Raw genomic sequence first — 72,089 nt, forward strand, 5'->3', positions numbered from 1 at the left:
TTAAAAATGTGATGGTTAAGGGGTCGGATGTAATTTTACCCTTATTCCTTGATTGTTATGAACTTGAGACCATGGATGAATTGCATTTACCTACTATGAATTTTGATGTCTCACTTATTTACTAAGTTGGTGGAGTTTGCTTGGTACAATGGTTTGTATACCTTAAACTTAGGCTTTTGTGATGAGGTGAGATATTACATGGATAGTACAGTTAGTGTGTTCTATTTGCATGATTTATGTTGGTTTAATGATGGTTTTGAGAGGTGCAAGGGTGAACATGATTATTTCTTTGTTAATGATAAATACCTTGTTTAAAGAGAATAAATTTTTCATCCTACACCCATTGCATGCGTTGATGTTTGATATTGAGGTACATGACATGTGTTTGATTGGTAGTCATGAAGTAACTAGAGCCATTGATAGGGTGCATGAGTTTCTACTATGGTTGCATATGAGGAGGCATATTGAGTGGAATTGTGAAACATGCATTGCACATAAGAATTTTTATGATCATGATGAATACAATTTTAAAGAGAATAAATTCTTCATTCAATTTTTGTTGCATGAGTTATTTGCTAATGAGGCATATTGTGGTGGTTTAATTGCTGATAAAATGCGTGATTTTATGTGTTGGTTGCATATGAAACGAAATGTTGAGTGTGATTGTGATACATGCGTTGCATACGGGAAAATGACATGTCGACTGTATTCCTATGTCATGCATCAGTTATATCTTATTCCTAGTGAACTATGGTTATGCACTTGTGTAGAAATTTTTGTGTTGTTAACTAGGTCTAAGAAGGGGAGGAACTTAATTTTGGTGATACTTAATGGTATTTTATCATTTGGTTCATTTATTATTTGATAAATATTGATGTTGACGAGTTGATAGTGAATGCCGCCATGGAGTTAGGGCTTAAAACGTTGATGGCGCGTGTGGGCGATGGCATCTACAACCTAGTGTTGAAAGGTAAGCATGTTGATAATTTAATTCTTTTTATTATTAACTTGTTTTGTTTTTGTGTAGGTAGGCAAGATTTGAGGACAAATCTTTTTGAAGAAGGGGAGTATGATGCGAATCTGGCCGGGCATAGTGTTCAAAGGACGGCTAAGGAAGTTCAAATAGGCACTACAAGGAGTGATGATCAAGGAAGAAGGGCTCGTAATGCATGGGAGTATGTCTGGAGATCAAAAGAACATTATTCAAGCATCATTCTGGTCGACCGAGGCTACACGGACGTGTACACGGACCTGTACACGGGGTCCGTGTCCATTACACTTGAGGAAGAGTAATCCCGAGCCTACACGGACCCGAGCACGGACCTGTACATGGGGTCCGTGTCCACTACTTTCGAGACATGAAAATTACAGTGCCTACATGGACCCCCTTCCGGACCTGTACACGGGGTCCGTGTCCTTTAGTTTTAAGCAAGAATATTTGTTCCTAAATTAATATTCTTGCTGCACGTCTAGCACATATGTGCGACCTCCCTCGGCGCATATGCGCGAGACCTACTGGTCTCGACGCATCACACTTCAAGTACTCGCGCATATGCGCGCCCTCTCTTCGCGCATATGCGCGAGGTCCTCTGCCATGCTTGTGCATATGCGCGCCCTGTCTCTGCGCATATGCGCGGGGTTCTCTGTCTGTCTCGCGCATATGCGCGCCTCGTGTCGCGCATATGCGCGAGGTGTTCTGTCCTCGCACATCACATATCACATGCTGTTCCGAATCGTGTATCAGAGTGATCTTTCTATTATCACATTAATTCATAATAAATAATCTCAGATTAACAGGACATAAATCTTGGGCATTACAGCATTGGCTTGGGATGTAATAGAAGTCGTAGGAAGCGAAACGATGTAGAATTACGGGTTATTGTTGTATGAAGTTCTTTATCGATGCTTGGGGACGTTTGGGGTGTTTGTACGGGTTTGAAATGTAATAGCATCCTGAGATGAGTCTCGAGGTGTTGGTTCATTGTCCTTAGGCTACTTGGTCTTGCCATGCAATATATATATATATGTAATTCCTTCATTTTATTCAGAATCAACAGCGAAGAAACGGAGAGAAAAGCACGACCAACTTCAAGTTCTTGATATTAGAATTGAGAGTTTGAAAGATCCGCCCGTCCAATATTCGATCCGAAATAGTTCTGTGTTATCCTCGACAAGAACTTCACACGTACGTAAGTTTTCTTATGTTTTGTTATCATTTGAAAATATGATATTGAAGGAATCATATATGATTGATATATGGTGTTCTTGAGAATGTAGTCATCTTATAATCGAAACCGGATTGCGGAACGGATACTGTATGAAATTGTTATGAATATTCTGATTTGATTTGATTGAGATTATACAGATTTGGTATTGGTATGGTGTTTATTGATTGGTTATGAGTTGTTGAGATTGGCCGTCTATTATTTATATCTCCGGTGTATCGGGATTGTGATGTTATGCCGTCGAAACAGAATTAGATTGAGTTCTGATTATATCTGGTATTGATTGGGGTATATTTTGATATTATATTCCTCGAATATGTCATTCCAGATTGATATTGAAGATTCAAAGACAGAACAGAGCCAAACCCCAACAAAGAAAGGTATAAATCAATGTTGAATCGGGAGATACGACTAGAGTTATATACGACTTGAGTTTCCCAAAACCACATACTTATTTGTATTGTTTGATACCTTTGAATTCATTGATTGTGTATGCTTATTCTAATGATTTATATAAAAACAGAGAATAGAAGATAGATATCGAGAAAGAGTCATGGGCGAATGTGCCTAGTCTTTTGCTGAGGTGCCAAGTGTCAAGACACTGGATGTTCGGTTTATGTCGATGTTGCTTAGGAATATATCGACTTCTATTGCTGAGATTCGAAATAGTATGCCAACGTCCAGGAACCGGGATCCCTAGACTAGACTAGATCAGAGTCGAGTCAAAGATGTGAGTTTGATTTAAAGTTTTATATCATTTCATGTTTTCAGATTTGATACATGTTATTGATAACTGTTACATGCTTTTGTATATGTTTATATGATTGCATGTATACGTTGTTTATACTGAGAATTCTATTCTCACCGGAGTTATCCAGCTGTTGTAGTGTCTGTATGTGTGCATGACAACAGGCAGGACAGGATCAGGGCTAAGAAGAGGATGAGAGATCAAGATTAGCGTGGAGATCTGGACCTAGAAGTAGAATAGGTTTCAGCAATTGATGTATAGTGATTGAACCCTAGTTTGACATTAATGTATTTTGTACGAGAATTGTACTTTTAGTTTTGATGTTTATATCAGATTGATTATAATATATTCTGCACTTGTATTTAAAAAAAATTTAGACCGAGTTTATTTAATTCGTCCAATTATTCCCAAAGAAGATTAAGAAATGAATTAGCGTCCGGGTCCCCACAGCAGGTGGTATCAGAGCAGTAGGTTCCTTAGATTGAGATAGACGAGACTAAGCGGGGTAGATTGAGTTTTCTTTCCTGCTTCTACATGCTAGCATTGCATTATGTTTTACTGCTTTAATACATGTTTACCTGGATTAACTGATTTGATTGGAAAAGTTTATTATTGAGAATGAATCAGGATCGATTCTTGATCAGAGGTAAGATGATCAGAAGGGGTCTGAGACTGATTTGTCAGATTTGATTGCTAACCCTTTTGATAATCAGATATGCCTCCTCGAAGAGTCCTAGAACAAGGAATTACCTCAGCTAATCCGATGGATGTGACAGCAACACCGATGGAAACACTGCTGAAGAGGTTTCAGTCGTTTAAACCGCCGACTCTGAAAGGAACTGAGACGTCAGTTGACTGTGAGAGTTGGTTAGATGGAATTGAAATGTTGTATGATTCATTGGATTATACAGATGAACGAAGAGTTAAACTGATTATGCACCAATTACATGATGTTGCGAAGAATTGGTGGCTCACAACAAAGAGGGCTTTGGAGCACAGAGGTACATTGATTACTTGGAATATCTTTAAGACTGAGTTTTATCAAAGATTCTTCCCAGTGTCTTACAGAAAAGACAAGGGTAAAGAGTTTGCTAATATGAGACAAGGTCAGTTGAACATAGAAGAGTATGTGGCCAAGTTCTCTACCTTGTTGCGATTTGCTCCACATGTGGCTGAGAATGATGAAGCGGTTGCTGATCAGTTCATCAATGGGTTTAATCGAGAGATCTTTACATTGGTGAACACCGGGTGACCAAATAATTTTGCAGATGCTTTGAACAGAGCCAAGGGAGCTGAAGCAAGCCTGATTAGACAGAAGGGAGCTTCATATGTTACCCAACACCGAAACAGTAACCATCTACTACTCAGTTCCACCAACTGCCTCCCAGATTTGAGAGTGGTAGCTGTAGTAGTGGAAAGAAAGATCAGTTGAAAGCCAGAGGGAAACAGTTTAAGAAGTCTGGCAGCAGTTCTTCTAGCTCCAGTGGTTCCAGACAGAGTTATACAGGGGCTTATTGCAGAACTTGTGGCGGAAGACATCCGACCGAGCAATGCCAAGGAGTTTTTGGTAGTTTCCACATCTGCAAACAGCAGGGAAACTTTTCCAGAGTCTGTCCACATAGGAGTTCCCAAAGATCCCAGGGAGCTGAATCATCTGGATCAGTGGTACAGCCTGATAGACGATCATCTGTTGTTCACACATTCCAGCCAGCACCAGCCCAATCAAAGCCAAGGCCAGTAGGAAGCCAGACAGTTAGCCAGCCTCCTAGACAGCAGGCCAGGGTATTTGCTTTGACTAAAGAACAGGCACAGGAAGCACCAGATGATGTTGTTGCAGGTAACTGTTCTCTTTGTGGTTACCATGCTTAAGTATTGATTGAGAAGGGTGCATCTCATACTTTTATTTCTGAGAGATTTGCATTGATACATGCATTTCCGGTTGACTTTTTATCTGCTGTAGTATCTGTCTCTTCACTTTTGGGGAAAGGTTTGATATCAGTAAATTCTGTTAACATTGTGTACTGCAGTATGATGATCATGAGATTGAGTTAGACTGTATTGTACTTTGGTTGTCTGATTTTGACTGTATTATCGGTATCGATATACTGACCAAGTACAGACTACCGTAGATTGTTTCCATAAGATTGTGAGATTCAGACCTGATATGGCTGATGAATGGAAATTTACGGTAATGGTTCTAGATCCAGAATTCCTTCGATAGATGCACTATCTATGACTCGATTATTACAGAAAGGAGCAGAGGGATTTCTTGTGTATTCAGTAGATGTACTGAAATCGAGCCCATCATTGGCAGATTTGTCAGTGGTATGTGAGTTTGTTAATGTCTTCCCATTTGAGATTCCGGGTTTGCCTCCAGTCAGAGAGATAGACTTCAGCATTGAATTGGTACCAGGTACAGTTCCTATTTCTAGAGCTCCATACAAAATGGCACCGATTGAATTGAAAGAATTGAAAGAGCAGTTGGAAAATTTACTGGCCAAGGGTTACATTAGACCGAGTGTTTCTCCTTGGTGCGCTCCAGTGTTGTTTGTGAGAAAGAAAGACGGTCCAATGAGACTTTGCATTGACTACCGGCAACTGAACAAAGCTACGGTAAAGAATAAATACCCTTTGCCTCGTATCGATAATTTATTTGATCAGTTGCATGGTTATTCTGTGTATTCCAAGATCGATCTGAGATCTGGATATCATCAGCTGAGAGTTCGAGATTCTGATATATAGTAGACAGCATTCAGAACCAGGTATGACCATTATGAGTTTATAGTCATGCCGTTCGGTTTAACAAATGCTCCAGCTGTATTTATGGGATTGATGAACCATGTGTTTCAGAAGTATCTCGATGATTTTGTGAATATTTTCATTGATGATATTTTGATTTATTCAAAGAATTTGAATGATCATGCTGAACATCTGAGAATTGTATTAAGAACTCTGAGGGCTGAGAAACTGTATGCCAAGCTTTCGAAATATGAATTTTGGCTGAGACATGTTGTATTTCTGGGTCACATTATCTCTGGCGATGGGATTTCTATCGATCCTAGCAAAGTTGAAGCCGTGATCAGTTGGCCTAGACCGACATCAGTGCTAGAGATACGCAGTTTTATGGGTTTAGCAGGCTATTATCGTCGATTCATCAAATATTTCTCGAGTATTGCTAAGCGGATTACTCCATTGACTCAGAAAAATGCACCGTTAGTTTGGTCAGAGGAGTGTGAATCCAGTTTTCTAGAGCTGAAGAAGAGACTGACCAGTGCTCCGGTATTTACTATCCCGTCAGGTACTGGTGATTTTGTTGTTTATTGCGATGCTTCTCACAGAGGATTATGATGTGTTTTGATGCAGCGAGGACATGTGATTGCCTATGCCTCGAGACAACTGAAGCCACATGAAACTCGTTACCCAATTCATGATCTTGAATTGGTGGCCATTGTTTTTGCACTAAATATATGGCGACACTACCTATACGGTGAGAAATTTGATATCTATTCTGATCACAAGAGTCTGAAATATCTGTTTTCACAGTCTGAACTGAACTTGAGGCAACGAAGATGGCTTGATTTGTTGAACGATTTTGATTGTGAAATCAAGTACTATCCAGGAAAGTCGAATACAGCAGCTGATGCACTGAGTCGAAAGGTATGTTCTTTATCCTTATCGACGATTCGTGTTTCAAATTTGATTGAAGATTGTTGTTTGTCTGGATTAGTATTTGAAAGAGATTATAAACCATGGAGACTCTATGATGTTCAAGTTGAATAAGAGCTGATTTTGAGAATTAAAACGGCTCAGAAAATTGATCAGAATTTTCAGAACTTGATTGCGATGGTCAGAACAGGGCGTCAATCTGAGTATCAGGTTCGTGACAGTGTTTTATATGTGAATAATCGTCTTGTTGTGTCAGATGTTTCAGATTTGAAACGACAGATATTGTCAGAAGAGAACAATAGTCGATTCAGCATTCATCCTGGTGGCAGAATGATGTACAATGATTTGAAGAAACAGTTTTGGTGGAAATAAATGAAAGCAGACATTGCCAAATTTTTATCCAAGTATTTGAATTGCCAACAGCTTAAAGCAGAAAGAAAGAAACCAGGAGGTCTGTTGCAGAGCTTATCTATTCCTGAATAGAAGTAGGATCACATTTCCATGGACTTTGTGATGAAGCTACCACGTTCCTCCCAAGGTTGTGATGTGATTTGGGTCGTGATTGACAGATTGACCAAATCAGCATGTTTTATTCCGTATAAGATGACGTGCAGACATGACCAGATGGCAGAGATCTATATCAGAGAAGTGGTCATATTGCACGGAGTGCCGAAAGTCGATTGTATCTGTAGAACCCGTAACTTAAACTACGTATAAGTCATGCATAATTGTAGTATTTAAATTAAAATGATTTCTTATTGCATGAGTTTCTAAATTTAATTATTTTACGTAGTAGTTTAATTTTTAGCATTTCAGTTATTTCGGTGACGCCGGACTGGAGTTGGAGTTTAGAGATAAATTTTAAGATTTAGAAAACATTTTCAGAATTTATTTTAGCTAGCAAGTAAGTTGATTTAAGTTAAAAATGAGGTTTGAGGATTTATTTTAATTACTTGAGGTGAGTAGGAAATAAGTTCACTTAAGTTCAAATAATTAAGGGATTAATTCACTAAATTATTTAAGGGATAGGTAAGGCTTTTAAGGGTTATAAATTTACTAAATAATCAACATTTTCCCCTCCACTTAATCTATAAATTTCGGCCACCTTAGAATATTAAGCAATTCCTTTGCCAACTCACCCTTTGACCCATTTTTTGTTGTGTTAGCATGCTAATCTTTTTAATTATGAGTCAACCCTAATTAATTAATTAATGAGCTTTATTCTAGTCTAGATTAGCAAAGAAATTCGGTCACCCCATTCTAGATTCATCCAATAATTATTTGATAGCAACAAGAATTCAAATTTCAAAAATAATAGACTTGGTCTTGATTTTCCCTATATTTTTGCACACATCTCCCTCACTCCCCTAACCACTATTTCTCCTTTCCATCACCGAAAACCAGAGCCATTTTCAGTGTCAAAAATCGTGAGAATTTAGTGAGATTAAGGAGAGAAAAATCGAGAGCTAAGTAGCAAGAAAAAAGAAAGCGCTCCACCTCCTCCACGCCGGATCGTCTCGTTCTTTCGTTTTTCATTCAAACGAAACCAGGCATGCATATATTCTTCCTTGACTCTTCAATAAAGTCCTACTATCATTATTTTTAAATTACATGATCATCTTTTCATGCAAAAACCGAAATATGTCAAGACCTTTTGAAATAAAACATGCAGAATTTTTCGGCTTTCATGATGCTCTTCACGGGTTGCTTTGTTTTGTGGGTTTCAGGTATTGGTTCGGTTCCAGGCTCCCAAGGCGACATCTAGACATGTAATAGGACGCATTAGGACCATGATAGTCCATTCATTTAACCCCATGTACGCTGGAAGTCGAGAAGATGACAGCAACTTCCCTCTTGATCCATTTGAGTTTCGAAAATTTTGTTTTTCTGTCAAAGGGAAATGAATCTGATCCTGGCTGCCCCAAGGCCTATATCCATGGTTATATTGCTTCCCTAGCATTTCTAAGACGTGACCAAGTCGCCCTTTTGAGGCTTGGTCCATGGTTGAATCGGTTTTAAATCAAACAACAAGAACAGCCCCTTCCCCATTTTGGCTCTTCCTTTGTACAGCATGTGTGTTTCGAATTTTGGTGGATTGGTGCGGATCCTGGTTGGCCTATGGCCCCTAGCCACGGTTCATACCATACCCCAAGATGTCTAGATCGTGCCATGGTCAATCAAATGGCCACTGGAACGACACGAGACAGCATGTGAAACACAACACCACCCACGCATGCAAGGTGTTCTCAGTTGGAGTTTTCGGGTGTTTGCTGAATGGTGCGAATTGTAGCTGGCCTAGGGCCAATATCCATGGTTCAAATCATTCCTTGGGATGTTGGTAAGAGTCTCTGGTCAGTGGTTCAAGCCACAATGGCCGGTAGTCTCGAAAACGACACAAGAAAAACAAATGTGCAGCTGCTGTAATTTTGACAGCAAGAGTGCTGTTGTTCTCAGGCGTCGTTTGGGTTCTTGGTTGGGTTTTAGCCTATGGCCTTGGACTGGACAGCGCCTCATCAAGTTAGGAAGGTCATGTTTTTGGCCGTTTGTGATTCGGATCATTTTTGAGGTCGTACGAGAATTTACGGTGCGATGTGCCAAATTGACTCTCGAAAGAGCGTTTCATGTTTTGGCCTCCATTCACCTAGATTTCGGCCCTCACCATTTTAGGAGCATTATTTTATCATTTTAGGCGTATTTTAATCATGACTACATGATGGTTCAATGTTGGTTCGGGTTGGTTCGGAGTCATGATTAAATACGAAGTCGGTAGGCGTAATTGTCACATTTTTTAAGGTTATTGCATAGTTTGGTCCCATAAATCTATTGCATACTTTTCATGGCATATTTAGGTTGCAGCGATCCTGAGAGCGATCCAATCCAATCAGTAAATTATTGCATGATATTTAATTGTGCCATTTAATTATATTACGTGCATAAAAAGATAAAATGTTCATTTTTGAGATTATGCGGTATTGCTTGTGGCCATTTCACTATCATGAGATTATTGCTAAATCCGATCGCCAGTTACCGGTCAGTTGAGTTTGTTTCACCCAGTATACTGTGGCTACAGTCTGATCAGACGTTCATTATTTCACCCGGTCGCCAGTTACCGGTCATGGGAGCATTTTATTATCCGGTCGCCAGTTACCGGTCTGTTTCAGTGTAGGGGCCACTTGCGTAGACCATAATATCAATAGAAATTTATTACAGGCTATTTCTGTACAGGGCTCCAAGGAGCAAACATTTTCACTATGATTTTCAGTTCAGTTATGCACGTATTATAATTGCTCATGATAATTATTTTCACATTGTGCCTCATGACATGATATCTTTACTCCAATGGAATTTTACTATATTTACTTGTTATTTACGATATATGCATGTTGAGTCTTTAGACTCACTAGATTTGATTGTTGTAGATACTGATGATGCCGGGGCCGAGGGCGGGGACCAGTGAGCTAGCTTGGGTCGGCAGTAGTGGAACCCGAGGACCTCATTTTAGCATTTACCATTTTTATGCTCAAACATTTTATCCGTTGTTGGATTATTCTTAAATTGTTATTTTGCAAACAAATAATTTCTTCCGCTGCTATTTTTAACATTTAAACTTTATTTAACGGTCTATTTTATGAATGAGGCATTTTACTTACTTTACAAAGAAAATTTTTAATTTTTCTGCAGATATTCAAACATGAATTTTCGGGCCGTTATAGTTGGTATCAGAGCAATGGTTCTCTAAAGAGTTGTGCTACTACTGACCATGAGAAGCTCATGAAGTCACGTCTTCGGTCTGTAAGTTTTACATTTACGTATTTTATTTAAAGTATGAATTATTTTTAACAGCATGATTTCATGAAGTATTTTACGTCCAGACTTTTATTTGTCCAGTATTTAAATTTAAATAAATTATGGAATTATGCATGTTAGTTACGTATGGGTTGTATGGAACAGTATGCCCCCTAGACGCATCCTTGAGCGCACTAGACAGGATGAGCCTCGCCAGGAGGATGACGTGAACCAGAGGCAGGAGAGGGACTTACCACCTCCACCTGACATGAATGCCCAGATACTAGCTGGGATGACGCAGTTCTTCGCACAGTTTTCGGAGAATCATGCTGTGGCGGCCAGGCCGATAGGGCCCGAGGCTGTCTATGAGAGATTTATGAAGATGCGTCCGAAGGAGTTTTCAGGGACGTCTGATCCCATGATTGCCGAGGGCTGGATCAAGTCCCTCGAGGTTATCTTCGAGTTCTTGGAGCTTGGAGATGCAGACAGAGTCCGATGTGCCACCTATTTATTCGGAGGAGATGCCCGCTTATGGTGGGAAGGAGCATCAGTAGCCCTGAACATGGCTACGCTGAGTTGGGTGCACTTCACTGGAGGTGTTCTACTCCAAATACTTTGCTGAAGAAGTGCACACCAGGTTGACCACTGAGTTTATGAGCTTGAGGCAAGGAGATATGACTGTTACGGAGTTCATCCGTAAGTTCGAGAGGGGTGGTCATTTAATACCCCTGATCGCAAACGATGCTAGAGTCAAGATGATGTATTTTCTGGTGGGTCTACGGCCAATCTTGCGCCGTGATGTTAGGGTGTCTGACCCTACTTCTTATGAGGTCGCTGTCTCCAAAGCTCTAGCTGCAGAGCAAGATTAGCATGATATCGAGAGAGATCGCTTGGAAAGCGACCAGCCCAGGTACCTGCACCGCCCTCCTTCTCATCAGCATCAGCAGCAGAACAAGAGGCCTTTTAACGGGCCGCCTAGAAATAGAGTCCAGCAGCAGCAGCAACAGCGGGGTCGCCCAGCCCCGAGGACTCTTGAGCGCCCAGTCTGTCCTAAGTGCTCACGTCGCCATCCTGGAGCATGTATGTACGGCTCAGGAAAGTGTTATAGGCGTGGTAGTCCGGACCACTTATTTGTGCAGTGCCCTCAGAGGAATCTGCCTGCCTAAGGCACTGTGTTTGCTCTCCATGCTACGGAGACGAACCCAGAGACGATGCTTATGACAGGTACCTTGAAGCTTTAAGTTTACATTTGGGATTTAATGTTTTGGGTTAATATTTTGAACTTAGAATTGCGATAGGATTGCATGCTCTACTCAGTATTATATTCGGGAATTAGGTTAGAAGAACTCTGGCTTTTGCATGTCTATAAGTTTAGCCCTTGTAGCTATTGGGTTGAACTTAGAAGTTCCGATCTTTCAGGGAGAATTTTCATATCTGGTTCCGCTACGAAGGCCTTGATAGATTCAGGGGCCACTCACTCATTCATTTCAGAGGTCTTTGCTAATTTCCTCAAAGTTAAGACCATTGGGCTAGATATAGCCTATTCCGTAGTACTGCCGTCTGGCGAGGAGATGCCAGCCACCAATGTGATCCGAGACATAGATCTTGAGCTCCATGGCAACCTTGTTTATGCGGATCTTATCGTACTGCCGATGCCAGAGTTTGACATTATTCTAGGGATGGATTGGCTATTGCGGAACAGAATTTTGATTGACTTCCAGCGGAGATCTGTTCTAGTCCGACCGCCTGGAATGGCGCAGTTCTAATTTGAGCCGGACATGTACTTTCCCTTACCGCGCATTATTCCTTATGTCCAGGCTAGGAAGCTCATGCATAGAGGGTGTCGGGCGTTTCTATCGACTTTTGTATATTTCCCCGAGGCACCCAGTCAGGCATTAGAGATTTCCTAGACGTTTTTCCCGAGGACGTCTCTGGTATGCCACCCGAGAGAGAGGTGGAGTTTTCTATCGAGCTTATGCCAGGTACGGCTCCAATATCCAAAGCACCGTACCGAATTGCACCGACAGAGATGGCAGAGCTTAAGAAGCAGATTCAGGAACTTCTTGACAAGGAGTTCATTCGCCCGAGTTTTTCACCATGGGGCGCGCCAGTTTTGTTTGTAAAGAAGAAGGCTGGCTCTATGAGGCTTTGTATTGACTACCGGGGAGTTGAACAGGGTTACAGTGAAGAACAAGTACCCACTTCCGAGGATTGAGGATCTATTTGACCAGTTTCGGGGAGCTTCGATTTTCTCCAAGATTGACCTGCGTTCCGGTTATCACCAGTTGAGGGTGAGAGACTGCCGATGTTTAAAAGACTGCTTTCAGGACTCGTTATGGCCACTATGAGTTCCTTGTGATGCCAGTTCGGTCTGACGAATGCGCCAGCGGTCTTCATGGATCTCATGAATCGCATATTTCAGCCGTATCTTGATCAGTTTGTGATAGTATTCATAGACGACATTCTCATCTACTCCAAGAATCAAGAAGATCACAGCAGACATCTGACCACAGTGCTGCAGACCTTGTAGAAGCACAAGTTATTCGCAAAGTTCAGTAAGTGCGAATTTTGGTTAGAGAAGGTGGCGTTCTTAGGCCACATTGTCTCCAGCAGTGGCATTAAGGTAGACCCAGCGAAAGTTGCAGCAGTCAGAGATTGGGTTGTACCACAGAATGCATCAGAGATCCGCAGTTTTCTCGGCCTAGCAGGATATTACCGAAAATTCATTAAGGGATTCTCCTCTGTCGCAGTTCCACTCACAGCATTGACCAAGAAGAATGTGAAATTTGTGTGGAGCGAGGAGTGCCAGAAGATCTTCGAAACTTTGAAGCAAGCTCTTACCTCAGCACCAGTTTTGGCCGTGTCATCAGGGCTCGGTGAGTTTGTCCTATACACCGATGCTTCGAAGCTCGATCTTGGCACGGTATTGATGCAGCATGGGAAGGTGATAGCTTATGCTTCTAGACAGTTGAAGACTCATGAAAAGAACTACCCTACCCATGATCTAGAGTTGGCTGCAGTAGTTTTGCTTTGAAGATTTGGAGGCATTATTTGTACGGAGAGAAGTGCCAGATCTTTACCGACCACAAGAGCCTCAAGTATTTCTTTACGAAGAAGGAGCTGAATATGCGTAAGAGGCGTTGGTTGGAGCTTGTGAAGGATTATGACTGTGACATTAGCTACCACCCGGGTAAAGCTAATGTAGTGGCGGATGCATTGAGCAGAAAAGTCGCAGCGATGGCTCATTTGACAGTTTCGAGACCTCTTCAGATTGAGATGCAGAGATTTGATCTAGAGTCATATCCTCAAGGTAGAGTTACCCGTCTATCTACTTTAACAATTCAGTCCTCTCTTCTTGACCGTATTCGCAGTGGTCAGTCAGCAGATGAGCAATTGGCACAGTGGAAGAAGAGAGATAAAGCCAAAGGCAGTGTCTTGTATACAGTCACCGACAGTATTGTGAGATACCGAGACAGGATGTGGGTTCCTAGCAGTGGTTCTATCCGCGCAGATATCCTATCAGAGGCCCACATGTCCCCGTACTCTATTCACCCAGGGAGTACGAAGATGTACAAAGATCTGCAGCTATTGTATTGGTGGCCTGGTATGAAGAAAGAAGTCAGACGATTTGTATCCGAGTGTCTGACTTGCCAGTTAGTGAAGGCGGAGCATCAGAGACCAGCAGGTTTTCTCAAGCCTCTTCCTATTCCCGAGTGGAAGTGGGAGAATATTATCATGGACTTCGTGACCGGTTTGCCGAAGTCAGTCAGAGGATCAAATGCTACTTGGGTGATTGTAGATCGTCTTACCAAATCAGCGCACTTCTTGCCTATTAAGATGACTTTCACCATGATTCAGTACTGCGGAGTTGTATATCCGAGAGATAGTCCGACTTCATGGAATTCCAATTCCTATCGTATCTGAAAGAGATCCCAAATTTACTTCCTCATTTTGGAAGAGTTTGCATTCGACTTTGGATACAAAGTTGCTGTTTAGCACAACTTTCCATCCTCAGATAGATGGAAAGTCAGAGCGAGTCATTCAGATTTTGGAGGATCTTCTCCGTGCTTGCGTCATTGATTTCTCTGGGAGTTGGGAGTCGAACTTGCCATTGGTAGAGTTCACATATAACAACAGTTTTCAGTCGTTTATAGTTATGGCTCCGTTTGAAGCATTGTATGGCCGTAAGTGTAGATCTCATGTTCATTGGGATGATGTAGGAGAGAGAGCAGAGTTGGGTCCAGAGATTATTCAGCAGGCTACCGATGTAGTAGTCAAGATCTGTGATAGGATGAGGACTGCTCAGAGTCGACAGAAGAGTTATGCATATCAAAGGAAGAGAGACCTAGAGTTTGCTGTCGGCGACCATGTTTTAGTGAAGGTAGCACCTATGAAGGGTGTCATGAGATTTGGGAAGAAAGGGAAGCTCAGTCCAAGATTCATTGGACCGTTTGAGATCCTAGACAGAGTTGGTACGCTAGCTTATCATGTGGATCTTCCGCCAAATCTGGTCGGAGTACACAATGTGTTCCACGTCTCTATGATGAGGAAGTACATGGCGAATCCTTCGCATGTCTTAAACTTTGAGCCGTTGCAGCTTACTCCGAACTTATCTTATGAGGAGAGACCAGTGCAGATCCTAGACATGCAGGAGAAGAAGCTTCGGAACAAGCTGGTTAAGCGAGTCTAAGTCAAATGGCTCAACCGTTCAGAGGAGGAAGCTATATGGGAGTCTGAGCCTGGAGATGAGAGATCGTTACCCCGAGTTATTCGGTGAGTTTTAATTTCGAGGACGAAATTTCTTTTAAGGGAGGAAGGATTGTGGAACCCGTAACTTAGACTACGTATAAGCCATGCATAATTCTAGTATTTAAATTAAAATGATTTCTTATTGCATGAGTTTCAAAATTTAATTATTTTATGTAGTAGTTTAATTTTTAGCATTTCAGTTATTTCGGTGAGGCCGGACTGGAGTTGGAGTTTAGAGATAAAATTTAAGATTTAGAAAACATTTCCAGAATTTATTTTAGCTAGCAAGTAAGTTGATTTAAGTTAAAAAGGAGGTTTGAGGATTTATTTTAATTACTTGAGGTGAGTAGGAAATAAGTTCATTTAAGTTCAAATAATTAAGGGATTAATTCACTAAATTATTTAAGGGATAGGTAAGGCTTTTAAGAGTTATAAATTTACTAAATAATCAACATTTTCCCCTCCACTTAATCTATAAATTTCGGCCACTTTAGAATATTAAGTAATTCCTTTGCCAACTCACCCTTTGACCCATTCTTTGTTGTGTTAGCATGCTAATCTTTTTAATTATGAGTCAACCTTAATTAATTAATTAATGAGCTTTATCCTAGTCTAGATTAGCAAAGAAATTCGGTCACCCCATTCTAGATTCATCCAATAATTATTTGATAGCAACAAGAATTCAAATTTCAAAAATAGTAGACTTGGTCTTGATTTTCCCTATATTTTTGCACACATCTCCCTCACTCCCCTAACCACTATTTCTCCTTTCCATCACCGAAAACCAGAGCCATTTTTAGTGTCAAAAATCGTGAGAATTTAGTGAGATTAAGGAGAGAAAAATCGAGAGCTAAGTAGCAAGAAAAAAGAAAGCGCTCCACCTCCTCCACGCCGGATCGTCTCGTTCTTTCGTTTTTCATTCAAACGAAACCAGGCATGCATATATTCTTCCTTGAGTCTTCAATCAAGTCCTACTATCATAATTTTTATATTACATGATCATCTTTTCATGCAAAAACCGAAATATGTCAAGAACCTTTTGAAATAAAACATGCAGAATTTTTTGGCTTTCATGATGCTCTTCATGGGTTGCTTTGTTTTGTGGGTTTCAGGTATTGGTTCGGTTCCAGGCTCCCAAGGCGACATCTAGACATGTAATAGGACGCATTAGGACCATGATAGTCCATTCATTTAACCCCATGTACGCTGGAAGGTGAGAAGATGACAGCAACTTCCCTCTTGATCCATTTGAGTTTCGAAAATTTTGTTTTTCTGTCAAAGGGAAATGAATCTGATCCTGGCTGCCCCAAGGCCTATAGCCACGGTTAGATCACTTCCCTAGCATGTCTAAGACGTGACCAAGTCGCCCTTTTGAGGCTTGTCCATGGTTGAATCGGTTTTAAATCAAACAACAAGAACAACCCCTTCCCCATTTCGGCTCTTCCTTTGTACAGCATGTGTGTTTCGAATTTTGGTGGATTGGTGTGGATCCTGGTTGGCCTATGGCCCCTAGCCACGGTTCATACCATACCCCAAGATGTCTATATCGTGCCATGGTCAATAAAATGGCCACTGGAACGACACGAGACAGCAAGTGAAACACAACACCACTCACGCATGCAAGGTGTTCTCGGTTGGAGTTTTCGGGTGTTTGCTGAATGGTGCGAATTTTAGCTTGCCTAGGGCCAATAGCTATGGTTCAAATCATTCCTTGGGATTTTAGTAAGAGTCTTTGGTCGGTGGTTCAAGCCCCAATGCCTGGTAGTCTCGAAAACGACACAAGAAAAACAAATGTGCAGCTTCTGTAATTTTGACAACAAGCGTGCTGTTGTTCTCAGGCGTTGTTTGGGTTCTTGGTTGGCTTTTAGCCTATGGCCTTGGACTGAACAGTGCCTCATCGAGTTAGTAAGGTCATGTTTTTGGCCGTTCGTGATTCGGATCATTTTTGAGGTCGTACGAGAATTTACGGTGCGATGTGCCAAATTGAATCTCGAAAGAGCGTTTCATGTTTTGGTCTCCATTCACCTAGATTTCGGCCCTCACCATTTTAGGGGCATTATTTTATCATTTTAGGCATATTTTAATCATGACTACATGATGGTTCAGTGTTGTTTCAGGTTGGTTCGGAGTCATGATTAAATACGAAGTCAGTAGGCGTAATTATCACATAAGGTTATTGCATAGTTTGGTCCCATAAATCTATTGCATACTTTTCATGGCATATTTAGGTTGCAGCGAGCTTGGGAGCGATCCAATCCAATCAGTAAATTATTGCATGATATTTAATTGTGTCATTTAATTATATTACGTGCATAAAAAGATAAAATGTTCATTTTTGAGATTATGCGATATTGCTTGTGGCCATTTCACTATCATGGGATTATTGCTAAATCCGGTCGCTAGTTACCGGTCGGTCGCTAGTTACCGGTCAGTTGAGTTTGTTTCACCCAGTATACTGTGGCTACAGTCTGATCAGACGTTCATTATTTCACCCGGTCGCCAGTTGCCGGTCATGGGAGCATTTTATTATCCGGTCGCCAGTTACCGGTCAGTTTCAGTGTAGGGGCCACTTGCGTAGACCATAATCTCAACAGAAATTTATTACAGGCTATTTCAGTACAGGGCTCCAAGGAGCAAACATTTTCACTATGATTTTCAGTTCAGTTATGCACGTATTATAATTGCTCATGATAATTATTTTCACATTGTGCCTCATGACATGATATCTTTACTCCCATGGAATTTTACTATATTTACTTGTTATTTACGATATATGCATGTTGAGTCTTTAGACTCACTAGACTTGATTGTTGTAGGTACTGATGTTGGGTCGGCATTAGTGGAACCCGAGGACCTCATTTTAGCATTTACCATTTTTATGCTCAAACATTTTATCCGTTGTTGGATTATTCTTAAATTGTTCTTTTGCAAACAAATAATTTCTTCCGCTGCTATTTTTAACATTTAAACTTTATTTAACGGTCTATTTTATGAATGAGGCATTTTACTTACTTTACAAAGAAAATTTTTAATTTTTTCGCAAATATTCAAACACGAATTTTCGGGCCGTTATAGTATCAGACCGTGATCCTCAGTTTACTTCGCACTTTTGGCACAGTTTACAGCAGGCTCTAGGTACGAAGTTACATATGAGTACAAGCATATCATTCACAGACAGACGGTCAGTCAGAGCGGACTATCCAGACACTAGAGGATATGCTTAGAGCCGTGGTGCTAGATTTTGGCACTAGTTGGCAAGATTCTTTGCCACTTTGTGAGTTTTCATACAACAACAGCTATCAAACGAGTATAGAGATGACACCGTTTGAAGCGTTGTATGGCAAGAAGTGCAGATCCCCTCTGTATTAGGACGTTATTTCCGAGGTACCTGAGATTGGACCTGATATGATTCAAGTTATGACAGAAAAAGTGAAGCTGATTCAGAAGAGAATGAAGACAGCTCAAGACAGACAGGCCAAATATGCCAATGTTCGACGAAGACCGTTGGTATTTGAGGCAGGAGACAGAGTATTCTTGAAGATTTCTCCTTTCAGAGGCATTGTCAGATTTGACAAGAAAAGGAAGTTGTCTCCACGATATGTTGGGCCGTACGAAATTCTCGAGAAGATAGGAGATCGTGCCTATCGACTCGCCCTACCGCCCTCTTTATCTGGAATACATGATGTCTTTCATGTATCTTTATTGCAAAAATATCTTCTTGATGTATCTCATATTCTTCAGCCAGACGAGGCCGAACTGGATATAACTCTGAGTTATTTCGAGAAGCCGATCCAGATTCTCGATCGTAAAGAAAAGTAACTCAGAACAAAGACTATTCCGCTTGTGAAAGTTCAGTGGAGTCGTCATGGCATCGAAGAAGCTACTTGAGAAGCTGAATCAGATATGAGACAAAAATTCCCAGAGTTATTTCACTGATGTGAGTTTCTTATTCAGCTTCTGTTATACATTTCTTATTTGATATGATTTGATTGCCTGTGATTTCGGGGACGAAATCGTATCTTAGGGGGGGAGAAATGTAATGCCCGAGATTTAGATCCTGTTAATCCGAGATTATTGATTATGAATTAATGTGATTATAGAAGGATCACTCTGAGACACGATTTGGAACAGCATGTGATATGTGATGTGCGATGACAGAACACCTCGCGCATATGTGCGACACGAGGCGCGCATATGCACGAGACAGGCAGAGAACCTCGCACATATGCGCGGAGACAGGGCGCGCATATGCGCGAGCATGGCAGAAGACTCCGCGCATATGCACGAGTACTTGAAGTGTGATGCGTCGAGACCAGTAGGTCTCGCGCATATGCGCCGAGAGATGTCGCACATATGCGCGAGACGTGCAGCAAGAATATTAAGCCACTTGGTCTTGCCATGCATTATATATATGTAATTCCTTCATTTTATTCAGAATCAGCAGCGAAGAATCGGAGAGAAAAGCACGGCCAACTTCAAGTTCTTGATATTAGAATTGAGATTTTGCAAGATCCGCCCGTCCAATCTTCGATCCGAAAATAGTTCTGTTTTTTCCTCGACAAGAACTTCACACGGACGTAAGTTTTCTTATGTTTTGTTATGATTTGAAAATATGATATTGAAGGAATCAGATATGATTGATATATGGTGTTCCTGAGAATGTAATCATCGTATAATCGAAACCGGATTGAGGAACGGATACCGTATGAAATTGTTATGATTTTTCAGATTTGATTTTATTGAGATTATATAGATTTGGTGGTATGGTGTTTATTGATTGATTATGAGTTGTTGAGATTGGCCGTCTATTATTTATATCGCCGGTGTATCGGGATTGTGATGTTATGCCGTCGAAACAGAATTAGATTGAGTTTTGATTATATCTGGTATTGTCTGGGGTATATGTTGATATTGTATTCCTCGAATATCTCATTCCAGATTGATATTGAAGATTCAAAGACAGAACAGAGCCAAACCCCAACAAAGAAAGGTATAAATCAATGTTGAACGGGAGATACGACTCGAGTTAGATACGACTTGAGTTTCCCAAAACCACATACTTATTTGTATTGTTTAATACATTTGAATTCATTGATTGCGTATGATTATTCTATTGATTTATAGAAAATCAGAGAATAGAAGATAGATATCGAGAAAGAGTCATGGGCGGATGTGCCTAGTCTTTGGTTGAGGTGCCAAGTGTTTGGCGGATGTGCCAAGACACTGGATGTTCGATTTATGTCGATGTTGCTTAGGAGTAGATTGACTTCTATTGCTGAGATTCGATATAGTATGCCAACATCCGGGAACCGGGATCCCTAGACTAGACTAGATCAGAGTCGAGTCAGAGATATGATTTTGATTTACAGTTTTATATCGTTTCATGTTTTCAAACTTGATACATGTTATTGATAACTGTTATATGCTTTTGTATATGTTTATATGATTGCATATATACGTTGTTTATATTGGGAATTCTATTCTTACCGGAGTTATCCGGTTGTTGTTGTGTCTGTATGTGTGCATGACAACAGGTGGGACAGGATCAGGGTAAAGAAGAGGATGAGAGATCAAGATTAGCGTGGAGATCCGGACCCAGAAGTAGAATAGGTTTAAGCACTTGATGTATAATGAATGAACCCTAGTTTGACATTAATGTATTTTCTACGAGACTTGTACTTTTAATTTTGATGTTTATATCAGATTGATTATAATATATTCCGCACTTGTATTTAAAAAAAATTAGACGCAGTTTATTTAATTGATCCAATTATTCCCAAAGACGATTAAGAAATGAATTAGCGTCCGAGTCCCCACAAATCCCGACCCAAACGAACCACCAAATAAGACCTAAATATATCCCATAACATATCTAAATGCAGTAGCACAATCCCGGCGATGCCCAACGAAGATTGCAACAAATAACTTCAAGAATATGTCAAAACACATTTTCATAAAAGTCACAGTTTGAGCAGTCCCACAAAAACGATCATAACCCACTCATTTCTTATCCAAATATTTCGAATTTACTGTCAAATCGAAGGTATCGAAAATTTATACGCTTCATATGTTGAAAGATTTCCCAGAAACCCGACCAAAAAATTGCAGTAATTCAAATGACAGCAAATTACCAGTTTTATATCTAAAAACGTTTCAAAAATCGATCAAACAATTTTCTGCTCAAACTTTGCACATCACACATGATTTTTTCGCATAATATGACGAGATCGACGCAGGAAAAATAGAATATACATGCCTTTTGATATGAAAAAATCACGATACTGCGATACCGAAGTGGGAACAGAACGAGGCTTGATCCGAGACGAACGTGACACTATTTTCTTGCAACAAAACTCACGAAAAATTGCTGGAGAATTAAAAGGAGAGGGGCGGCTGTTCTTGCTTCAAGGAAGCCTAGTTTTCTTCTCTCAAAAATATGAAAATATTAATTGATATATGTGTGTGTGTGTTAAAACGTGTATGTGTGTGTGTCTCGGTGTGTGTGTGTGCGCTTAGTCAAATTAGGGGATTAAAATATTGCTTAATTAAAAATTAACCCCTAAATAAAAGTTAATTAAACACTAACTAAAATACTAGCATCTTAAAAATTGAAATAAAATACACAATAGGTACATCTTTTAAAATTCTGAAATTTTCGAATCACCTAATAACCAAATTAGGCTTTTAAAATGCTACAACTAAATAAATTATTTAAAATGACCCTATCCTTAACCTAAAATAAAATACCACATTTTAAAATTGTCAAAATCGTCATCGGTCTCTTTTCCTCGATCCCGCATCGAATAATCGCCTGAAACATGAAACTCAAGACATAATTTAACGTGCATCACATAAACATTAAAATAATACAATTTAAATAAATCCTAACCACTAAAATCATTTTAAACTTAAATAAAAGATTTAACAATTAAATAAATACATGAGATTTACGTATATTGATTCTTGAGCTCTGGTTCGTATACGTGGGAGTTTGACAAATAAGGAGCTCGGCCACAATCTACGAAGGGGAGAGAGTTGGGAAAATTGTGACCGTACTTTTTCATCTATCAAACAATTTGTGTCATATGAACTATCCTGATATGATACAATATATTGAAAAATTAATCCCGAGTTCGATCGATCGATCGATCTTTGGCCCAAAGTCAAATTCTCTCTCCACTTCGAGATAATCAATTGCAAGGAAAATTCCTGGCCTCATATAAAGGATTGGAACTTGAAAGTAACAGCCAAGTAAAGTATTTTGACATACTAATATAGCAAAAATATCTTGATTCTCCAGTGTAAATCCCAATCTTTCATCTTCTCGTGTACGATAAATTTTCAAGAACGCGTCACCAAAGCGAAGAACGTTTTCTTTTGTTTTCTCTTCTTTTCGATTTTCTTTTCTTGGTTTTGATCCTCAAAACATTTGCATGGCTGCTAAGCTTTTGAATCCCTGTGCGCATTCATCTTCTACCACGTTTTCTTCCGTTGGAGACAATTTGTATTTCTTCAAGAATTTTCCAATATCTCAATTAACTAATTCTCCAAATGGGTTACCAAGAAATTCTCCAGACTTCAGCGAAGAAATCTTTCTCGACTCAGGTCCTCCAATGGCTACCCTCTTAATGCAGTCTCTTTGCAAGATGGTAAGATTTTTCCAGCTGTTACTAGTAATTATATTGTTTTTATGGTTTGATTTGTTCTTTTGTTTTGCTTCATTATTTCCTTTTACTATTTTATGATTTTTGTGTGCACGTATCTACATTTATTAAGTTCTGCCCAAAATGATTTCTTTGTTTATTTATTTATCTTTTTTGGGTTTTGTTTATACTGTAATGTATGGTATGAAGCAGATGTCAAGTAGATGGGACATGATTTTAGTTTCTAAGTATAGATGTAACCAAAAATAACTGGATTCTTGTATTTAGCTGTTTATGCATCTTGCTGTAAGTGAACAATAATTGCATATCACTCTGGTAACATGTAATCTTCTGAAGGTTGTACTCATTTTTTGGATAAACTGAGATTTTTTCATTGTTGTTTTCTCATCTCCCAATGTATGTTATCATTGGAACATATTTGGTTGGGTTTATATATAGAGCTCTAAGTTGCACGCTTTGACTTACTTGAAATTGTCTCGAACCCGTATCGAAAGCTTTTTATAATGGCGGGTGATGATTGGATTATCTATAGATTGTTAAGTAAATGATGTCCTTTTTAGCTATAAATTTGCTGCAGTAACATGCAAACTCAATGCGTATGCAGAAGGTTCGGCTGCAAATCCTCTGGCTGAAGAAACACGGCTTTCTGAAGTTGAAGGAGAGGATTCTACTCTTAGCATTATCGTCGTTGGTGCATCAGGGGATCTCGCCAAAAAGAAGATTTTTCCAGCTCTTTTTGCTCTTTATTACGAGGATTGGCTTCCTGAGGTTCTTTCTTCATTTCCTCCTATACTTCTTTCCTTGGTTTCGGAAGTGATTTGACACGATTTAGTTTTTTTCATAATAGGATTTAGATACACTGCTGAACTATCCCAATATTCGTGCAGAAATTTTCTGTTTTCGGTTATTCTCGGACTAAGATGAATGACGAGGAGCTAAGAAATATGATTAGTGCAACCTTAACTTGCAGAATTGACAGGAGGTATACATTGGACTAATCATATTACATAAAATAACCAACGTATACATCTTACTCTTGGGAGTCGTTCTTTGAATATTCATCTGCAGAGAAAACTGTGACGTGAAAATGGAGCAGTTTTTGAAGAGATGCTTTTACCATTCGGGTCAATACAATTCAGAGGATGATTTTTCAGGGTTGCATCACAAACTTAGCGCAAAAGAGGTACTGAATGAATCTCTGTATTATGGGTAGGATCATATGTGCAATGTTCCATTTGCGTTGTAAAGCGCTTAGTTCATTAAAACAGCTCAATATACATTGAATCTTATTACAAACCAAAGTTCCATGCTAACAGATTGGGATCTCTATGTGCCATGAGTTCCACGGAACTGATCCTGTAATGAGGGTGGCCTTATAATGCTTTTGGGAGTATAAGATTTGTATTTTAAGAAAATTTCATATAAAATTTTGAAAATTCATGCTGGTTTCCCAATGCCAATGCTTGTGATTTCCTGTTTTAAATAGCAAGAAATCCTGTGTGATCTGCTTGTTCATATGCTTTTTAATTGCTGATACTTCAAACATTTTATGCCGAAGACTATGATGCTGGGATGAATATTTTCAGGGTGGTGACCTATCAAACAGGTTATTCTATTTGTCCATACCTCCCAACATATTCGTGGATGTGGTGCGATGTGCTAGTACTAAGTCGTCTTCAACGTCTGGATGGACAAGGGTCATCGTCGAAAAGCCATTTGGTCGTGACTCAGAGTCGTCGAGGGATCTGATACGTTGTCTAAAGCAGTATTTGAATGAGGATCAAATATTCCGGTAAGCCCAAGTATCTTTGTTCAACTATGTGAGAAATTTATTTAATCGAGAACTTTGACCCAGAATTGATCATTATTTGGGCAAGGAGTTGGTTGAAAATCTATCGGTGCTGCGGTTTTCAAATCTTGTTTTTGAGCCTCTTTGGTCGAGAAACTACATCCGCAATGTTCAGTTTATATTTTCTGAAGATTTTGGAACTGAGGGACGAGGAGGGTGAGACTCATCGACAAACATCTAATATTTTGATTACGATTGTTTCTTCGCAATTTTTTATAAATCTCCACTGATTTGTTCCCAGGTACTTCGACCATTATGGAATAATCCGCGATATAATGCAAAATCATCTTCTGCAAATGTTAGCATTATTTGCAATGGAGACGCCTGTGAGCTTGGATGCTGAGGATATTAGAAATGAGAAGGTATTACAGTTTATTTTCATGTCTTTGAAACTAGCTCTGAATTTCTAAGAATTTTCAAGATATTTTTGTCTGAATGCTCATGTTACAACTGAAATGCAATTAAACAGGTCAAAGTTTTGCGTTCAATGAGGCCATTGCAGCTCGAAGATGTGATTATTGGTCAATACAAGGGACACAACAAGGGTAATAAATCGTACCCTGGGTATACAGATGATCATATGGTGCCAAAAGACAGCATCACTCCAACGTTCGCGGCTGCAGCACTTTTTATCAATAATGCTCGATGGGATGGTGTCCCGTTTTTAATGAAAGCGGGCAAAGCTCTCCACACTAAGCGGTAGTTAAATCTTGTACTTCGTATTTATGGAGTCACTTCTGTTGTATTTTGTTGTATGTTATACTGATTTTCTCTAACAAAAACCAGAGCGGAGATTAGAGTTCAGTTCAGACACGTTCCTGGTAACCTATATAAAGGAAATTTTGGGACGGATATGGATAAAGCCACGAATGAGTTAGTGCTTCGCGTACAGCCTGATGAAGCCGTATATTTGATAATCAACAGCAAGGTCCCTGGTCTTGGAATGAGACTAGACCGCAGTGATCTCAACCTGCTTTACAAAGCCAGGTACATAAAAAGTTTATGCTCTGACTTATTACATTTAGTGTTTTGATATTAATTGCAAAGCCTTTAAAGTCAATTGTTCCAAAAGTTCGAGCTAATGAGATATGATGAAACTTTAGTTTTATATTTTAAAACTCGCTTATGCATAAGATGTAGAACGGAGAATATTGGCTCGGAATTATAAGCATGCATGTGCATATTGGTGGGGATCTGGGATTTCGGACAAATACAGCCCATATGCTAGCAGTCCAGACCAATTTAATGAAATATAAAGAGGATTACACTTAAATGTTATGAGTTTGAAATCTCATGGATTTGATGCCATTTTAGAGCCTTATGTCCCAACATTTGGAAACATACATCACTTTAAATAGGTTAAATGAATAGTTGCTTTTCGTGTGGAATCTTGATTCTCCCGTTGCTAAACTGTTCTATCTATACTTCAACTCGACTGTTACTATTTGAATTCAATTCTAAAGGTACCCAAGGGAAATCCCAGATGCTTATGAGAGACTCCTGCTAGATGCCATAGCAGGAGAGCGAAGATTATTCATCAGAAGTGATGAGCTTGATGCTGCATGGGCTCTCTTCACTCCACTGCTAAAGGAATTGGAGCAACGGAAAATTTCACCAGAATTGTATCCATATGGAAGCAGAGGACCTGTCGGGGCGCACTATCTTGCCGCGAAGCACAATGTGCGATGGGGAGATCTTAGTGGTGAGGAGTGAATATGGAGTATTATTTTTGCAGTCCTACAGATGAGTTGGTTGGAGTCTTTTTGTTTAAACAGGAATTCAAGAATTTAGTGTATGCATTACAATATTCAGACCTTAAAAGTGAACATGCAATGGGTTTGATGTGGGCCTTAGCCCATCTCTAACCACAAAATATATAACTATTTGTAATAAAAAAAATAAAAAATTAAAAAGCAAATTTATAATAAACAGAAAACAAAAAAAAAAATATAAAAAATGAAAACCTCTTGGCCAAATTGGCACAGAGGAAGAGCGCAGCCTCCATTGGAAGATAATGGGTTGCAACACCATTTTGTGCAGTAATGCACCCAGTTGTTGTGTGGGCACTAAATTATGTTCGGACATTTCATTTAATTAAGTCCAAATTTTCCGAGTAAAGCTCTCGAATTCCGTTTATAAATGTCACTCAAAATATTGTTGGAGTCGCCAATTTTTCATTCAAGCTCAGTCTCATGGAATTTATCTGCTTCAACCATCGGGGATTCAATCAAATGGATTGATAAGGGCTAGTGTTGATATAAGTGACAATGATAAAGGACATAAACACTTTCTCAAATTCACAATTTCCTCCATTCTCATCACAAATAGAACTTGAAAATATAACTCTCAATTAAGAAACCGAGACGGGCAACGAATCTAATGGAGATCATGGAAAGAGAACAATGAATCATTTTAATTGCATAATTATTTGAGTATAGTAGGAATAATCACACAACTCAATTTTCGTTGCTAAATGTTAAATAACTGAAAATAATAATGGTTAAACACAGTCTTCAGTGGAACGATACTCGTACTCTTGTACACTATATTATTACTTGACATCGTGCACTTGCGATTAATTTTGAGCATACAAAATCATATTTTATTGGGGATTTTACTGTGCAAGTTTTGCTCGATCAATACCTGTCATGAGCATCGTCTCCGGGTTAGTCTCTGCAGCATGAAGAGCAAAAACTCTGCCTTCAGTAGGCAGATTCTTCTGAGGGCAATTATTCAATATTTGGTCAGTACTACCAATGTTTTCAAAACCGGACCGGACCGGCCGGTTGGACCGGTTCAACCGCGAACCGGTCTCCAGACCGGTCCGGACATAAATAAAAACCCGGAAAACAGGTTTAACCGGAAAAAAACCGGTTAAAACCCGGTTCAACCGGAAAAACCGGAAACCGGCCGGTCTTCAGGAACCGGCCGGGTCTGTGAAATTATAAAAAAAATTGCCCATAGATCGGCGACGGTTATTTCAAAATCCGTCGCTATATAGCGACGGTTAAGAATAACCGTCGCTATTTAGCGACGGATTGTTTCAAACCGTCGCTAAATAGCGACGGTTTTTGCAACTAGACACTTTTTTTTTATACTTGCATCTTTGAAAAATTTTGGTGCGCATACATAGAACACCCACAGTTGTTGTGTGGGCACTAAATTATGTTCGGACATTTCATTTTAATTTGTTTTGAAAAACATACATACAAGCCCCAACATGACGGCGAGAACACTTGGCACAGATTGGGTACTCCACTGTCCTCGGAATTGCCCGTCCCTGCTGCTGCTGCTGCCCTCTATTCCTGGGTGGACCGTGGAACTGTCTCTTATTCTGGTGTTGCTGCGGAGGAGGGCGGTGCGGTGCCTGAAATGGTCGTTTACCCTGGCGATCGCGCTCAATATCATTTTGGTCTTGCTCTGCCGCTAGAGCTCTGGAAACAGCAACATCATAGGTAGTAGGGCCAGCCACCCTAACATCACGGCGCAAGATCGGCCGCAGACCATCCATATAATGCCTCAATTTGGCACCAATGTCATTTGCAATCAGGGGTACAAAGTGACAACCCCTCTCAAACTTACGGATAAACTCCGTAACAGTCATGTCTCCCTGCCTCAGGGTCATAAACTCCCTGGTCAACCTGGAACGCACCTCGTCAGTAAAATATTTGGAGTAGAATACCTCTGTGAAGCGCTCCCAGCTCAAAGTAGCCAAATCCAAAGCTACAGATGCTCCTTGCCACCACAGACGAGCGTCTCCTCCAAATAGATAAGTCGCACAACGAACCCTATCTCCATCTTCAAGCCCCATGAACTCGATAATAACCTCAAGGGATTTAATCCAGCCCTCCGCAACCAAAGGATCTGCCGTCCCTGAGAACTCTTTCGACCTCATCTTCATGAACCGCTCACAGACAGCTTCAGGCCCCGTCTGTCTGGCTACCACAGCTGTTGTTCTCCGCAAACTGTGCGAAGAACTGAATCATCCTAGCTAACATCTGGGCGTTCGTGTCTGGTGGATGGGGTGGAGGTCCCTGCCTCTCTTGCCTCTGATCCTCACCGTTCCTCATGACAGTGCTCACTACCACCTCTCGGGCGTCCAACCTGGCGTCTAGGAGGCATATTGTTTCATATATAGCCCATATGTAACTAACATGCATAATCCCATAATTTATCTTAAATTTAAATAAATACTGCATAATCATAATCTTGACATAAAATATTTCATGAAAACATGCTGTTAAAATATTCATGCTTTAACGAAATGCGTATACGTAAAACATACAGACCGAAGACGTGACTTCATGAGCTTCTTGAGATCAGTAGTAGTACAACCCTTTACAAGAACATGGGCTCTGATACCAATTGTAAAGGCCCCTATTTCGTATTCATAATTTTGCGGAATTATTAAAAACTTTCTAAATAAATAATTATCTTGTCTCATTTATAAAATAAACATGTAAATAATTTTAACTTTAAATTAACAAGGGAAGCAAATATTGTTTTCAACCAACAATGTAAAAATAATCCAACATAAACATCAACTTAAAAATAATCCAACGTATTAAAACTGAGTTTGAATAATAAAAGGTGCATAAACTAAATCATGGGGTCCTCGGGTTTACTACTGCTGTCCCAAGATCGCTCACTGGTCCACGCCCTCCGTCTCGACCTCATCAGTACCTACAACAATCAAGTCTAGTGAGTCTAAAGACTCAACATGTATATATCGTGAATAACAAGTAAATATATATAATAAAATCACATGCAACGTAAAAATAAAGTATCGTAAAACGTACGGAGAAAATCGTATCATGAATAATTATAACTACGTGCATATCTGAAAATCGTACGTAAAAGCTTTGCTCAATAGAGCTCTGTCATAACATATCATGATTTATCTGTTAGAGATAATGTTTCTAAGCAAGTGGCCCATAACATAACATATGCGCTTGATCAGACTAAACCACAGTATACTGGGCAGTAGAGATCACCACAGCCCTTGGACTGGATATCCGTACCCACACATAATCGTAAACCGATCGTAAGTCACCGGGTGGAGAGGTCCTCGGTTGTTCCTACCGACTTCCAAACCCATAAGCATAAGGTGGTCACAAGACATATAGCATATATCTCAAAAATAAATATTTTATATTTTATGCACGTAATATAATTATACCCTTATTTTACCGAATGAGTTGGATCGCTCTCAGGCTTGCTGCGACTTAATTCTAATATGTGACACATGCAAATAATATTATTTTGAATTAAACTTGACAATAGAACCACAAACGAGACGATTAGGACCAAAAACCTAATTTTTCAACCATGGCTTCATACCAACCCGAACCAACATTAAACCGACGTTTAACCATGATTAAAATACCCCCAAACATACTGAAAAACATGCATAACCGTAAATTCTCGTATGACCTCTAAACTCGACCAAATCACGAATGTCCAAAAACATTACCTTCCTAACTCATTGAGGTACTATCCAGTCCAAGGCTATGGGCTAAAAGCCAACCAAGAACTCAAACAATCACCAAAACCGTGACCCATTGTTGCTGTCAAAAGCAGAAAATACAGGCAGCGGCAGCTTGCTTGTTTGTGGAGCAAACTTTGAAAATAATGGCCATGGGCTTGAACCACCGCCCAAGGACTCTTATCAACATCCTAAGTCATGGCTTGGACCATGGCTAAGGGCTAAAAGCCAATCACAAACGAAGCCATTACCTAAGACACTCACAGCTCCCACCCGAGAGCACCCTTTGGGGTGTAGTGTGATGTAATGAAATATTTGGTTGTCTAGTGTCGTTCCAGTGGCCATTTAATCGACCGTGGCTCGATCTAGACATGATGTAGTGTTGTATTAACCATGGCTATAGGCTAGGAGCCAACCATAATCCAATCCACACCCCAAAACCGAAACACACTCACGCAGGAAATAGAAAAACCGAAATATGTTCTTGTGTTGTTGCTTAAAAGTTTTGAGGGAACCATGAACCAAAACTTGAAAGGACACCTTGATCACGTCTTAGACATGTTAAGGGAGAGTTCTAACCATGGCTACAGTCCCTAGGACAGCCAGGATTCGAACAGCCCCTAAACAACTCAATGACAGAAAATCGTGACCCAATCTGTGGCTTGTGGAAAAACATTTGCTGTCATGCTTTCGTTTGAAATGTTTGGACCCAAATCAGTGAAATAATAACTCCCTAAAACACTCTAAAACATTCCTAGAAGCAGCCATGAAGGCCTGGAATCGAGCAACTTCCTGTAACAATATAAAGATGTAAAACCGTGAAGCACAAAGCAAAAGAGCCGAGAAGGCTGTACAGAATTTATTTGAATGTTGCTGTCAAAATTTCGAGTTTCTGCTTGAATTATGAATATATCATGCTTTAAAAATATTTATAGGACTTGATTGAAGAGAAAAGGAACAATATATACATGCCTGGAATTTGTTTTGAAGAAAAACAAATCAAAACGACAATACGACGCGACAGAACGAAGTTAGATTTCTTTCTTTGTTTCTGCTGCTGAATTCACGATCTTAAGCTTCTGGTTTCCTGCTAATTTCGAAGATAAGGGGTATAGGAAATGTAGGTGATGAAGCTGAATGTTCAAGGGGTGTTAAAGGTGCCATTATATGCCTTTAGTTTGGGAGTTACAAGTCAAGAGAAGTGAGATGGTTTGAAATGGCTTCTCAATTCCTTTGCTGCCGTTGATTTACTCTTATTTTTGCTGCATGTTCTCGTTGGTTTACTAGGTAATTAGTTGAAGGAAATTATGTGAATTATAATATTTTAATTTACTAATAACTATTGAATTAAAGGTGGGGCAGTTTATTCAGTTTAAAGGCCATTGAGGTGGCTTAAATGAGGAGTTATCACACCTTCAAAATGGCTTGACCGAAACTTATTACTACTTTTTGGCATTGTATAATATTGTTTTAGTCTGATATTTTAAATGCTTAAGGTTTAGTACCCCCCATTATATTTTCTAGTGAATTAACAATTCCATTTAGGATAAAATCTTGCATAACATACATGACCTCAAATTTAAATGTTTAAATGCTATGTTTAAATTTCTTGAATATATTTTACCTTTATTAATTCACACCATTTGTTTACATATTTTATTTAAGCTTTAATTAAATATTAACCTAAAGAATTCATTTAGTAACTTAGCTCTAATTAATTTAATAAATCCTAAAATATTCTTTTTCTTTAAATTAAATTATTCCTTGACTTAAATTAAATTTAGGAATATTTTTCTTATTATTAATCTTATCTTTAATCTCCAAACTCCGGTCCGGCCTCGCGTATTTATCGCGAAAAGATAAAACTAAACATCTACTTTTAAAATAAATAATCATGACTAAAATTATTAAAATGAATTAAACACTGCATATATTTGTAAAATTTCATATTTATTTTAAATAATGGCAATTATGCACGGCTTATATGTAATCTGACTTTCGGGTTCTACAGTCATGTTTTCAAATATTTTAGGTATATTTTAATCATGGCTAAATGATGGTTCAATGTCGGTTGGGTTGGTACGAAGCCATGGTTGAATATTAAGTTTGTTGGGCGTAATAGTCTCGTTTTTAGTTCGATCTGGAAGTGTTGGTCAAGTTAAGTTATTTACATGTTCCTCATGTTAGAATTAGGTCGTAGCGAGCCTTGGAACTGATCCAACCCATTTGGTAAAGACATGATTATAATTATATTACGTGCATAAAATATAAAATTTTTATTTTGAGATATATGCGATATGTCTTGTGGCCACCTGACGCTTATGGGATTCAGCTTATGGGATTATTACTTCAGCCGGTGACTTTACGATCGGTTCATGTTCATGTATGAGTACAGATATCCAGTCCAAGGGCTGTGATGATCTCTACCGCCCAGTATACTGTGGTTTATTCTGATCAGACGATTCATGTTATGTTATGGTCCACTCACGTAGAACATTATCTCAACATAAAATTATGATATGCTATTTTATGACAGGGCTCTATCGAGCAAACATTTTGCGTACGATTTTTCAGATATGCATGTATTTATAATTATTCATGACACGATTTTCACGTTACGCTTTACGATACAATATTTTTACGTTACGCCAAATTTTATGATATATTTACTTGTTATTCATGGTTTATGCATGTTGAGTCTTTAGACTCACTAGACTTGATTGTTGTAGGTACTGATGAGGTCGAGACCGAGGGCGGGGACCAGTGAGCTAGCTTGGGTTGGCAGTAGTAGGAACCCGATGAACTCATTTTCAGCACTTACTATTTTTATTCAAACTCAGTTTTCACGTTTATGAATTATTTTTAAGTTGTGGTTTTGAAAACATTATTTACTTCCCCTGCTATTTAAAACATTAAATCTTTTATCAGTTTATTTATGAATGAGGCATGTATTTATTTTTTTAAAAAATTTAAATTATTCCGCAAATTTTCAAATACGAAATACGGGTCTCTACATAAAGACTAGCCATATTTAACTTCTCCACATATATCCCAGTGTCATTCTGCCCTCGGAGAGTGATCTTGGCCTCCAAATCACTCAAAAGAATCTCAAACTTACCAAATAAGTGTCTGGAGCCAAAGACACCTCCATCTGGTAGATTTGCAGGTTCTATAGCGCAATAGAGACTGGTTGTTAAACAATACTCAACGAAAAAATTCTAACCGACCTCTTTAACAAGACCATCCACAACTCATCACTACCATTATAAATTATCTGATTACTCATTACATACCAGATAATTTGACTAGGAACGTTAAAATCTCTGTGATACCTAACAAAATTACCAAAATGAGACTGCTCAAAAAACATTGCTCTCTCCTCATTGTTCAGGTAGTGATCAATCTTTTCGCCCATCTCTTTATATCTCGATTCAAGTGTCAATTTGCAGCGGAAAATTGCATCTCTGCCTAGGTTTTTTTGGCAAGTAGACCTATTAAAAATACAAATAAATGCATTAATAAAATCACAGTGTTGGGTCGACCCAATGTTTTTTGGTCGACCCAGCTTGTGTCGATCCAGGCATGGGTCGACCCTTTATTCTTCAAGCGAGTTTATCGACGAACAAAAACAGAAACAATAAATCGAAATAAAAGTTAACATTACCAGATTTTTGTCAGTTATTTCTCCGATAGAGTTTGCTTAGATTGGAAGGGATCTGCGTCGAGAATTGCTGAGAAGGGAAAGATGATTGGCATTGAGAATCGTCGCCGGAAAGGAAATGGAAGGGGGTCGACGAAAGAGAAACCTAATTTGGAGTCGACCGATGAAATGAGAATGGATGAATTTAATGTTAAGGATTTAAGTAAGTGTATATATCTAATAAAATTTAATGGTGTATTTACACTTAAGCAGAACTTCAACAGAAAAACATTTATGTAAATTGATTTATGAATTTTTTTAAAATAAGTCGACTCTCTTTTCCCTGAATTTCCCATGCTATAGCCACCTCCCCCTCGTGACGTTGCTCTCACTCTTTCAAGGAAAACATTGGATAATCACAAAATAAACGGAAGCCGTTGGAAATAAAACCAATGTGTTGAAGATCTACATCTTCAAGGTGTTGAAGCAGGTGCACCGTGGCAGCCAAATCAAACCATCGAAGGAGTTCGAAGAGTATCTGAATTCCGCCATGGCTGAGTTCCACCAGTTCGAGGAGGAGATTGACAGCCACTGCAAATCAGAATACAACAGTCTGATCAACGTAGCCGAGTGTGCGAGGAAATTGGGGAAAAATATGGAAAAGACCGCCGATTTCGCTGCTACCAAGAATATCGAAGGTGCGGTTGGTTTTGCAGCCAATTGGTGCTTCCTTGTGAGTTGGCAAAGCATGTTGTTTACGCGCGGTCTAACCCACCACGTTTGTGATTCAGGGTGGTGTCCGAAACATATTTAAACGTGGTGTGGCGGATAATTGGTCTATATTTCCTACATGGGGCGGGAATCGGGTCTGACCAAACCACCTCCCTAGCTATTTTACAATTTCTTCGTTCCATTGTTAAAAAAATGCCCCGATCAAATTTTCTCGTTCGAACATTTCAGACTTTATCAACTCACCCCCAGAATTGTAATCTTTGAAGTTGAATGCTGAAATATATCAAAAGGTTAGGTCCTCGATTGCAAATATAAGAAGTGCACTTCAAGTCTTCAACTGATATTTTTGGCGCTCTATTCCAACAGACTATAAAAGCACACGCAAATAGCCATTCAGTGATGTTTTGTGCATTTTCGCCTCTCATTTCTCCAGATATGGAAACCCTAAGATCGTAGTTCTTTGGATAAATCGCAGCTCGCTCCAGTTGAATGGGTCGTTCACGCGCCGCCAAGGATACGAGCCAGAGGTTCGACCAGTGTTTTGTTATTTTCGGCTTTAATTTGTTTTATCAGGCTTGTATTTGATGAGATGAATTTGTACGGGATGATTGATTCATTAATGGAGGAAAGAGTATTGTCTGAGATGAACGAAAGATATTCAACTTAAACTTGAAACGGACTGAGAAATGCTAACTTGTTGATTGAAGTTGTGGTTATTTTCTCTTGTTTCGATTTTTCTGAGTTAGTTCAGCATTGGAATGGCCATGTACGAAATGATTGATTCATTGAAGGAGGCTATAGTAGCATCAATATACAGTACAGATGAACGAGCAAAGATCTCCGGCTTATTCTTGGAACTGACTGAGAAATGTTAATGTGTTGATTGATGTTGTATATGTTCTTATTTTGTGGTTTAAAATGAAATTTGATGCCTGAGCGTACATACACTTATATGTTTTGTTTCTGTTGCGATTCCAGGCAACCAAAGAAAAGAAGGATTTCTGATATTCTGGAGAACATTGACACTGGGACTTTTAGTATGAACATAACATGACGATCAATTAAAATCACAGTGGCTGAAAAAAATTGATATTATATTGTCATAATTATTTTTCATATGAAAAAAGTTCCAGGAATAGATGATGTAAAGAAGACGTTCTGCAATTGTAGCTATTGCTATAAAGACATTTCGGGGATGATTCGCATCAAGTGTGCAGTGTGTTCTGATTTTTACCTCTGTGTTGAATGCTTCTCAGTTGGAGCAGAGGTCCAACCTCACAAGAATAATCATCCATATAGAATCATGGTTAGTCGCCTTACTGATTTCTCATTTCTTAATTATTTTGTATAGCCATGATGGACAGTGAGACATTGGTACTTGTTGCTGTGAAATGTCCCAAACTGGTAATAAAATGCTTGGAAATGGTTATATATGTTGGGGCCTAGGTAAAAGAACCGACGGAAATACAAAACAATCTCATCATAGGTACCGATCCCTAGTAAAAAAGAAACAATCCTATCTAATTTATTACGAGTATGAATATATCTTAGAGGAATTTCGGTGAAACTAGTAATTTGATTCCTATCATAAAAGCTCCAGTTGGCTAAAGCTTTTGCAACGGATTTAACTTTCATATAAATATGAGAGAAAATGAGCGTATAAGGGTAATTAATTTACTAATCTTGATAACTATATGTAATAGTTCCATTTAGCAGAAGTAGCTTTCAGGAATACAACGGGACACAAATAAGAGAGTTGGCTTCTACCTAACTTGGAATAAATCAAAGTTAGCACAAAGTTGAATTTAATCCTAAAATATATTTTAGTAGATGTAGAATATTTATTTATAAAAATGTATTCATATGCTAATAAAACCCTTCAAGTTTGTGTATGTGCTTTACTTTCTGGCCATTCAAGAGCAGTAATTGTTGAAATTTTCATTTGACTTGTTTTTATTGTTCTCTCCCTTTCCCAGGGACGTTTATATGCGTTAAACTACTTGTCTTTCACATTCAACTGAAGCTATTTGGTTTTAATGGTGCCCACATTCAGATTTTAGACATTTTATTGTTTTTGTGTTTGCTTTTGTTGTATCCACAATTTTGTTTCTTTCTCTTTCCTTGTTATCTTGCTCTTGTAAGATATTCTTAGTGCCATCAGATTAATCACTTTGTCTCATCAGGATACCCTGGCTTTCCCCTTTTTCTGTTCTGAGTGGAATGTTATTGAGGAAATTATACTTCTGGAGGTATTTTGCATCTTTTTAATACCTAATTCTTATTTTGGTTATTGTAAATTTAAATGAGGTTTTGAATTGGACGAAGAGGACGTAGACAGAAAATAGACGGAACTCATGATATACGTGGTTTGGCCGATAGTGCCGACGACCATGGGTAAATTTCCCAAGGACCCAAACTCTTACTTTTTCCCTTAATTGAAAGTTTAATCATCATTCCTTTGTATAACTGAGACAATATTTAGGGATAAATCTGGTAGAGGAAATCACTCCAACTAAATCCCTATAAATAAGATCATATAAAATTTTGCTCTCAGCTTAATCAGATCAATTCTGATTCCAACTCACCATTATATATCAAATAGTAATAATGTTTTCAGTGATGAAGTCCTAGTATGGTGGTTGTACTTCTCAGTATGTTCTTATACAATCACTCAGTTTATGGTTCCTTGAATAATTATTATGGATCAGTATGCTATTGAGGAGGGCAGGTTTGTTTCCCTGTATTAGTAAGGACATGCTTAATCTTGCAGGGTCTTGAAATTTATGGACCAAGTAATTGGAGTAAAGTCGCAGAACATGTAGGAACAAAAAGCAAATCACAATGTGTTGATCATTATAACACGATGTATATGAACTCCCCATGCTTCCCTCTTCCGGTATGCTATATTTTCTCTACTCATTTGTACTTCAAAAAGGTCAATTCAATACAATATAACCTTAACAATAGATTTATGCTGAATTCCCTAGGACATGTCTTATGTCCTGGGAAACAATAAAGAGGAGCTCCAAGCTATGGTCCGAGAAGTCAGTGAAATCAATGAAGGTCAGCCCATTCTCTTGAATCTTTTGCTAACTGAAACTTTATAAACTTGTTAGAGGAGAACTACAAACTCATAAAATATCCTGCCTGTGTGTCCGTTTGTCAACATGGTCATCTGTTAAAGAGAGACACTGCTTATTTATTTCTTCTTAGTTAACAGACGTGACTCTGTCCTTCAGGTTATGTACTTCATTTTATGTTTTTACAAAATTCCTTCCATATTTAAGCTATTCGATGTGACTTTCTCAGCGCCTTCTACTTCTGGAGAAGTTGATGGTAAAGACGTGCCCCACTTTTCAGCATGCATCAAGTATATTTGGAAAATTTTTGTTCATTTTCTTATAGGATCTCTTTGACCTTAACAATCTGATTTCTGTTGGTTTTTTGTCATCAGGTCAGAAAATCAACGAAAAGAAGGTGCAGTAGGACTTTCTTCCTCAAGCAACACCCCTTCTGGTACAACCATTAGTTCATATGGGGCGCTCCAGCTCTCCATCCTGAAACAGAAAGTCACACCACAGATACGGAATGTACATATTTTGTATTTCGAATCATGACTATTGCGATTTCCACCCTTTGGCATTCTTTGCTCTCAGAGGCTGGACATAGTGGAGGTTTTAGCTGCGGTAATATGCCATCAGAATCTGGCAAAAGTGCATCGGCCATTAAAGTAGAAGGTGAATAGCTTCTTTGTTGCAAAAGGCTTATTACTCGATTAATTTGCTCAGCCAATGTCTGCTTTGACTGAGTTACATCCTATTCATCTTCTAGTGCTACTGTTCTTGATGAACTGGTCATCTTTTTGCATGGTGCTTATCAGTATGTCACATAGTGAACTCTAACTTCGTGTGTTTTCTGTTGGGTGATCTGGTATTATATATAATTTGTTATATGCTTGTGGAACAACAAGTGCAGTTACCAAAATAAAGAAAACAAATAAATAGTTATTAAACTGATTTTTGGTTTGATATATTTTAATTATTAAGAAGGATATGCCTTGAATATCTTCCATGAGCATATAGTTGTATATGGCTGCCATCACTCTGCTACGGTTGGATCCAAACCATTTTGCGATTCTTTGTTTGAATCTACTCTAAGACAAAGTAATCTGATTTTTTTTGGTTCTGTATTTCAATCTATTTGGTAGTTTATAATGTATGACGTACTAAAGTATGTTGTCTCGAAACAATCTGACATCAATGAATTTTATTTGCCAAACATTTTAAGAATCCTCTGCTACAAATTGATCATCTTCAATTTGTTGTTTGTTGATCTCTGTAATCACTTGATCATCACCATTATCACCCAAAATTCCAAGGGATGGTGCTGCTACTTTCTGTTACTCATTAATTGGGACTTGGACTCGTGTAGGTTTACATTATGTAGTTATATTATTTACCCCTTACAAAACACTTTGCCAAGTTTGACTAAAGATTCCAAATTGGGTAGGCTGGGTCAGCCTGTTATGGTCTCAAATTTGGATCATGTTACGGAATGATCAATATATTTTGGATAGGGTTTCGAGGCTCGTTTTGAGAGAACCTTGCGATCTCACATTTACTATTCAATTCTAGGATTCTGGATATTCTTATTCCTGGCAACAATAGCCATTTAAATACAAAGAAGACAATCAATTTCCCTAGCAAGAAATCTGTCGTAATTCCCTTATCCATGGCTAGAATGCATGCAATTTTAAAAAAGGAAACTAAATAAAATCCTTCTAATTAATTCCTTATATCTGAATCTTCCACCACTTCATCCTTGATTTCAGCAGTTTGCCCTTAATTCTTACCCATTACATCTGCCTCCCCTTGGAAATTGTGTTTGTCCTCATGTACGAAAAAGAGAGATTCCAGGATCTTTAAATTATTGCTGCTCTCTTGCTATTCTGAAAAATTCTCCACCACCTCAAGAACAATTGTTGAAGGATTATCTCAAGGATTAAGCGCAAGTGGCGGTAATTCTTAAATTATTCCCACTTTAACTTTGGACGATCTCGTTCCTGTTTGAGGAACCACAGTTCGCCATCACACTCAAAGTGGAAAGAGGCCACTCTTTCCTTGTCTTTTCTCCGGTCTGTGTTGGTGTCGAAAATACTTTTCACAAAGATATCTCATCAAGTCTAATTGGCTATTGTACCGGGGAAAATCTAGCTTCAAATTTTGAGGTACTTTTGATAAGTCATTCTTGCCGTCTCGCTGTCCTCCAAAATGCTGGTCGGTGGTACCCCGTTGATTGCTGCTGTCTTTGCCCCGATCTTCTTCCAATCGCATGGTTGCCAGAGATTTTGATATCTCTTCCAATTGATCAAGAAGAGCTTGCTGCCTTCTTTCATTGGCTGCCATGTCCTCTTGATACAGCTTTACAAAAGCTTCAAATTGTTGTTGTAGTGCTTGGAATCCCCCCATGACGACGGGCTCTGGCTCTAGCTCTGGCTCTGATGTCAACTTGTTATGGTCCCAGGTTTGGATCATCTTATGAAATGATCAATGTATTTTGGATAGGGTTTCGAGGCTCGTTTTGAGAGAACCTCGTGATCTCACATTTACTATTCGATTTTAGGATTCTATAATATTCTTAATCCTTACAACAATAGCCATTTAAATACAAAGATGACAATCAATTTCCCTAGAAAGAAATCTGCAGTAATTACTTTATCCACGGATAGAATGCATGCAATATTAAAAAAGGAAACTAAATAAAATCCTTCTAATTAATTCCTTATTTCTGAATCTTCCACTACTTCATACTTGATTTCAGCAGTTTGTCCTTAATTCTTACCCATTACACAGCCATATTGTGAGAATGTTGCCATCTAGATCTGTGGATTTCCTTTAGTGATTAGGTTGTGAGGTAATTGGAGTACGTGCTCTGCAGGAGGTGCAATCATTTAATTTCCGCTTTATATTACTTGTAGACCAACTGTTTAAATTTATTTCCCAGCTGCCATCATTTCATGAATCATGATATGAAAATAAAGATGTCTCAACGAGTCCATTTATTATGCTTAAACAGCTCATATGTTTTATCTCCAGATTTTCAAGACGAACTCATTGGAGAGCAAAAACCAAAAATATCAGGTGGCAAGGGTGTTTTTGTGAAAGAATTGTGTGGTTATAATTCCAAGAGGGAAGATTTCGAGATTGAATATGATAATGATGCTGAGACAATACTGGCTGATATGGAATTTAAGGATAGTGATACAGACACTGAGCACTTTTTGAAACGACAAATGTTGCATGCATACAATAGAAGGTAAATTTTAGTTTCTTGTTAGTTTCTCTATATTTCTTGAGTTGCCTCATTTTCTTGTTCTTGATATATTTTTTCCCCTCTTTATGCACGCCATCCAGTTGATGATTCCTGGCTCACGAGACATGAAAAAATGTCACCGATTTTTCTTCTACTTTGCTTTCGTAGAGTTTTTGCACTGAATTGGAACTGTAGCAGGTGTTTCAGGCCTTCAGTATCTTTACATGTGACACTTGTGATGGTTGAAGTATATGTCAAATTGAATGCCTCTTAGTTGTAAATTTATCATGTCTATTTTTTTCATTGTGTCTATTTTTTAATTAGAAAGAAAATAACTGTAATATATGCTTGAAGATGTCTTTAAGTTTTCTTTCATCGGTGTATCCTGCCTCCATGATTGCTTTAATTGTTCTTCGCATGCCGTTGTTTCATGGTCTACAAGGCATCTTGGTTCATTACGTTATAAGAGGCTTGAAACCACCATTAAAACTAGGGTATATTCGTTGCGTGCACCAGGTAAAATCACTTTGTCATATAATTTATCTAAACTAGAAATTTAAAGAGGCTTTAGTGGACACGCCATCTCTAAACTTCACATATTACAGCTTACCAACATAATATAAGGAATGGTTAGAAACCAGGGTAAAATTTTTATTAAATGCTGCAATCGATGAAGACACGCAGTGATAGAAAATTTAGTTGCATTTTGTGGAACTGCACTCCATTGCCAAGGACTACTCAAGCACCAAGACCTATTGTTCTGGGCAGATGAAACTGCTTCCTGATATGTGCATTTTGGAAAAACTGGGTAAAGCAAGTTTTGGTTTGGTTGGAGAAAATCTTTTGCTTTGTATCAGGAACCCACTCACTCATCATTTTACGCATGTTCGTTGTGTATTTGTTGATTTTTATAATATATGGCCAAAGAAATGTGTTACATGGTTGCGGAATCTAGTGTTTCACTTTTGAGTACTCTGCTGGTACTTTATGAGATTCTCGTATTTAAATGCCCTATTTTACTCAGGATTTCACATTCAAGAGCTTCTGTTTCTTTAAAACATCTCTAGTTTCCTTTTACAATATCATTCTTGCAATCATTGGACCTTCGGATTGTAAATGGTCGTTGATACACGCACATTCATTTCAGTGGTAAACGTGCTGTAATCTTAACCAGGTTAAACCTTTTTGGCAAATGTTTCATTTGATTGTTCCTTATTCAAGTGTATCAATGTGGCAGACTTGATGAAAGAAAACAAAGGAAAGACTTCGTATTGGATAGAAATTTATTGATTTCCAATCCTTTTGAAAAGGACCTTACGTTGGATGAAAGAGAATTGTCTGGCCACCTCAAGGTGTTTACGAGATTTCATTCTAAAGAAAAACATGACGAATTGCTGAGGAGTGTTATTGAGGAACGTCGGATTTTGAAGAGAATAGAAGACCTTCAGGTATGATGCATATGATTATGCTATTTTCTTAATACAAAAATGCAACGTCATGATAACAGAAAGAGGCGTGATCATAAAAAGTAAAGTTGGGGCACTGAGTAGAAAGCACTGTGGGTAGATTGCTTCCTCTTCAGCTTGGAAACCACATTAAATAGTGCGTGTTCTGTTTTCATTTTCTCTGTAGAGCATAATTATTTGAGCTGAATATAGGATTTTATGAAACTTTCAGAATACGATGTTGAAAACTACTTTACTAGAGATAGATACATTATAAATTGATTTGTTACCACCTCAAGAGCACAGTTTCTACAAAAACTAGTGTCAACGTTTGCTTCTAAATTACTGCTGAAAGTTCTGCCGGTGCAGGAAGCTCGGGTTGCTGGTTGTGTCACGTCTTCTGAGGCAGAAAGATATATTGAAGAGAAGAGGAAAAAAGAAATGGAGGAAAAAACCAGCCAGGGTGGTCCCGACGCCAATTTTCATTTAAAAGATAACCGGCATAAAGGCGAAAAACGTACCATCCCCGGGCTAGGTATCAAGAGCCACACTATATCAGATTCTGGTGAGAAAAGCTCATCAACACCTGCAGGACTGATTGGGCTTGGTGTCTCAGAGAAATGGAATATCACTGGATTTCCTGGAGCTGATGAACTTTCAGAAGATGTAAAAGTCCTTCCTCGTAGCCTTAATTTCAACTGTCAGTCATGTTTACCATTTAAATTTCCCAACTGTCTCCTTTCGAAAACTATCTGAATTTTAGTGAATTTTTGAGCCATATGTGCAGGAAAAACAATTATGTGGGGATATCAGAATCCTGCCAATACATTACCTCAACATGGTGCAAACCATGACAACGGAGATATCAAATGGAAATGTTGCTAAGAGTTCTGATGCACACACCCTTTTTAAAGTTGACCCTGAGAAGATTGATAAGGTGTTTCATATGCTTATAAGAAAGGGGATTGTTCTCGAACATGAATGATATCCAGTTATCCTGAGGTAACTTCTTAACTTCTGCCCAAGTTTTACTTAGCGGTACCATGTCGCCTTGTTCGAAATCAATTCAAAAATTGGTTGGTGGTGTCTTGATAAACTTTAGAAAAGTACCGTACATAATGAACTTCTGCAGAAAATCAAACTACTGAACAGATTTTGACCTCCATTGTCACTAGTATAGTTTTACAAGATATCTAACTTTTCGTTACATTGAGATGGGCGATTCGACTCAATGAACGATCCCTTGATACATTGTGGGTGCACTTGATGTGATATGCCAAATTATAGAATATATTGCGATTATTGAAATGATATGTACCAGAAAAATAGTGATTTAATAATAGTATCATTTAGGTGCATCAGTTAATATGATGGAGTGATAAATTGATTTTATACCCCTCCAAGATGATTGAGGGATGATTGATAGTTTGATTTTGAACGACAAAAAATTTAGAAAAATAGTCATCGAAGTATTTGTTGAAATTATACGATTTGCCCTTCTACCAAAACAGTCTCACTACTCAATTTTCTTTTCCTCATTATTTGATCTATATACACTTATTGTGATATTAAGCAAATACAATTGATTTTACGAAAATATATTTATCAACTACAAAGTCTTTGCTGGTAACATGCAAATTTTTTTCTTGTGACAACTACAATTTCATACAAAGAGTTGTACAATCTTCATGTCAAACTGTAGAACCCGTTAAATCAGACTACGTATTAGCCATGCATAATTTCTAGTATTTAAATTAAAAATGATTTCTTTATTATTTAAAGTATTTTTAAAGTTGTTAATCATGATTATTTATTTTAATTCGCATAAGTTTAGTTTTATCTTTTTAGTTAAATAAGCGAGGCCGGATTGGAGTTGGAGTATTGAGACAAAATTTAATATTAAGAAAACATTCCTAGAATTTATTTAAGATAAATAATAAGTCATTTTTTAAAATAAAAGAATGTTCAAGGATTTATTTAATTAACTTGAGATAAGTAGCAAATAAGTTTTTTTATGTCCAATAATTTAATTTAAAAGTCTAAATTAAAATATGTGACCAATTGAGATAAGTTAATCTAGGCTTATTTCAATTAAAGAATTTAAACTTAACATGTTAGTAATTTAACTTAAAGAATTAGCCATGCATGCAAGATAATTACCATCCTAAACTAATTTATTTATTCACTAAAATACTTAATGGGTAGATTAAACTTTAAAGATTTAAAATACAATATTTAACAATATTTTTCTCCCATTTTATCAAGATTTCGGCCACTACACATTTGGGTTTAAAAATATTTGACAACTCTCCATTTGGATATCTTTCCTTACCATTTTCTTGATAGATAATTCTCCAAATTTTATTCACCACTAATTAATATTTAAGCAATATTTCGTCCCCATTTATCATGAAAATATCGGCCACCTTGGAAGATTTGTTATGGAATTTACAACTCACTATTATTTGATTTCCTTTCCTTATCCCTTTCTTGATAAATAATTCATTCAATTTTTAAATCCTCATTAATTAGTAATTAAGCAATTCCCTACCCTCATTTTATTGGAAAATTCGGCCATCCCTATTCTAGATTCAAAAATATTTGACAATTCCCTTGATTCATTTCTTTAATCTTCACTTGGTAGATATTTCCCTCATCATTTAATCTTCAATAATTAATCAATTAAGCAATTTTCTACCTTGTATTTGATAGACTAAAATCGGCCACCCCTTCACTTAAATCCAATCAAATCAAATCTTTTCCCTTATCTCTCAACTCAAGGATAGAAAAGTTTCTACCTTGCCATTCTATCTCCCAAATATTTTGCAACTTCCCCATTTCATTCCTAACCTTCTCTCCTCTCCAAAATTTCGAAAATTCTGAAAATTTCAGAAAGAAAAATCGTGAGTCTCCTAGAAGAAAACAAGAGATAAAAACAAGAGAAGCAACTCCGTATCTTCCGCGCCGTATCGTCGTAATTGATTTGTTTTCGTTTCAAACAAATCCAAGGCATGTTTCTATCATTCTTTTCTCTTCAATCAAGTCCTATTATTATTTTAAAACATCATATGTGCATGAATCATGAAGCAAAACCGAAATCATGACAAGAAATTTTCGAAAAACATTGTGCAGAATTTTTCGGCTCTTCCATTGTGCCTCACGGTTTTGGCTAGTTTTGGTGTTTTAGGGTTTGGCTCGATTCCAGGCAACCAAGGCTGCATCTAAGCATGTACTAGGGTGAGTTTGGATCAGGTTGGTCCATTTGTTCAAGTCCCCAACACGCTGGAGAAAGAGATTGGACAGCAACTCTCCATAGTTGCAAGTTGAGTCTCAAAAATTCAGGGTTTTGATTGTTCAGGGAGGTTCGAATCTTGGTTGGCTTTAGGGCCTGTAACCACGGTTAGGACACTTCCTTGACATGTCTAGGACGTGACCAAGATGCCCTTCCATGGCTTGGTTCACGTTCCCATCGGTTTTAAAACAAACAACACACAACAGCCCCTTCGAATCTTTTCTTTTTCATGCATGTGTAATTTCGGGTTTGAGGATTCGTGTGGATCTTGGTTGGCTTTTTAGTCCTTAGCCATGGTTCACACAATACCTCATAATGTCTAGATCATGCCATGGTCGAGCCTATGGCCACTGACGACAAGAACAAGTAAGACGTCTCACGCGTGCAGTTTAGTTCTCGGTTGCAAGCGTGGTTATGTTTCTGGTGTTGCTTGTATTGTGGCTGGCCTAGAGCCCTTAGGCATGGTTCAAACCACACCTTAAGATGTTGGTAAGAGACTCTGGTCGGTGGTTAAAGCCCTAAATGGCCAAGAGTCTCGAAAACAAAGCATGCAAGAGCAAGCGCTACTGCTGTAATTTTGGACAGCAACTTGGTGCTCCGGTTCAAAACTCGTTCGAGTTTTTGGTTGGCTTTTAGCCTATGACCTTGGACTGTACAGTGCCTCATCGAGTTAGGAAGGTCATGTTTTTGGCCGTTCGTAATTCGGTTAAGTTTAGAGGTCGTACGAGAATTTACGGTGCAATGTGCCAAAGTGACTCTCGAAAAAGCGTTTCATGTTTTGGCCTCCATTCACCAGATTTCGAGGTACTGAAATTTTAGAAGCATTATTTCATCATTTTAGGTGTATTTTTAATGACTAAATGATGGTTCGGTGTTGGTTCGGGTTGGCACGAAGTCATGATTAAATACTAAGTCATTGGGCGTAATTGTCTCGTTTTTGGATTCAATTACAAGTTTTGGTCAAGTTAAATCATTTACATATTTTTCATGTTAAAATTAGGTTGCAGCGAGCCTGGGAACGATCCAAACCATTTGGTAAAATAATACATGATATCTAATTATGTTATTTAATTATATTACGTGCAAAAATATAAAAGTTCATTTTTGAGATATATGCAATATTGCTTGTGGTCACCTCACTTCATGGAATAGTAGCTTATCATGGGATTATTACTTCACCCGGTGGTCACTTACCTGTTCAGTTCAATTCATTTATTGGTACGGATATCCAGTCCAAGGGCTGTGATGATCTCTACCGTCCAGTATACTGTGGTATTAGCGTGATCAGCTGATTCAGTTCAGTTCAGTTCAGTTCATGGGCCACTTGCGTAGAACATAATCTCAACAGAAAATTATTATATACTATTTCATGACAGGGCTCTATCGAGCAAACATTTCACTTAAGATTTTCAGTTCAGTTATGCACGTACTTATAATTACTCATGACAAGATATTTTCACGTTACGCTTTACGACATGATATCTTTACACGGCATGAAATTTTATGATATATTTACTTGTTATCTACGATAAATGCATGCTGAGTCTTTAGACTCACTAGACTTGATTGTTGTAGGTACTGATGAGGTCGGAACCGAGGGCGTGGACCAGTGAGCTAGCTTGGGTCGACAGTAGTAGGAACCCGAGGACATCATTTATCAGTTTATTTATCATTTTCATGCAAACTCATTTTTATCACAACGAATTATTTTAAATTGTTGTTTTGAAATAGATATTTACTTCTGCTGCTATTTTGTCATTTGAACTTTTATTCCGCTGGCACTTTAAACATTGAATCTTTTTATCAATACATTTTATGAATGAGGCATTTTATTTATTTAAAGATAAAATTTTAAATTTTTTCCGCAAATTTTCAAATACGAATTTCTGGCCTCTAAAGTTGGTATCAGAGCCAGGTTCTTGTAAAGGGTTGTACTACTACTGATCTCGAGAAGCTCACGAAGTCACGTCTTCGGTCTGTAAGTTTTACGTTTACGCATTTCGTTTAAAGCATGAAATATTTTAACAGCATGTTTTCATGAAATGTTTTGTGTCAAGTGTAACGACCCATTACAGGCCCAGTGGACCGCCCATACGGCCCACTGCCAACCGACCCAAGGCTATCCCGATCTTGGGCTCCCTCTATGGGGCCTTTGTCCCTCACGGGCTTTCCATAGGCGTCGTATGGTTACTCATAGAACTTCTATAGTCCAGGCTATAGTTTGTGCCTTCCAAGAATGGAACCCAAGACCTCCCTGGATATAAGGTACTTGGCAACATATCTTGTACCAAATTTGGTACAAGATATGTTGCCAAGTACCTTATATCCAGGGAGGTCTTGGGTTCCATTCTTGGAAGGCACAAACTATAGCCTGGACTATAGAAGTTCTATGAGTAACCATACGACGCCTATGGAAAGCCCGTGAGGGACAAAGGCCCCATAGAGGGAGCTCAAGATCGGGATAGCCTTGGGTCGGTTGGCAGTGGGCCGTATGGGCGGTCCACTGGGCCTGTAATGGGTCGTTACAATAAAAGGCGCCTTTTATTGTAACGACCCATTACAGGCCCAGTGGACCGCCCATACGGCCCACTGTCAACCGACCCAAGGCTATCCCGATCTTGGGCTCCCTCTATGGGGCCTTTGTCCCTCACGGGCTTTCCATAGGCGTCGTATGGTTACTCATAGAACTTCTATAGTCCAGGCTATAGTTTGTGCCTTCCAAGAATGGAACCCAAGACCTCCCTGGATATAAGGTACTTGGCAACATATCTTGTACCAATTGAGCTAGTTTATTGTAACGACCCATTACAGGCCCAGTGGACCGCCCATACGGCCCACTGCCAACCGACCCAAGGCTATCCCGATCTTGGGCTCTCTCTATGGGGCCTTTGTCCCTCACGGGCTTTCCATAGAGGGAGCCCAAGATCGGGATAGCCTTGGGTCGGTTGGCAGTGGGCCGTATGGGCGGTCCACTGGGCCTGTAATGGGTCGTTACAATAAAAGGCGCCTTTTATTGTAACGACCCATTACAGGCCCAGTGGACCGCCCATACGGCCCACTGCCAACCGACCCAAGGCTATCCCGATCTTGGGCTCCCTCTATGGGGCCTTTGTCCCTCACGGGCTTTCCATAGGCGTCGTATGGTTACTCATAGAACTCTTAAGCCCATGAACTTAAGTTTGTGCCTCCCCAGGATCGAACCTAAGACCACATGGATATATAGGTACTTGGGTTCCATTCTTGGAAGGCACAAACTATAGCCTGGACTATAGAAGTTCTATGAGTAACCATACGACGCCTATGGAAAGCCCGTGAGGGACAAAGGCCCCATAGAGGGAGCCCAAGATCGGGATAGCCTTGGGTCGGTTGGCAGTGGGCCGTATGGGCGGTCCACTGGGCCTGTAATGGGTCGTTACATCAAGACTTTAATTATGCAGTACATACTTAAATTTAAAGAAATAATGGATTGTTTATATTGATTTTTGGCTAGTAGTACTGATGTTCTACTTTTTGGATCATAAGTTAATCTTGAAGATTATAAATGCTCTTGGAACTTGTAGATTTTCTAAGAAACTACTGATGGTTCGCGGTTGCTAGTTTAGTTAGTTTTTGAGAATTTCATGTAAGGATTAATGATTCGGGACTACGACTAAATTTGGAAGTATAAAAACGTAGAATTTATTTAGGATGCATGCTCTTCTCATTTGGATTTAAGGATTGAATTGCATGAATTGAGAATTTTAAGGACCTAATTGTAATAACTAATAATTGAGGACCTAAGTGCAAAAATGAAATTCTAAGAGACTATTTTCGAGTTTATCGAATTTTGGGATTAAATTATGAGTTTTGAGAATTTTAAGGTTTAATGAGGCTAAAATTGAAAATTTTATGGGAACCAGAAATGCAAATTTCGTAGGGTTGTAGGGCCAAAATGATAATTTTCGAGAACTTTAAGGACCAAATTGCAAATTCTGAATATTTTGAGGATTAAATTCGAATTTTGGAGGAACAATTGAGTTAAATCAGTAATTTTCGAGGTTATGAGATTTGATTTTTGGTTTAATAAGCTTAAGATCATTGAACTTTATGTTACGGGAAACCTATTGAATGGAATTAAGAACGCCAACAACTTATGGGTAATTGTTGTATTCTCGAGATTAAGGACAAATCGGATAATATTCGAGAAAGTAAGAACTAATTTTGCAATTTTTAAGAAATTTGGGGACTTGGTTAGCAGTAAGTGAGAAGCGAATGGTTTAAAAGATATGAAATTTGATGATTTAGGTTTGAAGGGATATCTAGAACCTTGAAACAATTGGGTTATAAGGTTATAAGGAATGGTAACCAAGGACATTGTAGGATGAATCAACATTTGGCTTGAAAGTTCAAGCTCTAGTGAATTAATACTGTGACAAATTAAGAATTTAGAGTGATAACAATCTAAGATAAAGTTGATCAGTTAGTTAAGTTATAAGAACAGATATGGAGCTAACTAAAAAATTTGGGAATTTAAGTTTGATGAATCATAATTTTTAATCACGATCTTAAGAGTTAAAATTATACCTTTGTTGTAATTTAATTTTTCAAAAAAAAAAAAAAATTGGGTACGATCGATGGTTAGATTACTTGATAGACGTATATATGATTTGAGGTAGACACCTGGTTTTAAGGAATTTTTGGAAGTCATTGAGAAACTTGAGAATAAATGAATATGTGTGTTGAGATTGTGTTATCTAATACTATTTTGGTCGCGTAAGCTTGAATTTTAAGTTTATGAAATAGGTGTTCGTACGGAAATTTAGGGTGAAATAAAAACAAAAGAGAATTTGTGGTGGTTAACATAAGTTGCCAATGAACGGATATTAATATTTTTATCGAGTAATAAATCTGAAATCTTGATATGGGGATTCTAGAAATTATGGGTTATAAGTGAATTTGATTTATTAAAGTTAGCCCATCATTATCATAGGAGAATTTATTAAGTTTTATACGCTAGTATTAATTAAGCATTAAGGATATGTAAGAATGCGATATTCGCTTCAATAAGGAAAGTCCAAGGGTCTTAGGTCTCAACTTTATTCTAATTGAAAAAGAAATAGTTTAAGCATGTAATTGGTGCTAGAATAATTTTATTATTTAGGTGGAAGATCGGTATCGTATATTTTGGGTTTTATGGATTAAGACCACTCGAACTTAAGATTTGCAACAACATTATATTGGGATGTACTTCTAAATAGTTAGGTTATGTAAGTTTGGTGCGGTAAGATAAAGATTCGATTCAATTATCTTAGTCTAATATTATTATGAGGTTGAGAAAAGGTTTAACTTTTAAGGGTTTTACCCCAGGATAGATGATGTGAATCTTTGTACAAATGAATAGCAAACACGATTAAAATCGAATCGCGCCCTCAATTCAATATCAAACAAAGAATCGTTGTTGTCCCGATCTTTTGAATCAAGTGTGTGTGTTGTGATATTCACCTCTAAACTATGAAAAGTCTAGCAACAAATAATCACGAGATAAACAATCGAAATTATAACGAACCTTCGAAGAACTAGTCGACGACAATCCGCACAAGCACGATCGACAAACGCCACAAAGTTAAAAACTTTGATAAGTTTGATTTCTGAATAACAAAGCGAAGCTTTGAACGTTTGAGAGAAAAACTCTAAACTTTGATAAAAATCAAAATAATGAAATCTGAATTGTGTGTAAAATTTCGTCCAATATGGTTTACATATCAAAAAGATTACTAGAATCTAGTTACCTCACAAAATAAAACTCTAAAGTAGGAAATTAAAATATTCTCAAAAAAGACGCGCGCTCGGGCGGTAGGAAATTACCGCTCGAGCCCTGAGGGCTCTGGACTATTCGCGCTCGGGCGGTAGATTATTAACGCTCGGGCGCGAGGCTTTCTGTAATTTTTCTCCGCGGGCAGTACATGTGGCGCTCGGGCGGTAATCTTTGGCCGCTCGGGCGCCGATGCTTCTGGCCTCTTCTTCATTTATCACTTGAATAATGTTCTTGTGACTTCCAAACTCACTCCCATGCATCGAAAACCCTCCAGCACTTTGCACCTCGCTTGTAAGTCCTTCCTCCTTGCTCATAAGCCCCTGCAATGCTTCCTTGAATCTCTTCGATCGTCCCCTCGTGATTGGTCCCTCCGGAAACTCTAAAGGGTCCCATGCTTTCCTTGGAGCTTGACCATCCGTGTTTGCATCATCCTCCCCTTCTTGAAAAGGATTTGTCCTCAAATCCAGGTCGTCACCTACATCAAACAACGACAAGTCACTAACATTAAAAGTAGAACTCACGTTATACTCATCCGGTAGATCGAGTTTGTAGGCGTTGTCATTGATCCTTTCAAGGACTTGGAATGGTCCATCACCCCTAGGTAATAGCTTTGAACGTCTCTTATCGGGGAACCTTTCCTTCCTCAAGTGTAGCCACACCCAATCCCCCTTCTCAAATATCACCTTCTTCTTCCCTTTGTTGGCTTGCTTAGCATATTGTTCATTCTTCTTCTCAATGTTGGCTTTGGCCTTTTCATGCAACCCCCTAACAAATTCAGCCTTCTTTTTGCCGTCCAAGTTTAACCTTTCACTCACAGGTAAAGACATCAAATCCAACGGAGTCAAAGGATTAAAACCATATACAATTTCACATGGCGAATAGCTAGTAGTAGAATGCACACAACGATTATAAGCAAATTCAACAAATGACAAGCAATTTTCCCAATTCTTTAAGTTCTTTTTAAGAATAGCACGTAATAAAGTTCCTAACGTCCTATTAACTACCTCAGTTTGACCATCAGTTTGAGGATGACAGGTCGTAGAAAACAGTAATTTGGTGCCAAGTTTAGCCCATAGTGTTTTCCAAAAGTAACTTAAGAATTTAACATCACGGTCAGACACAATAGTCCTAGGCATGCCATGCAACCTAACGACTTCTCTAAAGAACAAATCCGCAATGTTAGAGGCATCATCAGTCTTATGACAAGCTATAAAGTATGCCATCTTAGAAAACCTATCCACAACAACAAATATAGAGTCTCTCCCCTTCTTTGTCCTAGGCAACCCCAAAACAAAGTCCATAGAGATATCAACCCAAGGTTCACTAGGGACGGGAAGTGGTGTATATAATCCATGTGGTAGTGTCCTAGACTTAGCTTGTCTACAAGTTATGTTTTTCTCACAAACACGCTCAACATTACGTTTCATGTGTGGCCAATAGAAATGTTCATGCAGGGCACTTAAAGTTTTAGCCACACCAAAATGTCCCATCAAACCACCCTCATGTGCCTCCCTAACAAGTAGTTCACGAATGGATGATTTAGGAATGCACAACCTATCTTCTCTAAACAAGAAACCATGATGCAAATAAAATTTTTCATGTGGGCCATGCATACAAGTTTCAAACAAGCTCTTAAAATCCTCATCTAGCACATACAATTCCTTCACATGCTCAAACCCCAAAATTTTTGACTCCAAGGTAGAGATTAGTACGTACCTCCGTGATAGTGCGTCGGCCACTACATTTTCCTTACCTTGTTTGTACTTTATGATGTAGGGGAATGTTTCAATGAATGCTACCCACTTGGCATGCCGCTTGTTCAACTTCTGCTGCCCCTTAAGGTGCTTAAGAGACTCATGATCCGTGTGAATGACAAACTCCTTAGGCCTCAAGTAGTGCTGCCACGTCTCTAAGGTCCTCACAAGTGCGTAGAACTCCTTATCATACGTGGGATAATTCAGCGCTGCTCCATTGAGCTTCTCACTAAAGTATGCCACCGGCCGTCCGCCTTGCATCAAAACTCCACCGATACCTACCCCTGAAGCATCACATTCAATTTCAAAAGTGTTAGAAAAATCAGGTAAAACAAGTAAAAGAGCATTAATTAATTTTGCTTAATAAGATTAAAAGACTTCTTTTGCTCCTCGCCCCAACAGAATGGAACGTTCTTCTTAATAACCGCTGTCATTGGTGCTGCCAATGTGCTAAAATCATTTACAAACCTCCTATAGAAGCTTTCAAGGCCATGGAAGCTTCGAACTTGACCAACAGTAGTAGGCGTTGGCCAATCTCGAATAGCACTTACCTTGTCTTCATCAGCTTGTATCCCCTGTGAGCTTACCACAAAACCAAGAAAGACAAGTTTGTTTGTACAAAAATCACATTTCTTTTAGTTAGCATATAGATTTTCAGCCCTTAGTGTGATTAGCACAAGTTTCAAGTGATTAACATGCTCATCCAAGTCTTTGTTATATACTAGGATATCATCAAAATAAACAACAACAAATTTTCCTATGTACGAACGCAAAACATTGTTCATTAACCTCATAAAGGTGCTAGGAGCGTTAGTTAAGCCGAAAGGCATGACCATCCACTCATATAACCTGTATTTGGTTTTAAAAGCAGTTTTCCACTCATCACCTTCCTTCATCCTAATTTGGTGATAACCACTCTTCAAATCAATTTTGCTAAATATGCAAGCACCATGCAATTCATCTAACATATCATCTAGTCTAGGTATGGGATGCCTATACTTAATGGTAATGTTATTAATTGCCCTACAATCTACACACATACGCCATGAGCCATCTTTCTTAGGAACTAATAAAACAGGTACGGCACAAGGTGACATGGACTCACGCACAAAACCCCTATCTAACAACTCACTTACCTGCCGTTGAAGCTCATTGGTCTCCTCCGGATTGCTCCTATAAGCTGGACGATTTGGCAATGCACTTCCGGGTACCAAATCAATTTGGTGCTCAATCCCCCTCAATGGTGGTAGTACTTGAGGTAGCTCCTCCGGAAATATATCATCAAATTCCTGCAAAGTGAAACAACAATGCTCGGAAGGGATCCGGCTATATCACTTGTGTTAAAGAGGATCTCTTTATAAATAATCAACACAAGTGGTTCATGTGTGTGCATCAAGTGTTTCAACTCACTTTTTTGGGCCATATATGTTTTCTTTTTGGCATCTTTCCTCTCATTTTCTTTCCTCTCATTCTTTTTTTGTATGGCTATATCACTATTTTGATCATTCTTTTTTTTAGCCATTTCCTTTTTATTCTCCAAGGCCACCTCACTTTTTATTTCACTCTTTCTTTCGGCCTCATCTCTCTTCTTTTTTTTCAAATGGTCCTCCAACACTTGCTTTGGAGACAAAGGAAGTAATACAATGGTTTCCTTCTTCAAGACAAATGAGTACTTATTCTTAAACCCATCATGTGACACACGCCTATCATATTGCCAAGGTCTACCCAACAAAATATGACATGCATGCATGGGTACAACGTCACACAAGACCTCATCAACATACTTCCCAATAGAAAATGACACCAAAACTTGTTTGTTCACCTTCACCTCCGCACAATCATTCAACCATTGAAGCATATATGGTTGACTATGCTTTAATGTAGGTAAACTCAATTTTTCTACCATCTCACTATTAGCCACATTAGTACAACTTCCCCCATCTATGATAAGGTTGCAAACCTTGCCATTCACAAAACACCTAGTATGGAACAAGTTTTCCTTTGGTTAGTCTCCTCCTCCTTGGCTTGGGCACTCATGATACGCCTAGTCACTAATGCTTCACCTACAACCGCCTCATATTCCTCATCAGGATCCTCTAACGCAGGCATCTCATCATCATCATCACCCTCACTATGCGACTCATACTCACCATAGTCATTTAAAATCATCACCCTCTTATTAGGACACTCACTAGCAATATGACCCAACCCTGGACACCTAAAACATCTAGTATCTCTAGCTCGATTAAGAGGAGTTTCAGATTTACCTTGCACTCCTTGTTTAGGCGCCTCTTGCTTAGTCTCAACCTTGGGCTTTGTCCACAACTTGCTTTCATCACGTTTTGCCACGTTTGGTCACCAAGAAGTTGACGAACTCCCACCTTGATTGGCGCGGCCAACTCCACGCCTTTTGAGTTGTTGCTCCACCTTTATGGCCATTTGCACCATCTCGTCTAGATCCAAGTAGTGCCTAAGCTCCACTTGATCTTGAATCTCCCTGTTCAAACCACAAAGAAAACGTGCCATGGTCGCCTCGCTATCCTCCTCGGTATTTGCCCTAATCATGACTACCTCCATCTCCTTATAGTAGTCCTCCACACTCTTCAACCCTTGCCTCAAAGTTTGTAACCTCTTAAACATCTCCCTATAATAGTGGTTAGGCACAAACCTCTTCCTCATGACCCTCTTCATCTCATCCCAAGACTCAATGGGTCTCGCATTATACTTCCTTTTAGTGGTCACTAATTGATCCCACCAAATAAGAGCATAGTCTAAGAATTCAACCACCGCCAACCTCACCTTCTTTTGTTCGGAGTAGTGGTGACATTCAAATACGAACTCTACCCTCTTTTCCCACTTTAGGTATGCCTCCGGGTCAGATTTCCCATGGAACGATGGAATTTTCATCTTAATGCTACCCATGTGACCATCTTCCCTAGTCTCCTCATATCTACCCCGCATGGCTTCCCTTTTTCCTCTACCAAATCCTCTACCTCCTCCATTCCTAGCCCAATTCTCATTTTGACTCTCATCGCCTCCTCCCAGATCATACTCCTCATCATCTCTACCCAAATCCATAGGCTTAGGTTTACCCCCACTAACACTAACCTCAAGTTTATCCAACCTCTCATGCAACGACTCCATTTGGGTCGTCATCATCCTACTAAAATCCACAAACAACGCATCTATTTGGGCCTTAGACAACCCCGAATTCGAACTACCTCCTACCTCCCTCTCCATTTAATGTCAAATTTGTACCTGCAAGAAAATGTTAGTAGAAATAAAATAATCCTCACCCAAATGCTCACGGTCACTCCAAAGAAATTCACTCGTCTTTTCTCACAATTTTGTTTGCTCACAACAAATACTCACAGTTCACTCCAAAGAAAAGTCACTCGCACTCAAGTGTATCACTCAAATTTTGAAAACTCTCTTGGAAGTGCTCAAGCTTTGTATTCTGGGTATATCAAACAATCAAGGTTCAAACTTGTGAACAAATGTGACCGACTCAATTGGACTGTGTAGACAAGAAATTCGAATATAGGGAATATTTTTTTCTCTTTTTTTTTTGACTGTGAGAGACAATTGAATATGACTCTCTAAAGGGAATAGAACAATATACCAAAACAATTGTGTAGGCAAATTTTCGAAATTTTGTAATTTTTTTTTTTAGGCTGAGTACAACTCGAAAATCCCAAAAAAAATTGAAGAAAATTGACCTAATTTTCGAGAAACGCTGTTTCACGAAAATTGAATAACGTTAGAACGAAACAGATCTGAAAACGATTGAAGAAATAACACAGATCTGAAATTTAACAAGATAACTTACTTGATTTCAATAAACCTATGCTCTGATACCAAATGATGTGAATCTTTGTACGAATGAATAGCAAACACGATTAAAATCAAATCGCGCCCTCAATTCAATATCAAACAAAGAATCGTTGTTGTCCCGATCTTTTGAATCAAGTGTCTGTGTTGTGATATTCACCTCTAAACTATGAAAAGTCTAGCAACAAATAATCACGAGATAAACAATCGAAATTATAACGAACCTTCGAAGAACTAGTCGACGACAATCCGCACAAGCACGATCGACAAACGCCACAAAGTTAAAAACTTTGATAAGTTTGATTTCTGAATAACAAAGCGAAGCTTTGAACGTTTGAGAGAAAAACTCTAAACTTTGATAAAAATCAAAATAATGAAATCTGAATTGTGTGTAAAATTTCGTCCAATATGGTTTACATATCAAAAAGATTACTAGAATCTAGTTACCTCTCAAAATAAAACTCTAAAGTAGGAAATTAAAATATTCTCGAAAAAGATGCGCGCTCAGGCGGTAGGAAATTACCGCTCGAGCGCCGAGGGCTCTGGACTATTCGCGCTCGGGCGGTAGATTATTACCGCTCGGGCGCGAGGCTTTCTGTAAGTTTTCTCCGCGGGCAGTACATGTGGCGCTCGGGCGCCGATGCTTCTGGCCTCTTCTTCATTTATCACTTGAATAATGTTCTTGTGACTTCCAAACTCACTCCCATGCATCGAAAACCCTCCAGCACTTTGCACCTCGCTTGTAAGTCCTTCCTCCTTGCTCATAAGCCCCTGCATTGCTTCCTTGAATCTCTTCGATCGTCCCCTCGTGATTGGTCCCTCCAACAACTCTAAAGGGTCCCATGCTTTCCTTGGAGCTTGAACATCCGTGTTTGCATCAATAGAAGTCAATAAAGTTAAGAAGGGATGCCGTTAAGATTTCAATATTGGAATATAATAGGTCAATGAACATCTTGGGTATATTATAAGAAAATTAAGGTGCGTTAAATTTGGACATCCATCTCTAGTATTAGGAATTGCGGGATAAGTCAAAATTTGGGGCTATAGTTAAATAGAACTAAGTCACCATAAGTTGTTTTAAGTTGCGATTCACAAACGAGGATTTTGGTAGACAAATTTATTTAGGATTGAGGAGACGTAAGGACAGCTTAATATTTATCTTATCAGAGTAACGCTTCGGAAGCGTGGATTATTAGGATTCTAGAATTAAGAGTCTAAACTTTTTGTTTATCGATGATATGTGAATTTCGGAGACGAAATTTCTTTTAAGGGGGGAGAGTTGTAGAACCCGTTAAATCAGACTACGTATAAGCCATGCATAATTTCTAGTATTTAAATTAAAAATTATTTCTTTATTATTTAAAGCATTTTTAAAGTTGTTAGTCATGATTATTTATTTTAAATCGCATAAGTTTAGTTTTATCTTTTCAGTTAAATAAGCGAGGTCGGATTGGAGTTGGAGTATTAAGATAAAATTTAATATTAAGAAAACATTCCTAGAATTTATTTAAGTTAAATAATAAGTCATTTTAAAATAAAAGAATGTTTAAGAATTTATTTAATTAACTTGAGATAAGTAGTAAATAAGTTTCTTTCTATCCAATAATTTAATTTAAAAGTCTAAATTAAAATATGTGACCAATTGAGATAAGTTAATCTAGGCTTATTTTAATTAAAGAATTTAAACTTAACATGTTAGTAATTTAACTTAAAGAATTCATTTCCCTTGATTCATTTCTTTAATCTTCACTTGGTAGTAATTACCCCATCATTTAATCTTCAATAATTAATCAATTAAGCAATTTTCTACCTTGTATTTGATAGACTAAAATCGGCCACCCCTTCACTTAAATCCAATCAAATCAAATCCAATTTTCTACCTTATTTTAAATCGCATAAGTTTAGTTCTATCTTTTCAGTTAAATAAGCGAGGTCGGATTGGAGTTGGAGTATTAAGATAAAACTTAATATTAAGAAAACCTTCCTAGAATTTATTTAAGATAAATAATAAGTCATTTTAAAATAAAAGAATGTTTAAGGATTTATTTAATTAACTTGAGATAAGTAGTAAATAAGTTTCTTTATGTCCAATAATTTAATTTAAAAGTCTAAATTAAAATATGTGACCAATTGAGATAAGTTAATCTAGGCTTATTTTAATTAAAGAATTTAAACTTAATATGTTAGTAATTTAACTTAAAGAATTAGCAATGCATGCAAGATAATTACCATCCTAAACTAATTTATTTATTCACTAAAATACTTAATGGGTAGATTAAACTTTAAAGATTTAAAATACAATATTTAACAATATTTTTCTCTCATTTTATCAAGATTTCGGCCACTACACATTTGGGTTTAAAAATATTTGACAACTCTCCATTTGGATATCTTTCCTTACCATTTTCTTGATAGATAATTCTCCAAATTTTATTCACCACTAATTAATATTTAAGCAATATTTCATCCCCATTTATCATGAAAATTTCGGCCACCTTCGAAGATTTGTTATGGAATTTACAACTCACTATTATTTGATTTCCTTTCCTTATCCCTTTCTTGATAAATAATTCATTCAATTTTTAAATCCTCATTAATTAGTAATTAAGCAATTCCCTACCCTCATTTTATTGGAAAATTCGGCCATCCCTATTCTAGATTCAAAAATATTTGACAACTCATTTCCCTTCATTCATTTCTTTAATCTTCACTTGGTAGATATTTCCCCATCATTTAATCTTCAATAATTAATCAATTAAGCAATTTTCTACCTTGTATTTGATAGACTAAAATCGGCCACCCCTTCACTTAAATCCAATCAAATCAAATCTTTTCCCTTATCTCTCAACTCAAGGATAGAAAAGTTTCTACCTTGCCATTCTATCTCCCAAATATTTTGCAACTTCCCCATTTCATTCCTAACCTTCTCTCCTCTCCAAAATTTCGAAAATTCTGAAAATTTCAGAAAGAAAAATCGTGAGTCTCCTAGAAGAAAACAAGAGAGAAAAACAAGAGAAGCAACTCCGTATCCTCCGCGTCGTGTCGTCGTAATTGATTTGTTTTCGTTTCAAACAAATCCAAGGCATGTTTCTATCATTCTTTTCTCTTCAATCAAGTCCTATTATTATTTTAAAACATCATATGTGCATGAATCATGAAGCAAAACCGAAATCATGACAAGCAATTTTCGAAAAACATTGTGCAGAATTTTTCGGCTCTTCCATTGTGCCTCACGGTTTTGGCTAGTTTTGGTGTTTCAGGGTTTGGCTCGATTCCAGGCAACCAGGGCTGCATCTAGGCATGTACTAAGGTGAGTTTGGATCAGGTTGGTCCATTTGTTCAAGTCCCCAACACGCTGGAGAAAGAGATTGGACAGCAACTCTCCATAGTTGCAAGTTGAGTCTCAAAAATTCAGGTTTTTGATTGTTCAGGGAGGTTCGAATCTTGGTTGGCTTTAGGGCCTGTAACCACGGTTAGGACCCTTCCTTGACTTGTCTAGGACGTGACCAAGATGCCCTTCCACGGCTTGGTTCACGTTCCCATCGGTTTTAAAACAAACAACACACAACAGCCCCTTCGAATCTTTTCTTTTTCTTGCATGTGTAATTTCGGGTTTGAGGATTCGTGTGGATCTTGGTTGCTTTTTAGCTAAGACCTCATGATGTCTAGATCATGCCATGGTCGAGCCTATGGCCACTGGAATGATACATGACGACAAGAACAAGCAAGACGTCCCACGCGTGCAGTTTGGTTCTCGGTTGCAAGCGTGGTGATGTTTCTGGTGTTTCTTGTATTGTGGCTGACCTAGAGCCCTTAGCCATCGTTCAAACCACACCTTAGGATGTTGGTAAGAGACTGTGGTCAGTGGTTAAAGACCTAAATGGCCAAGAGTCTCGAAAACAAAGCATGCAAGAGCAAGCGCTACTGCTGTAATTTTGGACAGCAACTTGGTGCTCCGGTTCAAAACTCGTTCAAGTTCTTGGTTAGCTTTTAGCCTACGACCTTGGACTGTACAGTACCTCATCGAGTTAGGAAGGTCATGTTTTTGGCCGTTCGTAATTCGGTTAAGTTTAGAGGTCGTACGAGAATTTACGGTGCAATGTGCCAAAGTGACTCTCGAAAAAGCGTTTCATGTTTTGGCCTCCATTCACCAGATTTCGAGGTACTGAAATTTTAGAAGCATTATTTCATCATTTTAGGTGTATTTTTTAATGACTAAATGATGGTTCGGTGTTGGTTCGGGTTGGCACGAAGTCATGATTAAATACTAAGTCTATTGGGCGTAATTGTCTCGTTTTTGGATTCAATTACAAGTTTTGGTCAAGTAAAATCTTTTGCATATTTTTCATGTTAAAATTAGGTTGCAGCGAGCCTGGGAACAATCCAACCCATTTGGTAAAATAATACAGGATATTTAATTATGTTATTTAATTATATTACGTGCAAAAATATAAAAGTTCAATTTTGAGATATATGCAATATTGCTTGTGGCCACCTCACTTCATGGGATAGCAGCTTATCATGGGATTATTACTTCACCCGGTGGTCACTTACCGGTTCAGTTCAATTCATTTATTGGTAGGGATATTCAGTCCAAGGGCTGTGATGATCTCTACCGCCCAGTATACTGTGGTATTAGTGTGATCAGCCGATTCAGTTCAGTTCTGTTCATGGGCCACTTGCGTAGAACATAATCTCAACAGAAAATTATTATATACTATTTCATGATAGGGCTCTATCGAGTAAACATTTCACTTAAGATTTTCAGTTCAGTTATGTACGTACTTATAATTACTCATGACAAGATATTTTCACGTTACGCTTTACGACATGATATCTTTACACGGCATGAAATTTTATGATATATTTACTTGTTATCTACGATATATGCATGCTGAGTCTTTAGACTCACTAGACTTGATTGTTGTAGGTACTGATGAGGTCGGAACCGAGGGCGTGGACCAGTGAGTTAGCTTGGGTCGGCAGTAGTAGGAACCCGAGTACCTCATTTATCAGTTTATTTATCATTTTAATGCAAACTCATTTATATCACGACAAATTATTTTAAGTTGTTTTGAAACAGATATTTACTTCCGCTGCTATTTTGACATTTAAACTTTTATTCCGCTGCCACTTTAAACATTGAATCTTTTTATCAGTACATTTTATGAATGAGGCATTTTATTTATTTAAATATAAAATTTTAAATTTTTCTGCAAATTTTCAAATACGAATTTCGGGCCTCTACACAAACGGTTTGCTCCCTTCGAACTCGAACCTTTCTCATAATTAATCCCCCATTTACGCCTGCTCAATTCTTTTCTCAAGGTGCCCGAAATATTTTTGTAATCCTTCTTCGAATTGTACCTTGTTCCCAAATACTCAATTTCCTTTTCATCCCTACAACTGACCTTCACCACGTTCTTTTTGAAGCTTCATTCTCGGAACCCGACTTGTCATGTATGTGTGATTGCACTCCTCCTAAAAACCCACTCGAAAACCCCAAAGCAGAAAAAGACGCGGGAAAAAGAGCGTGAAGTTTGAAAGAATGATTAAGACTCGATGAATGGAGACAAGAAAATACCTTACCCACTAGAGGTTTAGTGTTTTCTAGAAGAGATGGCTCTGAGATTTCATCTTTCTGTGTGAACAATTCACGAGCCTCCACATCATCTGTATCGGTATTGGCATTGAGTTCTGCATACGTTGATATTTCGCTTCCATCCTCCGAAAAATAAAGATTGTCTTCCCTAATGTCGTCTTGTTGTTCACCAAAATTATAGTCCTCTTCATCATCAAGATCGATTTCCCCAGTCTTGCTCAAATCCTCCTTGATCAAGTCATCCATGTCCAATCTCCCTCTGTCTTCAGTGAACACCACATCCTTGTTGATTGGTTTGTTATTCCTTCTGCCGTAGGTGTGTTCGTAAGATGGCAATAACTTGTTTGGATCGGTGTTAGTCTTAAGTTGGTTCATGTCCTCAACTTCGTTGGTGGAAACTGATTGAATTGGAGAATGTGTGAAATCCTCTATATCTTTTGGTACAATCCATTTCAGTATCTTTTCTACCTTTCTTCCCATCCGATGATTAGCTGACATTGAGTTGTCTGATGGCCCTTCTTTCGCTGAAATTGAAGGCGAAGTCCTTTGCTCTTCCCCCAACTTACCCTTGTGACAGAAAGTAAGCTCCCCCTTATCTTCGCTGGTCGTGTGAATATTTGAATTTCCCCACCCTACCGTTGTACGCTTGCCATTAATCAGAACTTGGGCATAAGTTTGTCTAGTGTAAGATTCGTAAGCCTTAAGATCGAAGGAATCAACAGTAATTGTAACATTCGAGCTTTCTCCATTAAGAGTATAGACATTCTGTTCTGAATAAATCCATCTCTAGTTCCTTTAACCTTTATCTTGGCTGCACCTAGTTGTCGGAAAGTTAATGTATCATTGCTGATCTCCATCAATCCCCTGCATCGATCCCCAATAGTTTTGAAGTTTTCAGGCGTCCATAAATTCCATGATAAACCAATATCCTGATCCAACTATTACATCACTTGTAAGCCGTATCAGCTAAATTGATATTAGGACTCCATTCCTCAAAAGCTAGTGAAACTCCACCGTCAAAGAATCCTCGTTGCCGTTGAGCAAAATAGGAGAATTCCTTTAGACTTGCAGGCCACCAAACTGCTTTGTTGTCTTGGAAAGGATAAATTTCGATCCTCCTCTTGACATCCTTGCCTAATATCGCTGCAATCTTTTCCCATGAGACGTTAGCTCTTCCTTTAGTGACAATCAGGGCCTCTTTCCATTTCCTTTCAAGGCTATTCGTTCCACTGTCCTTCTCAATCTTCTTCAGTTCTTGGCAGTACATCCCTTCTTCATTCCAGACTGCCTGTTGAGTACGATCAACTCTGGTTGTTTCTTTTCCACTATCACGAGTAGCTTGTTCCGTCCTCGGAGCATTCCCCCTCTGAGCATTCCCTTCCAATAATTTATTAAGGATATTTGAGATCCTTAGCCACCCTTGAGAGTTGAAACCGCTTGGCACAATGATGATCCGTTTCTTTCCCAGCGAGTTAAACCTTGAGATCTCTAGGAATCGTCCTCTCCTGTTAGCAAATCTCTGTAGAGTGACCACCGCATTCCTACCCCTGAACCGAGAAAAATCCGAGCATGATTGGGAATTAAGAATGAAGTTCTTGATTTTTGAGTTGAACCAACCAGCCTCCTACGTTTTTGGGAGGATAGGTGGGTGGGTGTGGTGTCCTTTAGAGAGTTGTTTCCTAATCTCTTCCGTCTTTCACTGTCGATCAACAAGCCAATCAACCCCTTCTACTCCATTTTCGATAATCAGGGAGTATCAAATTTTCAATGGGAGGTTCAGAAGAGGGTTAAACGACATAGAGTTGGGAGAGTTCAGTGATCTTTTAGGTGTCTTAGACTCAGTTAGGTTGTGCGTGGGGTTAGGGGACGTTCGTGTCTGGTTAGGTGATCCTTCTGGTGTTTTTTCTGTGTCTTCTCTTTATAACTCTTTCTTCTCAGACAATTCAATAAATGTTTTCCCATACTATTCTAACATCTGGCAAGTACATATACCACTAAAGGTAAAGGTGTTTTCTTGGATTGTGGGTTTGGGAAAATTGCAGACTTCTGATGCGGTGCAGAAACGAATGCCTGGAATTATATTATCACCACAGTGGTGTACGCAATGCAAGGAAGCTGATGAAGATCAAGACCATATTTTATTGCATTGTTCATTTGCGACTAGAATTTGGAACAAAGTTATGCGTCACTTGGGATTCGAGTGGATTTTCCCAAGACGATCGAAAGACTTGTTCATAATGGAACCGAGTTTCCTAAAGGGGAAGGGACTGCATACATTTTGGTATATATTCGTTCATTGCATCTTTTGGTCTATCTGGTTGGAGCGAAACAGTAGAATCTTCAGGGATAGAGAAGACTCGTGGGAAGATTTATGGAGAAAGTCAGATTCAGAGTGGCGACATGGACAATCAATATACCACATTTTCAGCATCTGACGGTCTCGGGACCTTGTTAGGAATTGGAGTTTTATCTATTGCTAGCTAACTTTTGATAAAATGCTATAGGGTGACTACTGTAGAAGCTTGAATTCTATGTATTGTGGACCGCTCATCCACTAAAGTTGTAACAACTTTTTATAATATATTAAATCATAGTTTCTGATCAAAAAAAAAATACAAAGAGTTGTACAATAAGGTTCAAGATTTTCTGAATATTAATTGTTTGAGTGTTAAGATTCTGATGCAATTTTTTGTCCCGGATATGATACACGTTCCAGTTTCTCCTGTTGAAATCTTATCTGATGATGATCTACATTGGTTTATTTCTATTCATGAACAAGTTCCTCTTTGTATATCTCTTGAAGAGAAAACATCAATTGATTTAACTCCAGATGTTGAACCAATTATTGTTGGTAATCATTCTTCTCCTTGTGTTAATTATACATTACAAAATTCTAGAATTGAAAATGTTGTGCATTGTTTGGATGTTGAAGGAAGAGGGGTGTAACATAAAGTACTTTTTACTATTTAAAATTTGCGAAAAAATTAAAAATTTTCTTAAATAAATCGTGAACCTTCAAAATTTGATAAAACAACTGTTCACCCTCAAAAATTGTTGCAACAAAAAAATCTCAAAATAATGTTTCCCAAAAACATTTGCTTGAACCTGAAACTGTAACATAAAATCGGAGTATTTAAACATTGCAAATATCATTAAAAACATGGGCGGTCCTCGGGTCTAGCCTCCTGCTCAGTCCAAGCCTGCTCCTTGGTCCCCACCCCTAGTCCCCTCGAAATCGTCCTCACCTACATCGATCAAGTCTAGTGAGTCTAAAGACTCAACACGTATAAACTGGGAGTAACAAGTACTACATAATAAAACCACATGCAACTTTAAAATAAAGCATATATAACTTGAAACTTGAACTTGCACTAAACTTGAACATACATATATAACATAGACGTGCCAAAATGTACATAAACTTTTCTTAACATGCTTGCATACTTGTACATACTTGAACATGCAAAAACTTCATAATTTTGCATAGAGGCATGTTTCAAAGGAAGTGACCCATAACATAATCGCCTGATTAGACTAAACCACAGTACTGGGCTGACAGGAAAAAATCCACTGCCACATACATGAGATTCCCGTTCATGCTTTAACGGGCGGATTGGTCTCCGTTCATGATTTAACGCTTTCCAATCCTGATATAAACCCGTCCATGCTTTAACGGGGTGGGTTGGTCCCCGTTCACACTTTAACGCTTTCCAACCACATACATAAATTGGTCACAAGACATTTAGCATATCTCAAAAACTTGAAAATATTTTCTTTGCAAGTCGAACATACTTACTTGGCGTTGAGAGATTCGTTGGATCTCGCTTGGGACTGCTGCTGCACATACTAACATGAATTTAAATACTTAACTTGCATAACTTAGACGTAGGTAATCGTGCTTACACCCAAACTCATTCATTTTCCTTAGGATTTCTAAAATTCCCGTGACTCGACCTTGTTAACAATTGCACTAAACCAAGACACCGAACCTAAAGCCTTCAATAATCTTTTTTTTCACCCAAAAGTGAAGTACACGGACCCCATGCCCAGGTCCGGCTCAGGGTCCGTGTAGGTACTGTAAAAGACGTGTGCAGAAAAGGGAAGGCACGGACCCCGTGCCTAGGTCCGTGTAGGGGTCCGTATAGACACTGCAAGTTGACACTTCGAAGAAAACAAAGGCACGGACCCCGTGCATGGGTCCGTGTACCCTCGGTGAGAGCAACCAACGAAATTTCAATACAAGTGATGCTCAACATTCTAAACATGATTGTACGGACTATGAACCGACACCTCGAGACTCATCCTAGGTTACTAATACATTGACACCACCTCTACAAACACCTCGAAGCGACGATATCCAACCTATGACACAATACAACTCAAAACATGGAATTTGACGCCAAATTGTTCCCTACGCCTTCTAGTGAACTCAAGTGCCTATCGACACTAACCGGCATACCAAATACCAACCCAACATCATACTAGGAATACCTATACGCAGCAACGATAACCCGTCGATCCCCAACGAAGCCTGCAACAATAAAACTTCAAGAACGCATCAATACATAATTTTCTGAAAAATTCAGTTTGAGCAGTCCCACGAAAAACACCATTACTCACTCATAATTTATCCAATTATTTCCAATTTACTATCGAATCGAAGGTATCAAAAATTTATACAATTTTCATGTTGAAAATTTTCTCAAAATCACGACCGGAAAATCGCAGTTTTAAAAAATGACAGCGAAAACGAGATTTGTGATCCAAAAACCATTTCAAAATTGATCCAAACCTCATTGCTCAAACTTCTACACATCACACATGTATTTTTACGCATAAATAACAAGACAACGCATAATATGACGAGATCGATGCAGAAATAATAGAACATACGTGCCTTTGAGATGCAGAGACAGAATGTGGGTTCCTAGCAGCGATGTTATTCGAGCAAATATTTTAGCTGAGGCCCATATGTCGCCGTACTCTATTCATCCAGGGAGTACGAAGATGTACAAAGATCTGCAATTATTATATTGGTGGCCCGGAATGAAGAGGGATATCAGACGTTTTGTATCTGAGTGTCTGATGTGTCAGCTAGTGAAAGCAGAACATCAGAGACCAGCAGGTATGCTCATGCCTCTTCCTATTCCTGGGTGGAAGTGGGAGAATGTTGCCATGGACTTCGTTGTCGGTTTGCCGAAGTCAGTCAGAGGGTCAAATGCTATATGGGTGATTGTTGATCGTCTTACTAAATCAGCGCACTTCTTGCCTATTAAGACGACTTTCTCCATGATTCAGTATGCAGAGTTGTATATCCGGGAGGTCGTGAGACTTCATGGTATTCCTGTTTCTATAGTGTCTGACCGAGATCCTAGATTCACTTAATCATTTTGGAACAGTCTACATTCAGCTATGGGTACGAAGTTGTTGTTTAGCACAGCTTTCCACCCACAGACAGATGGTCAGTCCGAGAGAGTTATCCAGATTTTGGAGGATCTTCTCCGTGCATGTGTTCTTGATTTCTCAGGGAGTTGAGAATCAAAGTTGTCACTGGTGGAGTTTACTTATAACAACAGTTTTCAATCGTCTATAGGGATGGCTCCATATGAAGCACTGTACGGCCGTAAGTGTAGATCGCCTATTCATTGGGATGAATTAGGGGAGAGATCATAATTAGGTCCGCAGATTGTGCAGCAGACTGCTGTTATAGTAGTCAAGATCCGTGATAGGATGAGGACTGCTCATAGTAGACATAAGAGTTATGCGGATCAGAGGAGGAGAGATATAGAGTTTGCTGTTGGTGACCATGTTTTCGTGAAGATAGCACCGATGAAAGGTGTCATGCGGTTCGGGAAGAAAGAAAGCTCAATCTGAGATTCATTGGACCATTTGAGATCCTCGACAGAGTTGGGGCGTTAGCTTATCGTGTTGCTCTTCCGTCGAATCTGGCCGGAGTACACAACGTGTTTCACGTCTCCATGTTTTGGAAGTATATGGCGAATCCATCGCATGTCTTGAACTTTGAACCTTTGCAGCTCACTCCGAACTTGTCTTATGAGGAAAGACCAGTACAAATCTTAGACATGCAAGAGAAAAAGCTTCGGAACAAATTGGTCAAGCTAGTGAAAGTCAAATGGCTTAATCATTTGGAGGAGGAAGCTACGTGGGAATCTGAGCCAGAGATGAAGAGTCAATATCCCGAGTTATTCGGTAAGATTTAATTTCAGGGACGAAATTTCTTTTAAGGGGGGGAGAGTTGTAGAACCCGAAAAATCAGCCATGATTATTACTATATAAATTAAATCAGCCGATTGCGTATAAGCCATGCATAATTGTTACTATTTAAATTAAAAATGAATTTCTATAAATATACGAAGTGTTTAATTCATTTTTATAATTGTTAAGTCATGATTATTTATTTTAAAAGTAGATGTTTAGTTTTATCTTTTCAGGATAAATACGCGAGGTCGGACCGGAGTTTGGAAATTAGAGATAAGATTAATAATAAGAAAAAAAATACTCCTAAATTTAATTTAAGTCAAAGAATAATTTAATTTAAAGAAAAAGAATGTTTTAAGATTTATTAAATTAATTGCAGGTAAGTTATTAAATAAGTTCTTTTAGGTTCAATATTTAATTAAAGCTTAAATTAAAATGTGTAAACAAATTGGGATGACTTAACCTAAGTATAATATATTCAAGAAATTAAATATAGCATTTAAATACTTAAATTTTAAACCATGCAATGCCATGCAAGAGTTTATTCTAAATAATGTGTTAATTCACTAAAATGTATAATGGGTATTTAAAACAATAAACAATTAAAATGCAAAGTTTAAATAATAATATACTATGCAAATGAGTAATAATTTCAGTCAAGACAATTTAAAAGTGTAGTAAATCCATTTAAGTTACACTCAAATAGCCTTTAAGGTGAATACAATTCATCACCTTTAATTCATTAGTTATTAGTAAATTCAAACACAATAATACACCTTAATTCTTTCTCAATCCATCATGCTAGCAAATAAACGTGTATAGACAGCAAGAATAAGAAAAGAATCGGCCAGCCAAGAGAAGAAGAAGCATTTCAAATTCCTTCAACTTCTTGACTTGTAACCCCCAACCTAATGTATATTATGACACCTTTAACACCTCTTATAACACTCATATTCAGTGTCTAGCAAACCCACATTCTCACCTTCGAAAAACATCAGAAAAAAAAGCAGCTTAGAATCGTGACAGCAGAAGCTGAAACAAGAAAGAAAATCCACTCCGCTCCGCCGCTCGTATTCATCGTATTGATTTGTTTTTGGAAAAACAAATTCCAGGCATGTATATGTTGTTTATTTGCTCTTCAATCAAATCATATTAGATACTTTAAATCAGTATATGATCAAGAATCACGAGACATCACGAAGTTTACAGCAAGTTTTTACAAAAATCTGAACATGCTTCTCGGCCAATGGCTTGCTCTTCACGGTTGTTGAGTTTTGTTGATTTCAGGATGTTGTTCGGTTCCAGGCACTCAAGGCTGCATCTAGACATAATTTGGAGTGTGTTAGAGTGTTGTTGGTTCATTGGTTTGAGTCCAAACATTTCAAATAAAAGCATGACAACAACTATTTCCACAAGCTACAGATTTGGTTCACGGTTTTTTTGTCATTGGGTGTTTAAGGTGCGTGTTTGAATCTTGGCTGTCCTAGGGACTGTAGCCATGGTTATAACTCTCCCTTAACATGTCTAGGACGTGACCAAGTTGTCCTTTCCAAGCTTGGTTCACGGACCCATCAGAATTTCACATCAACAACACAAGTGCATTTCGGTTCTTCATTTTTCTGTGTGAGTGAGTTTCGGGTTTTTAGTGTTTGTATGGATGATGGTTAGCTACTAGCCCATAGCCATGGTTCATTCAACACTTCATCATGTCTAGATTGAGCCATGGTTGATCACGTAGCCACTGGAACGATCTAAGATGACAAAACAATGCAATACATCCCACTGCACAGAATGGGTGTTCTCGGTATTAGCTTGGATTGTCCTAGGTGGTTGCTTGGGTTGTGGTTGGCTTTTAGCCCTTAGCCATAGTCCAAGCCATGCCTTAGGATGTTGGTAAGAGTTTTTGGTCGGTGGTTCAAGCCAATGGTTATTAATTTCAGAGTTTACACCACAAACACACAAGCTGCTACTGTTGTATTTTGACAACAGCTTTGGGTCTCGGTTTTGGTGGTGGTTTGAGTTCTTGTTTTGCTTTTAGCCTATGGCCTTGGACTGAACAATACCTTAATGAGTTAGAAAAGTCATGTTTTTGGCCGTTCGTAATTTGGTTGAGTTTAGAGGTCGTACAAGAATTTAGGGTGCAATGTGCCAAAGTGACTCTCGAAAGAGCGTTTCATGATTTTGGCCTCCATTCACCAATTTTCGTGTTTTCAGTCCTCATGAATATTTTTCAGTATGTTAGGGGTATTTTTAATCATGACTAAACGTCAGTTTAATGTTGGTTCGGTTTGGTACGAAGCCATGATTGAAAAATTAAGTTGCTGGTCCTAATCGTCTCGTTTTTGGTTCGATTGTCAAGTTTTGGTCAGGATAAGATTATTTGCATGTGCCACATATTAGAATTAAGTCGCAGCAAGCCTGGGAGCGATCCAACTCATCCGGTAAAAACAAGGTTATAGTTATACTACGTGCACAAAAATATAAAATGTTTGTTTTTGAGATATATGCGATATGTCTTGTGGCCACCTTACGTTTATGGGTTTGGAAGTTGGTAGGTGCAACCGAGGACCTCTCCTCCTGGTGACTTACGACCGGTTTACGATTATGTATGGGTACGGATATCCAGTCCAAGGGCTGTAGTGATCTCTACCGCCCAGTATATTATGGTTTAGTCTGATCAGACGTTCACGTTATGTTATAGGCCACTTGCTTAGAAACATTATCTCTATCAGAAAATTATGATATGATAGGACAGAGCTCTATTGAGCAAAGCTTTTACGTATGATTTTCATATATGCACGTAGTTATAATTATTCACGATACTACTTTCACTGTACACTTTACGATATCATATTTTTACGTTGCATGCGATATTAGGATATATTTACTTGTTATTCACGATATATACATGTTGAGTCTTTAGACTCACTAGACTTGATTGTTGTAGGTATTGATGAGGTCGAGGCCGAGGGCGGAGACCAGTGAGTTGGCTTGGGTCAGCGGTAGTAGGAACCCGAGGACCTCATGTTTTAGTTTATGCCTTTTCTTATGTTCAAACTCAGTTTTAATATGTTGGATATATTTTTAATTTGTTGTTTGAAAACAATATTTGCTTCCGCTGTTATTTTAAAGTTAAAATTATTTACATGTTTATTTTATAAATGAGGCAAAATAATTATTTGTTTAGAAATTTTTTAATAATTCCGCTAAAATATGAATACGAAATACGGGCCTTTACAGTGAATACGAAATACGGGCTTTTACATCTCCGTTCATGCTTTAACGGGCGGATTGGC

The 72,089-nt window shown here is 38.4% G+C and overlaps 2 protein-coding genes across 9 annotated transcripts; both read left to right on the forward strand.

Moving 5' to 3' along the window:
* The first annotated feature begins 22,448 nt into the window (after window positions 1-22,448).
* On the forward strand, window positions 22,449-26,534 carry LOC140811935 (glucose-6-phosphate 1-dehydrogenase, chloroplastic-like). Its single transcript, XM_073170064.1, is given in 11 exon segments — window positions 22,449-22,733; window positions 22,736-22,823; window positions 23,443-23,606; window positions 23,726-23,820; window positions 23,907-24,021; window positions 24,425-24,630; window positions 24,694-24,843; window positions 24,929-25,049; window positions 25,157-25,386; window positions 25,474-25,674; window positions 26,151-26,534. Coding segments are annotated over 11 exon segments (1,746 nt in total). The 5' UTR covers window positions 22,449-22,607; the 3' UTR covers window positions 26,401-26,534.
* Window positions 26,535-34,186: 7,652 nt separating this feature from the next.
* LOC140811758 (transcriptional adapter ADA2b-like) lies at window positions 34,187-45,627 on the forward strand. 8 transcript variants are annotated; one of them, XM_073169823.1, is made up of 14 exons: window positions 34,187-34,834; window positions 34,911-35,581; window positions 35,672-35,850; window positions 36,728-36,793; window positions 37,315-37,440; window positions 37,532-37,607; window positions 37,854-37,914; window positions 37,999-38,060; window positions 38,201-38,281; window positions 40,640-40,859; window positions 42,094-42,304; window positions 42,671-42,967; window positions 43,089-43,303; window positions 45,489-45,627. In XM_073169823.1, exons 2-13 carry the CDS (start codon window positions 35,473-35,475, stop codon window positions 43,284-43,286), a joined length of 1,686 nt encoding a protein of 561 aa, XP_073025924.1. In that variant the 5' UTR covers window positions 34,187-34,834; window positions 34,911-35,472; the 3' UTR covers window positions 43,287-43,303; window positions 45,489-45,627. The 8 variants fall into 8 exon arrangements, with proteins under 8 accessions (XP_073025924.1, XP_073025925.1, XP_073025926.1 ...); XM_073169824.1 differs by lacking the exon at window positions 45,489-45,627 and having other exon boundaries at window positions 34,911-35,071; window positions 35,523-35,581; window positions 43,089-43,595; XM_073169825.1 differs by lacking the exon at window positions 45,489-45,627 and having other exon boundaries at window positions 34,978-35,071; window positions 35,523-35,581; window positions 43,089-43,595.
* Window positions 45,628-72,089: the final 26,462 nt, after the last annotated feature.

This window comes from Primulina eburnea, chromosome 14, assembly GCF_022965805.1.
Source record: "Primulina eburnea isolate SZY01 chromosome 14, ASM2296580v1, whole genome shotgun sequence".
Lineage (NCBI taxonomy): Eukaryota > Viridiplantae > Streptophyta > Magnoliopsida > Lamiales > Gesneriaceae > Primulina > Primulina eburnea.

Excerpts from the sequence above, each read along its gene's own strand:
- LOC140811758 (XM_073169823.1), top strand. The coding sequence starts at position 35,473 with ATGCCTGAGCGTACATACACTTATATGTTTTGTTTCTGTTGCGATTCC. Across the intron at positions 37,441-37,531 it reads CCCCATGCTTCCCTCTTCCG|GACATGTCTTATGTCCTGGG; the intron begins GTATGCTATATT and ends TGAATTCCCTAG. Across the intron at positions 37,915-37,998 it reads CACTTTTCAGCATGCATCAA|GTCAGAAAATCAACGAAAAG; the intron begins GTATATTTGGAA and ends TTTTGTCATCAG.